The sequence below is a fragment of the Peromyscus leucopus genome, chromosome 1 (assembly GCF_004664715.2).
Source record: "Peromyscus leucopus breed LL Stock chromosome 1, UCI_PerLeu_2.1, whole genome shotgun sequence".
NCBI lineage: Eukaryota > Metazoa > Chordata > Mammalia > Rodentia > Cricetidae > Peromyscus > Peromyscus leucopus.
The window spans coordinates 189748389-189820477 of NC_051063.1; the positions used below are offsets into that span (position 1 = coordinate 189748389).

Consider the following 72089-nt stretch of genomic DNA (forward strand, 5'->3'; position numbering starts at 1 on the left):
AGCCAATGTAGAGTGAATGAATTCCTTTAAACAAAGTAATAGTCAAAGATTATTTTGAAAACTGTTTTTTGAATTTGAAATTGAGTAGCAAGACAAATTATCTTTAGACCTGGTAAGTGGAAATACAGAACAAATGATCCCAAAGTCTAATTTGGACTAAACCCTGGCACTAAGGGACATGGCAGTTTTGTCTAAAATGGGAATCTTAAACATTTTAAATGCCAGGTGCTAAGTAATGAATTGATTATATTTGGCATACTAAGCAGGTATATAAATATGATTTTACATATATTAGAGAATTAGACTTTTTTTAAGATGATCAAGATGTAACTTGTATCCCAATAATTGTTTTTAATAGCTTATAATTTAAGTACAACTTATCCTTAAACAGTTACAGCTTAAGTTGGCCAAACAATTGATAAGTTGTATATCGTAATTATCTTTAATTGTTTTTAATTAATATAAACTTATTCTTAATAGTTTATAAGTTAGTTGTCCTTATAAACTTAGAACTTTAAGATTTATCCATGATAGGTTTAGGCTTAAAAAATTATAAGCCTGTACTGAAGTTATTTTCATATAGAGACAAGAGCTCTTATTCAGAATTATTGTATGTAAGGAGAGTGACAATTGGATAAATCCTATATGATGTATCATAAAATAAGATAAGCACAGTAAAAAAAAAATTAAAGGGAGAAGTGTATTGTTTTGTCGTTTTATCTGTAGCAGCCAATTTGTTCAGTTTGTAATCAAGCCAGGTAACTGCTGGGAAGGGCAAGGTGAGGAGAGGACTTGAGATGAATGCTGAAGTGACCTGAGACACAGCAGAAATGCAAGGAGATTAATTACAGGCAGGCAGTTAGGTTCAGAGACAAAAGAAGGCAGATGTTCAGGAAGGATTTACTTAGGTGGGATTTCTCAGTCTCCAGAAGTCTCTGGGGTCCAGACCCATAGGGTTTCCAGATCATGGAAGAGTATTGCTTTTTTGCAAGTCTGGTTTGAATGATTTAACTGAAAGTTCTTAGATTTGGCCAAGATTTTTGTAAATAACTAAATACCCCATAGAAATAGCCAACCCAGAAAGAGAAAAGGAAAAACAGACACTTTTGTAATACAGTGATAGGAGAGCTAAAGAATTAGTTTATGAATGCTGGGTAATTGCCTTAGTTTTAATACTGGCTCAAGCAGGGCTTTGAGGTTTGTATTGTTATTAAAGAAACCTGCTGGATGGAGCTCCAGGGCTATCTGCAGAGCAGGTTAGAAATTTTACAGCCCAAGTTATCCATTTAGATTCTGCTGAGTCATAGAAAAAAAAAGCTGATTGTAGCAGGAGGCTGTCACTTCATAGGACTTAGTAGACTTCATTAGCTATAGTTTATGCTCTCAGGAGGTCATGTAGTGTGATAATATTGTGTTATCTCTTTGTTAGGCCCTGAATGAAATAACAGCAGGTTTCTTCCTAAAAGGGAAAAGTTAGAAACTTTGCCACTTATCATAGTCTGCAAGTGAAACCATCCCGCTAGGTCTGAGGCCCTTAGAGGTGTTTTAAATCTTTCGTTTTTATTTTTCAGGGAGCCTTTTGGGATTAAGATAGTCTGTTGCTTCTTTATCTAAGCTTGTAAACTGACTGGAGCTGGCTGACATAGCTCTTATCTCAAGATTGTGTCCTGTAAGTTCTATCAGAAGCTCCTTCTCTTTAGACTTGTTCTGATAGATGGTTTGAAAAATATTCTTAGGGGACTGGACAAGGTATTATTCAAACTACTCAACACTCCAGGGGGTACCATGTCCTTGGGGCTGCAGCACCCTTTGGTTAGGTCTACTTGGTAGATGAAGACTTCAGAGGTCATCTTTATGACTCTCTGGGAAACTGACTCTACTCTGGACAGCCTCCTCTAATTGATTCCTCTCTCCCTGGATGTACTTGGGTAATTAATCTTCTAATTAGTATGGTTATCATGACATGCACCAGGTAATGAAAGCTATTGGGGTCCAGCCCCTGAATTGCATTCACCCAGAGTTTTAGAAAAGATGCTACCGGTTGTGGATTAATCTGAGAGATTCTCTAATAAATCTATGTACACAGAGATCTTTAGTCTATATGATTTGTTATTCTGAGTCAGCTCTCACTCCACATGCCTTCCATTTGCTCTCTTACTTAGCTCCTTTCTTGCCTAATACTCTCTACCTCTTTCTGCTGTTCCCTGTAAGACTATTATTTCTACCCTTCTTCGTCTTTCTCACTTCGTTCTTCCGCATCTAGTTCTTCCCCATCTGACTTCCTCATCTTCTATCTCATCCTCCTAGTTCTCTCTTCTAGTCCTCCAATCTAGTTCTTCTCCAATTTAGTTCTCTTTTAATCTACTTCTTCCCCACCTCAGTTTATTCCCCACCATTTCTTACCTATCTAGTTCTTTCATTCCTATTTTCTTCTCTATCTTTGCTTTGAAAATAAAACTTCCTTTTATCCCTTTGGCCCTTATCTCTCCAAGCTATCTCAGCTTCTGCCACTTCTGGCAGGGTAGGGAAGTTTGCTTGGTAACTAGGCAACTTGGCTAGGCAACTTCAACCACAGCTAGATGTACCTGTATGTAGGAAGGCTTTTTTTTTTTTTTTTTTTTTTTTTTTTTTTTTTTTTTTTTTTTTTTTTTTTTTTTTTTTTTTTTTTGCTTCAGTTTTGAGTTAACTGTTAAGGGTGGACCTAACCCTAAAAATAAGACTTTGGAAATGAGAATGTTAAGCTTAATAAGCTCATCCACCTTCTCAAACAGATAGTGGGAATGCTTAAGTTTGTTCTTAGAGAAGTTTTGAAGTATCTCCGGTAAGACACTTTTGTCTATTCAGAGATGATCCTGGCCAGAAGCGGCTAATGATAATTACAGAAAGGGTAGAAATTAGGGATCCTGGCTGTGTTACTCTGCAGAAAGTTATTGTTGTGGGATAATGATTTTGTACAGTGTTTTAATAAACCACTGATTGGCCAGTAGCCTGGTAGGGTGTATAGGTGGGATAAACAGACAAGAAGAAGAGGAAGGCTGAGTTGAGAGGTGCTGGCCTGTTGTCTAGGGAGGAGCACTTAATGACACACAGGTAAAGCCACAAAAGACATGGGAACATATAGATTAACAGAATGAGCTGGGTTTACGTGTAAGAGCTAGTCAGTGGTAGGCCTGAGCTAGTGTATGAGCAGCTATAATTAATATAAGCCTTCGTGTGTTTACCTGGGTCTGAGCAGCTACAGACTGGGCAGGACACAAGACAACTTTCAGTGACAAATTTTGCCAAAACATAGGGCAAGTGTTTTTACCTAAAACCTGAGAAAGCTTTAAACTGTTGTACCGAACACTCTCCAGTCTTGAGAGATAGTTCTGATATAAGATGACCACAAGTTTAACCTCTGCTTCACAAAAGGTGAATGCACAACATATGAGACTATTGATTCCTTGAATCTCCTTAAATCTAACATTTGAACAGTCTATTAAGCTCTTACTCACCCTTGAGGATATCTACCATTTGGCAGTTCCTGTAAAGTTACTGGGTAAATTAAGGTTGGTTGTTTGAAAATCTTAGGTTGTTCCTTTCAATCTTATAATGCAATGCTGAGATTGGTTCTCCTTTAAATTACTTGCTCTGGGTCTGAATATCTCTATCATTCTTTTTAATTAGTTTTTTAAACTTTTATCTTGGCATTTTATTAACTATTTTTTAGTGATAAGGCAAAAATGATCAAAGAGATAATATTTATAATTGGCACTATATAAATCCCATCTAAATTAGTTATCCTCTCATTTAAGTGCTCCATTTCCAAACTGCCCAGTGTATTGACATACAGAAACCCAATTCCCCCCATGTTAATAGTTTCCCATTTTAATGTGGGGAAAAACTCACTCTTTTAATAAACTCTGCCTTTGAGAATTTCCAGTTGTCTCACCAAATCTGCCAAAATTAAAAATTCAGATGAGGTTGAAGTAAGGCAGATACCTACTATGACAGTAGCCCAAGAAAGGGGTCCAGGGAATACCTACAACTCACCAGGAAAGAGAACCTGTTATCTGAAAAATGCACACAGTAGATCATGAGGAAGAAACTTGTGTGGTGGGAGCTGCCTAAAGGTAGATGTGGCTGATCATGAGAGGGGATAACTTCGGCAACATTCTGAGCCCATGTGCCTATGAAGTTTGCAGCAGACAGGCTATAATAGAAAAAAATTCCAGACTTACTCAGTGGGCTTGGAAACAGAAAGGAAATCCTTAGCTGTTGGGTTATCGACTCTGGCCATGTATAGCCCTCGTCTGTGCTGGTGGCTGCAAAGCCACAGATGAGTGGCTTTTTGTGAGTTCATGTCTCACAAGTTGGATGCCAGATGTGGGGTGAATTTTAATTGATCTTAATAATAAAAACCCAGGCCAGATATTGGGGTAAATGCTGAAAGATTTGAGAGACAAAGGAACAACCAGCCACTCACATCTTACCTTGACAACTCTTCAGTCTATAAGGGCCAAGCTCCTGTCTCTGTCCAACTTATATTCCTTTCTCCACCCTACCATATCACTTCCTGATTCTACTTCCCAAGTGCTGGGATTAAATGCATTGTGCCACCACTGCCTGGCTTCTAGCCACTAGCTCCATACTCTGATCTCTAGGTAAGCTTTAGTTGTTAGAGCACAAACAAAATATGACCACAGTTGCCTGGGGGTGGGGTGGGGACAAAGAACTGCATTTGGATAAAGAGGAGACAGAAGTATTCTGAAGGCAAATGGCAGTTTATAGAGCTAAAAGGAGAAACCCCATGTTAGGATGAGGTGTTTATTTTTTGATTGGAATGGTTAATTAGGGCAGCCAAAAAGAGACTTTTGATTGTCAGACTTCAATACTTTGATAGCTGGACCTTAGTAGCCAACCTCAGAAGAGGAAAGTGCCCAAATAAGGGAAATTACTTTGGTGGCTAGCTTTAGGAATGTAATCTAACAGTTTTTATTAAGGAAGATAGAAATATATTTCATATTCTTGGATTGGTAGAATTAACATAGTAAAAATGGCTATCTAAGCAGAAGTAATTTACTGACTTAGTGCAATCCCTATCAAAACTCCAACACAATTCTTTACAAATGTTGAAAGGACAATCCTCAACTTCATGTAGAAGAAAAAAGCCAGGATGACTAAAACATTCCTGAACAATAAAAGTGCTGATTGAAGTCTCCCCATTCCAGATTTTCAGTTGTACTACAGAACTTTAATCATAAAAACAGCATGATATTGGAATAAAAACAGATATGTTTATCAATGGAATTGAACTGAAAACTCAGACATAAATCTACGCACCTATGAATAACAGATTTCTGATGAAATAATAAGTCAAAAGTGCACATGGGAAAAAAGGCAGCATATTTATCATATGGTATTGGTTAAATTGAATTTCTACATTTAGATAATTGCAAATAGATTCATACTCATCTCCCTGCACAAAACCCACATCATAAAACCTATAAACCAGTTACACTAAACCTGATAGAAGAAAAAGTGCCAAATAGCCTTGAATGTGTTGTCACAGAAGATGGCTTTCTGAATAGAACACAGATAGCACAGGCACTAACATAAAAAATTAATAAATGGGTTCTCTTGAAACTTAAATGCTTCTTTAAGGCAAAGATACCATCATTCATATAAGGCAGCAGCCCACCTAATGAGAAATAAATTTTACCAACTGCATGTCCAATAGAAGATGAACATCCAAAAAAAAATATAAAGAATTCAGTAAGCTGGACACAATCAAACCAAATTGTCCAGCTAAAATGGGACAGAGATGCTGTGAGATGTTCTGTATGCCAAATGTGTTGCTCTGATTGGTCAATAAATAAAACACTGATTGGCCAATGGCTAAGCAGGAAGTATAGGCGGGACTAACAGAGAGGAGAAAAGAAAGAACAGGAAAGCAGAAGCAGACACTGCCAGCCACCACCATGATAAGCAGCATGTGAAGATGCTAGTAAGCCATGAGCCGTGTGACAAGGTATAGATTTATGGAAATGGATTAATTTAAGCTTTAAGAACAGTTAGCAAGAAGCCTGCCACAGCCATACAGTTTGTAAGCAATATAAGTCTCTGTGTTTAATTGGTTGGGTCTGAGCGGCTATGGCACTGGCGTGTGACAAAGATTTGTTCTGACTGTGGGCATGGCAAGAAAACTATAGCTACACAGAGATCTAAAAAGGGAATTTTTGAGGTGAGTCTTTGTTCACCTAGCCAGTCACTCCAGCATTTAGGCTTTAGGCCCAGTGGCACAACCCATCCCCCTATATCTCTCCCCATTGCAGCCTGAGGTACAGGCCATCAGTCAGGTCCTTTAAAGGTAGGCCTGACTATCAACCCCTCACCAGACACTGTAACCAACAAGCCCCACACCACTGCTCCAACCCACCTATCCCCGAAGACCACTGCTGCTCTGAGACTCAGACTTCACCAGCTCTGATTGGACCAAGAGGTGAATCTTTGTTCTCCTAGATGATCACCTCAACCTCTAGGCATTAGGCCCAGGGGCACAACCCTGCCCCTATATTCCCATCCATTGCCGCCCCAGTTGCATGATAGTAGGCAGGACTACCCTCCACTGAGTAAATAAACAGGACCTACAGATGCAAGCAAAACCAAGAGAATGCAAGAGAGGGAGGAGAGAATTTCTGGCATTGAAGATACAACACAGGAAATAGATTCATCAGTCAAATAAAATTAAAGGCGAAAAGGTCATAACACACAATTTCCAGGAAATCTAGGACACCATGAAAAGACCAAACGTAAGAATAATAGGAATATAATAGTAATGATAATAATAATAATAATAATAATAATAATAATAATAATAATAATAATAACAATAACAATAATAATAGTATCAGGTCAAAGGCACAGAGTATATATTCAACAAAATCATAGAAGAAAACATTCCCAACCTATAGAAGGAAATGTTATAAAGATACAAGAAGCTTACAGAACACAAAATAGACAGGACCCCCCCCCCCAAATACCCTCACTACATAATAATAAAAAAATAAACATAAAAAATAAAGAAAAAATAAGCTCTGCAAAGAAAAAAAAGTGAAGTAACATATAAAGGCAGACCCATTAAAATGATATCTGACTTCACAATGGAGACTCTGAAAGTCAGAAGGTCTTGAACAGACATTAAGAAACCATTGGTGCCAGCCCACACTATTATTCCCAGCAAAACTCTCAGTCACCACATACAGAGTAAACAAGATATTTCATGACAAAACCAGATTTAAACAATACTTATTCACAATGCCATCCCTACAAAAGCACTACAAAGAAACTCCAACCTAAGAAAGTTAGATGCATGCATGAAAACACAGCAATAGATAATCCCACACCAACAAACCTCAAAGAAGGGAAATACACACACAGACACACACACATACACACACACACACACACACACACACACTACCATCAAAAAATTAACAGGAATTAACAATCACTGGTCATTAATATTCCTTAACATCAATAAACTTAATTCTTTTATGAAAAGACCCAGGCTAACAGACTGGATATGAAAATAGGATCCACCCTACTTTTGCATGCAAGAAACATACCTCACCATCAAAGAAAGGCACTCCATGAGAGGAAAGGGCTGGGAAAAGTTCCAGTCAAATGGACTTAAGAAGTAAGCTGGTGTAGCTATCCTAATAGCTAACAAAATTGACTTCAAAATAAAATTAATCAAAAGACATCAAGAAGGTCATTACATACTCATCACAGGAAAAATCCATCAAGATGAAGTCTTAATTCTGAACATTTATGTCCCAAATACAAGGGCACCCACATTTGTAAAAGAAACATTACCAAAGCTTAAATTGCATATCAAACCCCACACGCTAATAATGGGAGACTTCAACATCCCACTCTCACCAATGGACAAGTCTGCCAGACAGAAACTTAACAGAGAAATAAGAGAAGTAACAGAGGTTATGACTCAAATGGACTTAGTAGAAATCTAGAGAACATTCCACTCAAACAGAAGAGAATATACCTTCTTCTCAGTACCCCATGGAACCCTCTCTAAAATTCACCACATACTCAGTTACAAAGCAAATCTCAGTAGATACAAAAAAAGTTAGAATGACCTCCCATGTTTTATCTGACCACGATGGCTTAAAGTTAGAATTCAAGAACAACAAAAAATACAAAAAGCCTACAATCTCATGGAAACTGAATAATGCTCAACTGGATCACCACTTGGTCAAGGAAGTAATAAAGAAAGAAAGAAATTAAAGACTTCCTAGAATTCAATGAAAATGAATGTACAACATACCCAAACTTATAGGACACTATGAAAGCAGTACTAAGAGGAAAGTTTAGAGCTCTAAATCCCCACACAAAGAAGTTGGAGAAATCTTACACTAGCAGGTTAACAGCCCACCTGAGAACTCTAGAAGAAAAAGAAACAACAGTTTGTTTCAATTGACCAACCTATCTCTTGTTATGACTGTATCATGCGGTTTTTATAACTATAGGTTTTCAGTACAACTGGAAATCAAACATGGTAAGAGTTCCAAGAGTTCACTTATTGTTTTTATATATTTCAGCTATTTGTTTATGTTCTTCTTGTTGTTTATCCATATGAATGTGAAAAGTTTCCTCTGATGATCTGTTTAAAATTCAGTTGGAATGGAACATTCTTTTTTTATATTAATTAAATTTTATTTTACAATGTAAAGTAGTTCTATATATCATCCACGGATTCCCATGTTCTCCCTCCCACCCTCTGGAATAGTATATTCTGATGGTGAAGCTTGACTATAGTTTTTCTTACATGAATTTTTAAATTTTTTATTTCCAGAGAAATTTCAATTTGGTCCTTTTTCTTACTATTGATTTTTTTCCATTTTTAGGTATTGAAGTGTATTATTCACTTCATTCCCCTGTTTTTTTGTGTGTGATCCTGAATTTCTTATTTAATTATTATTATTCCCACAAAAATACATCCTAACAGTAGTCTCCCCTCCCTCCATCCCTTCCGGCCAACATGCCACACTTCCTCTCTCCACTAGACCCATTGCTTCTCCTTTTCCTTCATAAAGACTAGGTCTCTCAGGGAGGTCAAATAGACACAGCATAACAAGATGACATAAAACCCAACACAAACCCTCTTATCAAAATTGGATGAGGCAACCCAGTAGGAGCAAAATTTTCTCAAGAACAGGCAAAAGAGTCAGAGAGAGACATGCAGTCCCACTGTGAACAGTCCCACAAATACCCCAAGCTAAACAACCATTGCATGTATGCAGAGGACCTAGCATAGACCCATGGAGGCTCTGTGACTGCCCCTTTAGTCACTTTGAGCCCCTGCGATCTCTGCTTAGTTGATCCTGAACACCATGTTCTCATTGTGTCCTTGACCTCTCTTACTCCTACAATCCTTCCTCCACCTCTTCCCTAGGGTTGTTGGTGCTCCACATAATATGTGGCTTTTTTATTCATCTACAGTAATTTTCTTATCATTGGCTATGTAATTTAGATGTCCAAAACTATCAGACTTTTTTAATGCTGAAAAAAACTCTCCAGGCTCTCTTCACACACACACACACACACACACACACACACACACACACACACACACACAAACACACACATCCCTCACATTTAAGTTTGTAGCTTAAAGGCAAAATAACAAGGTTTTTTTTTCTCTGAATTGATGATGTTTTATTTTGTTCCTGTTCTTAATAATTGTATCATTTAATTCTCAGTGAATTAAATGATAGTACCAGCTGAGTACTAATCAATTGTGTGTATATGAACCTCATGTGTCCTTTAAAAAATTCTAATATGCCTAAGAAAAGATTGTAATCAAAATTATTATTTGTTTAATTTTACCACTAACTTCTATCATTTATGACTTTTAAGGAACCCATTTCTTAAATTTTGGTAAATTTGCAGTTCATTATTTGGGTAAATATTTCCTTATACCATCCTGAAGAGGTAGCATTGTGGTTAATAGCATTTGCTGTTCTTCTAGAAGACCAGGGTTCTGTTCCCCAGAACCTACAGGGCTGCTTATACCTCTTCTATCTCTGTTCTGAGGGTATCTGGCAACATATTCTGGCTTGACCTTTCATTGGTTTGTCATTCCCACAATCTCTGTAAAACCCTTGCCCCAGCACGTTACATAGGCAGGAAAGACTGTAGGTCAATGGTTATGTGGCTGGGTTGTCATCCCAGTCCCTCCACTGAAAATCTTACCTGGCCATAGGAGATGGATAGTTCAGGATATGTATCTGGTCTAGGTAGGTGTCCTAATTGGGGTCATCTTTACATATTCCTGTGAATTTCCCTTTCACCGGGTTTTTACATGACCCCTAGTTTCCTCCAATATCTAGTCATCTTTTTCAATACTATTTCCCTCCACACAGCCCAATCTGATACTTCCTGTTCCCACACATACCCACACCCAGCCCATTCACAAAATATCTTCTATCTCCCTTTCCCAGGGAGAATCATATACCCCCTTGAGCCCTACCTGTTGGGTAGCCTTTCTGGGTCTGTTGATGTTGGCATGGCTATCCATTAGTTTACAGATAATATCCATTTTTAAGTAAGTACATATAGAAGGTGATAGAAGGAAAATGACTTCCACAAAGACAGAGGGATTAAACAATCTTAGACTATTAAAGAAAATAAGTGAAGCACACACACAGAGCACCAAGAGCACCCAAACTAAGTAACAAGAATCAATAATCATTAGTTATTAAAATCTCTCGATAGGAAAGGACTCAATTCCTCAATTTAAAAGACAGGGACTGACTGAATGGATGTGAAAATAGGACCCATCCTTTTTTTCTTTTTTCTTTTCTTTTTTTTTTTTGAGACAGGGTTTCTCTATGTAGCTTTGCGGGTTTCCTGGAACTCAGTTGGTAGTCCAGGCTGGCCTCGAACTCACAGAGATCTGCCTGCCTCTGCCTCCCAAGTGCTGGGATTAAAGGCAAGTGCCACCACCACCCAGCAGGACCCATCTTTTTGCTGTATTCTCAAAACTCACCTCAACATTAATACAGACATTAACTCATGGTAAATAATTGGAAATATATTTCAAGAAAATGAACTTAAGAGACAAGCTTGTATAGCCATTTTAATATCTGATACCATAGACTTCTTTTTTTTTTTTTTTTTTTTTTTTTGGTTTTTTCGAGACAGGGTTTCTCTGTGTAGCTTTGCGCCTTTCCTGGAGCTCACTTGGTAGCCCAGGCTGGCCTCGAACTCACAGAGATCCGCCTGCCTCTGCCTCCCGAGTGCTGGGATTAAAGGTGTGCGCCACCACGCCCGGCTTACCATAGACTTCAAACCACTAAACAAAGCTCTTAGGCGAAGGACAATACATACTCATTAAAGTAAAAAAAAAAAATCAACCAAGATAGCATTTCAATTCTTAAAATCTCTGGCCCAACACAAAGTAACTCATGTTTGTAAAAGAACCTAGTATTTTAAAATTAGTATATTGAGCCCCACACATTGATAGCGGGAGACTTCAATACCCCACACTCACCAATGGACAGGCCATGCAGACAAAACCTAAATAGAGAAATACTGTCGATATCAGATGCTGTAAACCAAATAGACCTAACAGATGTTTTCAGAACATTTCACCCAAACACCAAAGATTATATCTTCTTTTCTGTACCTCATGATTCTTTTTCCAAAATTGACCTCATTTTTAGAAACAAAGCAGTTCTTGACAGATACATGAAAATTGAAGTAAATTCCTGTATCATATCAGGCCATCATGAATTAAAGTTTTATACAAACAACAAGAGCAACAACAAAATCTTACAAAGTCATGCAAACTGGAGTATTCTCTAGTGAATGAGAAATAGGCCAGGACAGAAAAAAAGAAAAAAATAACGACATACTATAATTCTATCAAGATGAATATACAGCATACCCAAACTTGTGGGACATGAAGAGCAGTGGCTCCAAGAGGCAAGTTCTTATCACTAAGTGCCTACATAAAAATGTTGGAGAGATCTGGCACTAACAACAATACAGCACACCTGGAAGCTCTAGAAAAATAACAAAATGAAACAATGTAACCCAAGAGGAGTAGATACAAAAATTTAATCAATCTCAGGGTTGAAGTCAATGAAATAGAAATAAAGTGCTCTATACATAGAGAAAAAAAGTAATCAAGTGTAGCTAGAGTTTTCCTGCCTTGCCCACAGTCAGGACAAATCTCTGTCACACGCCAGTTCCACAGCCCCTCATACCAAACCAAGTAAACACAGAGACTTCTATTGTTTACAAACTGTATGGCCGTGGCAGGCTTCTTGCTAACCGTTCTTATAGCTTAAATTAATCCATTTCCATGAATCTATACCTTGCCACATGGCTAATGGCTTACCGGTGTCTTCACATGCAGCTTGTTATGGTGGCACCTGGCAATTTCTCTGACTCAGCCTTCCATTTCCCAGAATTCTTCTCCTCCTTGTCCCGCCTATACTTCCTCCTGCCTGGCAACTGGCCTGTCAGTGTTTTATTTATGACCAATCAGAGCAACAGATTTGATATACAGACTATCCCACAGTACTTCCCCTATTTTTTTTTTCCAAAAAGAAAGTTTTTCACTTTTACACATCTCCAAAGCCAGCTTGGTATATTTGGGAATTTGGGCGTAGCTTCTCTTACTACTTCCTGCTGGAGGGGGCACTGTATCTTATGGGGACACATAGAAATTTTAAGGATCATGGAGTAGTCCATGAGGCTGTATCGTCTGAGCCAGTTACCTTGAAATGATTCTGGATGGTGGATCATCTGGGCCATGGTGTCATTGGTGACCATTCAGGGGGTCTTGGCTGGGCAAACCTGATGTATCTTAATCTGGAACAAATCCATAGCCTCTGGCTTTCTGTGGAGACAAAAGCAGAACCTCCTTTCCAAAGCAACATATCCTTACATCCAAATTTTGAAGTCAAGGTACCTTTAAAATATACATTTTGCCATAACTCAACAGCTTTTGCAATCAAATGTTTTTCTTCAGTTACGAATATCAAAAAGAACATAATCCAGATTCTCTGTGTGATAGCCATCTTTAGGTGGATTATTTTTTATATTACCTTGAGCCTATTGCTTTAAACTGCAGCCTTTTAAGCCTGAAACAGTGCTGTGGCTGCTGGCTCTGCCCACTTCAGCTTCCCAACATGGCGGTGGTATGTTTTCTGCCAGCTCTTGGAGCCATCAACTCTCAGAAACAGTGGGTCTATGCATTTATCAAGGCAGCATGTACCCCAGAAGCTTCTTTTTGTTTTGTACTAGCAAAAGCTAAATCCACCACTCAGCTTAATGTGCCTCTTGCAGAGGCCTCATTCCTGCCATACTGCAGGACAAGCACACACAGCAGGAACCCGCCATTGTAGCTAGTAGCTCAAACACGCATGCTGCCACTAACTTGGAAGAGACAACTATGAACTGTTTTAGGCTTCGTTTTAAAATCTTTTTAGTCAGGTTTTAGGTGGAAACTCTTGACAGCACATTGGGCGCTATTTGTAGCTAGAGTTTTCCTGCCTTGCCCACAGTCAGGACAAATCTCTGTCACCCTCCAGTCCCACAGCTGCTCATATCCAATCAAGTAAACACAGAGACTTCTATTGTTTACAAACTGTATGGCCATGGCAGACTCCTTGCTAACGGTTCTTATAGCTTAAATTATTCCATTTCCATAAATCAATAACTTGCCACGTGGCTTTTGGTTTACCGGTGTCTTCACATGCAGCTTGTCATGGTGGTGCCTGGCAATTTCTCTGACACAGCATTCCACTTCCCAGAATTCTTCACCTCCTTGTCCCGCCTATACTTCCTCCTGCCTGGCCACTGGCCAATCAGTGTTTTTTTATGACCAATCAGAGCAACAGATTTGACATACAGACCATCTGACAGCAATCAAGAGCTGGTTCTTGAGAACCATAAGAAAATACTTTTAAAAACTATGCTCCACCAAACTAGAAAATGTAAAATAAACAGGCATTTTTTCAATATGTATCTCCTACAAAAGTCGACTCAAGATCATATACACAATTTGAATAGACCTATAATCCCAAGTGAAATAGAAGCTGTCATTAAATGTTTCCCAACCAAAAAAAAGCCCTGGGTCATAAAATATTATTGCAGACTTTCAAAGAAGAGCTATCACCAATACTCAGACATTTACTCCACAAAGCAGAGATAGAAGGAACATGCTCAATTCCTTTCACGAGGCAGTTACCTTGATATGCAAATCTCCTAAATATTGAACAAAAAAGGAGAATTATAGTCAAATTTCCCTTATGAAAGTAGATGCAAAAATACTCAATAAAATATTTGCAAACCAAATCCAATCATTCATCAAAAATTTCATCCAACATGAACAAGTCAGCCTCTTCTCAGAGATGGAGGGATGGTTCAATAAAAGAAACAAACTAATATAATTTATCACATAAACAAACTGAAAAAAAGATAACATATGATCATCCCATGAGATGAAGAAAAGCCTTTGAAAGAATGCACCACCACTTAGTTGAAAAAGTCATGGAGACAATAGGGAAAAGTGGTACATACCTCAACATGATGAATGCAATTTAAAGAAAGTCCATGGCCAACATTAAAATATTAGAAATCCTGACTTCTTCATAACCAGTATTAGATTTTAACTTTATTTTTTTCAAATTGTGAAAGACAACATGAGTATAAAAATACACTCAATTGTTTTAGCTATATAAAGGGAAAACCAGAGTAAAGATGGGAGTTCCCTATCACTGTGATAATTGGTGACTAAAATCTGACCTCTAATAAATGAATGAACATGTAGGAGTTGTGGGAAAACAGTAAATGTTTCTGGTGTGAGTTGAAGCCCAGGGCTCCATTGTGGTAATCACATACTGCTACTTCAGTCAGTAAATGTATGAAAATCTTATGGTCCATCCACACCATTCTTGAAACCTTCTGAAAGCAAATGAGTCAGCATAGCACATATATATTTGTCTAGGCAGGTTTATTTCACTGTAATTCAGAATATGCTAGACATGGAATCAGTCACAATGATTCTAAAAAGATGAGGAAATAAAGAAAAGATTTCAGCTAAAATTTTGTGATTTTATTTTTATATGTACAAAGATTCACTATTGTTATTTGCCATGCATTATTAGAATTTTGAAAGTTTGGTATCATGAATTAGCACAATTAAATATATACACAGTGATTTTTAACTAAACCATATACATGGGTTTTAGAGAAATCTAGACAAACTGAGTCTATGTAATTCATAAATTATTGGAATCAAAGATTAAGTTAAACTAATAAGATTACTGAGTCCTGACTTCTCTTAGACATATTATAATTCAGAGGAAATCCTCACCAGGTTTATTTACACATAATGAAGGTATCTGCACCCTGGAAGAATTAAATGATGTCATTAGCAAGTATTGGGGAAAAAATTAGTAGGTTATCCATGTTATCTAAACAGACTCTAGAAATTCAGACTTTTCACAGATTCTAGATATCTGTGTGTTTATGTGTATGTGATTGTGAGTTTGTGTGTGCATAATGCAAACATTTTACACAAAAAAGTAGGAGAGGTATTATGTAGATGTAATTCTAAATGGTCTTATTAAGTAAGAAACACAGAGCCAAATGAATAGTTAAAAGCCCAAGAGGTCAGAGCACTAGTGAATAGCCTTTAGCTTACCAGTTGCTGCCATTCTGCCCCTGAGAGAGACCTTCTCCTGCGTGACCTGTCGTTTTATTGCCTTTCTGTTCTGCCTTCTCATTGGTTTTAACTCAACCACATGACTTCCTCATTAATGCCTGTCTACACAGACCTCCAGGTTTCTGTGTTTGGTACTGCCATTGAAGGTGTGTATCTCTATGCTGACTGTGTCCTTGAACACACAGAAACTTTGTCTGCCATGTGATTGGATTAAGGGCATGTGCTACCACTGCCAGAGTACTGCTAAATGGCTTGCTATTAGCTCTGACTGCCAGGCAACTTTATTTATTAACATACAAATAAAATCACATTTCAGAATAAATAAAATATCACATGTATTATTTGGGAATTTAAGGCCTAAGGATCTAAGGATGGGTTCCCATGTGAAACTAATATAAAGAAAATAAAACACTGTCTCATTAATTTAATATGCACACATACAAACATATAAACATAAGAACGTTAGAAGGAAACCACTTAGAAAGAGGAATGAAATGAGTAGTAAGTTGAGCAATAGATGTGGGCAAGAGTAGAGAAAATACCACCAAAGGACACATGATACATGTATGAGTTACCAGAATAAAGTATATTAAATAAAAAAAAATTAATTATACACACAAAATAAAGCTGGATACCATGCCCAAACTGGACCACTGGAATTTTTATTTGCACTCTTCATGAAAGGTGATATTTCTCTGTCTTCCTATGAAAGACTCTTCCTGTTACTTTCCTCTATTTCCACATTTTAGACCCCCAGGATAGCCCATCACAAAACTAGACGTCATGCACTCTTTAAATGTTTATTATTGAATAAAAATAAGATCCAGATAAGAACAATAGCCATGTGTGCATCATCTCAAATACTAATTAAGACACATCACTAACCACAGCAAAGAAGTGCCCTACTTTTGTTCTGCTTTCTCTGTAGTCCATATCCACTGAAGGATGATCAACCCACACTCATCAGAATGCTCTCACACTGGCAGTGCAAGTTCTGGAATGCAAACAATAATAGAAAACTAGGAAAAGGTTATAAGAACAATTGACACATTAAACACAGGGCCACTTCCCATTTGTTATTTGCTTCTGAGATACTCAAAAAGTCTTCTTCACAGCATTTTCTAGAGTGTAAAATCAACTAAAACAATGTAGGGAATCAAATATAAATAAGAAGAAAGGAGTCAACAAAGAAATTGATCTATGAGAACTGAGGCTTGGGGACAAAGATGATGTTTTAGATATCAAATATTCAACTTATCTACACATTAATAATGATTGGTGTAGAGGAGAAATGAGAGATCTTATTTAGTGTTTGAAGGGTAGGGCAGAAGATCTCTATGGATCGTTTTGAATATTTAAAAACATTTTTGTAATGCTATAAATGTAACCATTGTCTCTATGTTTAGCTTGATAGTATTAAAATGGCAGGATTAAGGAAATTATGGAATTTGATCTGATTATTGGTTCTCAACATGTGAAAGCACAGGATTTGGTTAGACATTAACTATCACAGGTGTAGGTCCTGTGCATGCTGTGTGTAACTCAATTGCTACAAACATCAAGCTGCTTTTGCCTAACAGAGACTATGTGATACAATTCCCAGTATGTAACCATGAATTCTGACTGTGAATCCCTCATAAACCATCACTGCATGTCTCAATGTGGATCATCCAACAAAATTTACTGACATCATTTCTAAAGGCATTAACATACATAGATTATTTAGGCAGTCCTGGGACCAAATTTTCCCAAACTGGCATCCTCCAAAGAGCCTTAATTTCCACAAATATGAGTGATGTCATGAAACTAGCTAAACTCTTCTCATGTATATTTATCAACCAAATTTAATTACATGGACATCAGATGCAGAGCCCCAGGGAAGAGAGTGTCCAAGATTCTCCAGAGGGGAGGGACCATCTGGAAAATAGGAAAACATGAAATCATAAGTAGTCCCTCCTTTGGCTATAGGAACAAAGCAAGGGAAATACATGGGTGCCCAAATCATGTGTTGATCTGAATAGCACTTCACAATGCACGTTGCCCAGGTGTCAAGAAAGACAAAGATGTTTAATTTGATTTTTCTGTTCTTCCTCCTGAACATTCCACTTCTTGTTGCCAGTTTCATTCATCCCAGGTGCTTTTGGAGAATGAAGCAGAATGAAGACAAGGTTGGAGACCTGTCGTCAGGTTGTATCTTCTTCCTTAGGGTTGTGAAGGAGCATGTTGAGAAAGATTATTTCAACTACATTCTGAATACACAGTAAGGTTTTTTTTGTATCTTCTATGTAAATGTGTGAAGTAGATGGTTAGGTAGATGAGATTCAGAGCATTGCTTTGAGTCTTTTGTCCTGTTACCCAATCTGCACACCAAGAAACAACTCCACATTCTTAGAGAGACTCAATTCTATTTTTCTACCTTTACTTTGTCCAAACTGGTTTCTTATCCTCCCGTTAGCCTCCTACTTATTAGGCTGGAAGCTGAGTGAAAAAGTACTCTGTATCTTGTCCATCACATATAGTGTTCCTCTTGACAGTTTCTACAGCACAGTAGCTGGTGATGTGTCACTGAAAGAAACCCCACACTATTCAAGGAGTATCATTATAAATGAGTGTAACGAAATGACTGTCAAATGAGTCTGTGGTGACACTTTGATCACTATGTCTCTCATAATGCATGTGGGAGGACAACTAGTATTTGTAATATTTGACCACCCTAGCCTCAGAGAATTTTTACATAGCTATTCAGTTTCTCTCTCAGATGTTCTTCACACAGTCACATTGTGCTTTCTTAAGCTGCATCAAGAACAAAAGTGGAGACCTGTCCACTGTGAACTTCACATATGTTCCTGTTTTTCTATATGTCACTTATAGACATGTGTAACAACTGACCTTTAATTTCATATCTAGTTCTTCCCTCTCTTTATAGGCTACAGAAGGAATGTGTGGACTATAAATGACATGTTTGCATTCTTTGAAATCTGAGGCGGCAACTAATTGTTGTGAATGCTTACTTTCTTTTTTTAATTAAGAAATTTTTTATTCACTTTTCATACCAATCACAAATCCCCCTCTTCCCTCATATGACTTCTTACTTTCATTGTCATTTGCCTGAGTGACAGCTGTGGCATGTGATACTTGGCTACACTTGAAAATAGTTACATACAAGCACATCTCTAACATTATTTAAGAAGCATACGGTTTTTCTCTTTGTGTCTAATGTATTTATTCTCTGACACTTATATTTACATCTTGTGTTTCTCTTTCTGTAATTTTACTAGTTATAGCTGCATATTTTACCAATTTGTGCATAATATACATTTTGATTTCATATATTATTGATAGTTGTTTTCAAATATAGCACTTTAGTCCAGTAGCCAACAGTAACAGCTCCAGTCATTAATGTTTCATATTGTTTAGTGTGCAGGAGTTGTTGTTTGAGATTCATAAGTTATACTCTCAAATTCTGGGTTGACTGGTACTGAAAATTTCAATGCCATTTTTCCATGTGGTAATAAAGAATATTCTAAGTTTTTTTTATTTTTTAAATACATAAATAAACATTTGTATTTATTCATGAAGATACCACAGTGGTACAATTACTAAGTGGAACATAGATTGTATCTAACTCTGAGTGAATTATTCAGAATGAAAGAGTATGTTTCAGTTTGATGTTTATTGGTCAGAGGATATGAAATGAGTAATAAGATGTGGGAGTTATTATTCTACCCATACACATAGACAGAAAATGGTACTTTTCTATTCCTACTAATTTTTAGACTATTTTTTCAAAATTCATAAACATTTTCCATTCATTGTACACTCTATAATCTTTTATTATACAAACATGTAATATTGGCACAAACAAATCTCAGTGCAATTTCCAGATGTTCCCAGTTCTCAGTAATATGCTAATGTTGTGCATATGTATGTGGAAATGTACACAAAATGTGCTTTGTGTAGGAAGATTTTATGTTGCTCAGATATACCAAGTGGGAGTACATTGAACACACTTCTGTAAATATAAAATAGATGACCAATACTGTGGTACATACCCTTAATCTCTGCATTCCTGAAATGGAGTAGGAGTATTACTGTGCATTTGAAGCCAGTCCATTCTAAAGGCAAGTGTCATTCAAAATCAGGGAATCCACTATACATTTATGGCATAAATGAGTAGTTCTCATGTCCATACACAGATGCATATATTTACCAAATATACTCTGTTATTTAATTATTTAAAAATAAATCTTTTAAAAAATTTTGTGCCTGTAATAGACACATCAGAAAGAAAAAAGAACAAGATGAGGATGCATATGAAAGAATATGATAACTACATTGCCCACTAATTCTAATGAATTATAAGTATAGGAGCCAAATGTTGCCCCAGAAAGATTACTGTGCATTCTTTGAATACCTTATCCAATTCAGTTTATTTCATAAAAATTACCAGAAACTTGGCTCATGCATCACATGCCATATGCTATAATTTCATAAGGAATTCAAGATTAGGTTTACTGTTTGGTCAAGGACTGTGCCCTTCTATTTACCTTCTGAGCAAACTATCAAAAAACAGAGGACACAGCCCTCTCTGTGGAAAATGCAGTATCCCATTTTTTTATGGGATATGCACTCTCATGAACTTTATGAACTTATTGGGCAGCATCTGTCATCATTGGGACATTCTTGGACATCTACCAATCCCAGCTAATGAGTTTTTTGAGCGTGATTTTGCAGGAAATCCTGTCTCCACTGATACCACTCCCAGATTCTATGCAGAGTGTGAGGAGGAGACTGGCCTCACACTTATGTCAATCTGTGCAGTTCATGGGTACTATTCAGAGACTTGATGGGACTTCCACATTTCCTTGTGTGAAACAAGATTAGGGAAGAAGTAACTAGTGAGGAGATTTTCTAGAATACTTAGCAGAACCGTGTTTATAAGTTTTTAGGAGTGCATGATACCTCATGATAGTGCCTGTGTCCTAGTTCCTTTAGCTTACTTATGGACCCTTCCATTCCATCCTGTGTGATCATGATCAATTTCCATATCTGTATCCGATGGCCCCCAAAGACACATCTCTACCCCTGGTCATAATCTATTTGATGCTTCACTTCAACCTGAACAGGATTGGGCTGTCTATCTTAGACAATGATCAGGCTATACAATTTCTTTCACATTTGAGAAGAGACATGAAAAAAATACAGTCTGCTTCACCTTTGTGAGCATGATCCCAGGCAGCATATCAAAAGCTGAATTGTATTTTAACAAAATCAGGACACCATCCATGAATGTAGTAATTATTTATGGTGACACAAACAGAATTCTAGCTTTGGGCTTTTGGATGTGGGACTCTCTAGGTATACAGAGAATATGAGTCACCACCTCACAGTGGGATGTCACTACAAGTAAGAGAAGATTCACACTTGACTCAGCCCTTGGGACTCTAGCTTTTGCACAAAACCATCCTTTGATTTCTGTTTTCAATTTTTTGTCTGGACATTGACCCATCTCAAATACTCAGATGAATACCTGGGAAGGCTGGGAAAAAAAGTTTAACTGTGCACTGTTGGCTTTTAAGTGTAAGACATTGAAAAACTGCTTATCCAATGCCTTGTTGGAATGGATAATGATCCAGACTATTGAAATGACCATTAGTGATGGAAGTTATGATGTATACAATTCTGTGTATGCTGTTTCCCTTGCCCTGCATGAGATGCTTTGTCAACAAGAAGATAATCAGCCAATGCACAATAGAAAAAAACCTGATTTTAGCTTCATGAAGGTAGTGTTGTTTCTATTGGATGTTATTTGGCGTCATCAATGTCATAGTGCTTAAGAGTCTCTCAGATGGGCAAATCTAGTGTATTAAGAAATAATCAACAAATGGAAAGATTTGTGAACATTATTTTCTTTCTGAGGAAGTACATGTAGGTGTTGTTTTTAGTCTCTAATGCAATTAAGTGGAAGAAATAATTTATCAATGAAAATCAGTGATTATATTACAAAGCACCCAAATATCAGCAGTCCATCCTAATACCGGAAACATATCAGCCCTTAGTCATTAATGCTCTCCATGTACAGAAGATGAGCCCTCATTTATTAATTCTCAAATATGTTGTAATCATTGTAGGAGATGGTTTTCACAAGTGTCCTTAGCTAATTCTGCTCCCACTCTAGGCTCTGTGGAGTAATTATGCATGAAATTGTGTTGTGATTCCACACAGTGCATACATGCATATTCATGTATGTGAATGGATGCATCTCACTGTATATGGAGGTATGTTTGTGTGTTTCTGTGTGTCTGTGTATTTATCTGTGTTGCTTTTCATATATGTAGGTTTGTGTCTACCTGTGTATCTGTCTGCGTGTATTTTTTAGTGTATGTGTCTGCATGTCCCTAGGTGGGTATTTTGTATGTTTCTGTGTAGTGTTTGACATCCTTATATCTGTGTTGGTGTATATGGGTGTATCTCTTGGTATGTCTTTGGATGTGGGCATGAATTTGTCTTTTTCACTGTCTCTCAGTGTGGTTGTTTGTATCTGTGTATCTCTCCCTATGTGTATTTTTCTGAGAACATGTATATTTGTGTGGGCCTGAGTATATTTTGATTGTTTCTCTTTTTGGGTGTCTATTTGGGTGCATACATCTCTGTGTCTATATGTGACAGCATGTTTCTCTGTGTGTCTTATCATGTATGGGAATGTGTGTAAATGAGTATGTTGCTGTATTATGTACGTATCTTTGTATGGATGTGAGTATCTCTGTGTGTATCAATGTGTATATGTGTGTGTGTGTGTATGTGTGTAGTTGTAACCTCATGATCTAATTCAACATTGTTACTGCTCTTACTTAATCTCAAATATTATATTGAGTAGATATAGAGAAAATAGATAGACTTGTCTTCTTCCTGATTTTAGCGGGGTTATTTTGAGTTTCTTTCTACTGGCTTGGATTTTGGCTATACGGTGGTTGTACATTTCCTGTATTATTTTGAGATTTGTTCCCTGTGTTCCTTCTTTCCCCAAGACTTTTATCATCAAAGTTGTTGGATTTTGTCAAACGTTATTTCAGCATCTCAGGAGATTATCATGTTGTGTTTTTCTTTTAGCTTGTTTATACAGTGGATTACACTGACTGATTTTCATATGTTGAACCATCCCTCAAAATCTGAGATAGAGTCTATTTGGTCATGATGGATGATCTTATTGATGTGTTTTTGGATTCAGTTTGCAATTATATGATTGAGTATTTTACATCTATGTTCATAAGGGGAATTTGTATTTTTCTTTTATTGTGGAGTTATTTGTGGTTTGTGTATCATATGACTGTGGATTCCTTAATTTAAGAGGCAATCATTCTTCTGTTTATATTTTGTGGAATAATTTGAAGAAAACTTATATTAGGTCTACTGGAATATCTGGTAGAAGTCTATCCTAAAGCCATCTGGTGCTGGGATTGATTTGTTTTGGAGACTGTGAAAGACTGATTCCATTTGCTTAGGGGTTGCAGGTGCATTTCAATAGTTTGATCTTGATTTAAATTGGTAAGAAGTATCTATTGAGAAAATTATGCAATTCTTTTAGTTTTTCCAAATTTTTAATTACAAGTTTTCAAATGTGACCTAATGATTATTCAGATTTCCTTGATATCTATTATTAAATCTCCCTTTTAATTTCTGATTTTGTTATTTGGATATTCTGTCTATCTTTACATTAGGTTGGATAAGAGTTTGTTCCTGTTCTCAAAGAACCAATTCTTGTTAGATTGAATCTTTTTTTTTGTTGTTCTCTTTTTTCTATCTAATTAATTTTACACCTTAGTTTGTTTATAATAGTGTCTATTCCTCATGGATGGGGCTTAATTCTTTTTGTTTTAGAGCATTGAAGTGTATTGTAAATTGCTAGTATTTGTTCTCTCCAATTTTTTTTTGGTAAAAAAGCTAGATAAACTTTTCTTTTACCAACTCTGCCACTTTGTCCCATAAATTGGGGTGTATGCTATATTCATATTCATTTGGTTTTCAGAAGTCATTAATTTCTTTGTTCTTGCCCTGGATCCCTTAGTCATTCATTAAAGGGTTAAGTTACCATGAGTTTGCAAGCTTTCTATTTTTTTCTCATATTTTCGAAGTTTGTGTTTAATTTGTAGTGGTCTGGCAGGATGCAATGGGTTATTTCCATTTTTGTGCATCAGTTGAAACTTGTTTTGTGACCTACCATGTGGTCAGTTTTGGAGAAAGTTCCAAGAGGTCCTGAAAAGAAGAAATACGTTTTGTGTTTGAGTGCAATGTTCTGTAGATATCTGTTAGGTTCTTTGATTTACAATGTCTAATAGCTTGAGCATTTCTCTGCTTAGCTTTTGTCTAGATGACCTGTCCTGTGAACAGAGTGGGATATTGAAATTGCCAACTATCAATGTCTGATAATCAATGTGTGATTTAAGCTTCAATTATGTTTCTTTTACAAATGTGAATGCCCTTGCATTTAGATAATAGATGTTGAGAAGCAAAAAGTTATCTATGTGGATTTCTCATATGATATATATGTGGTACCCTTTCTCAACTCCTTTTGTTAATTTTGGTTAGGAGTGCATTTTGTTAGATGTTAGAATGGCTTCACAATCTTGTTTTCTAGTTCACTTTACTTAAAATATTTTTCTAGTCATAATTCTGAGGTATGACTATTTTGATTTTGAGGTATACTTATGATTTCCAGAAGAAGTATGAATACTCTTTACACATCAATACTCTTGTTAGTCTGTCTCTTTCTATTTTGGAGCTGATACCACTGATATATCAATGACCAATGATTGTTAATTTTTTTTTCATTGCTGTTCTTGATGGTGGCACTTGTGAGTGTTTTGCTTCTTTGCTTTGCTGGTATATTATTTATATCCTGTGTATTCATGGATGAAGTCAAATTTCCTAGTTTCAGTTTTTCTTGTATTACCTCCTGTAGTACAGTATATGTGGGTAGATATTGTTTAAATTGGATTTATTATGGAGTATCTTATTTTCTCCTTTCATGAGGATTGATTGAATGTTTTGCTGGGTATAGTAGTATGGGTTGTCATCTGTGATCTCCTAGCATTTGCAGTACACCTGACCACATCATTCTGGCTTTTATAGTTTCCATTGAATAGTCAGATGAAATTCAGATAGGTCTCCCTTTATATGTCACTACAACTCTTTCATTGCAGTATTTAATATTCTTTCTTTTTAGGTATATTTAATCTTTAGATTATTTTGCAAGGGCATCCTTTTTTCTGTTCCAATCTATTTGGTGTTTTTAAAATTTTTTTGTACCTTGATAGGTTGTCTCATTTTTAGGTTAGGAATATTTTCTTCTACAATTTTGAAAAGAATACATTCTGGAAATTTCAGATATGATTCTTCTCATTTTTCTAGTCCTATTATTCTTATGATTGGCATTTTCATAGTGTTAACGTATTCCTGGAGGTTTTGTGTCAAGGATTTTTAGGATCAAACATTTGATAATTGTATCTATTTTTCCTCATATCTGAATGCCTCAGATTCTCTATTCCATCTCTTGTATTTTGATGGTGATGCTGATGTGTGTAGTTCCTGTTTGTTTACCTAGATTTTCCTTTTTCAGATTTCCCTCAGTTTGTGTTTTCTTTATTGTTTCTAATTCATTTTCAAGTCTCTTTTATTAAGAAATTTATTCATTTTACATACCAACCACAGACTCCCTCTTTTCCCTCCTCCCGCCCCTCAGCATTCCCTCCTAACCCATTCTGCATTCCCTCCTCTGACAAGGTAAGGCCACCTATGGGAAGTCAGCAGATCTTGGTGCATTCAGTTGAGGCAAGTCTAACACCCCACCTCCACATCAAGGATTTGCATGGTATCCAACTGTAGGTAGTAGGCTCCATAAAGCTGGTTCATGCATCATGGATGGATCCTGATCCTACTGAGAAGGGGCCCCTTAAACAGATCAAGGTATACAACTGCCTCAATTATGCAGAGGGCCTAGTTGATTCCCATAGAAGATCTAGAGGTGTTGGTCTAATGTTTATTTTGGTATGGTTGTCTCTGTAGTTTTCCCCATCATGATCATGATGCTCCTTGCTCATAGAATTCCTCTTCTCTTTCTTTGATTGGACTCCTAGAGCTTGGCCTGGTGCTTGGCTGTGGTTGTTTGCTTCCATTAGTTACTGGATGAAGGCTCTATGATGACAGTCAGGGTATTCACCAATCTGATTACTAGGGTAGGTCATGTTCAGGTACCATTTCCATTATTGTTAGTAGTCTAAGCTGGGGTGATTCTTGTGAAATCCTGGGAACTTCCCTAGCATCCAGTTTCTATCTGTCCCCATGATGTCTCCCTCTAACATGGTATCTCTTTCTTTTTTTTGTTTTATTATTATTATTATTATTATTTTATTATTATTATTATTTATTATTTTACAATACTATTTGGTTCTACATAATAGCCACAGATTCCCTTGTTCTCTCCCTTCCAGCCCCCCTCCCCTTCCCCCCAGCACACCTCCCATTCCCACCTCCTCCAGATCAAGGTCTCCCCCGAAAACTGGGATCTACCTGATAGACTCAGTCCAGGCAGGTCCAGTCCCCTCTTCCCAGATTGAGTCAATCGTCCCTGCATAAGTCCCAGGTTTCAAATAACTAACTCATGCAACAAGCCCAGGACCTGGTACCACTGCCTAGATGCCTCCCAAACAGATCAAGCCAATCAACTGTCTCACCTATTCAGAGGGCCTGATCGAGTTGGGGGGGCCTCAGGATTAGGTTCATAGTTCATGTGTATCCATTCATTTCGTTATTTGTCCCTGTGCTTTATCCAACCTTGGTTTCAACAATTTTCGCTCATATAAACCCTATTCTTTCTCACTAATTAGACTCCCAGCGCTCCACCCGGGGCCTAGCCTTGGATTTCTGCATCCAGATTCCTCAGTCCTTGGATGTGCTTTATGGCACGGCTATTAGGGTGTTTGGCCATCCTATCACCAGAGTAGGTCCGTCCCGGCTGTCTCTCGACCATTGCCAGCAGACTTTTGTGGGGGTATCTGTGGATTTCTGTGGGCCTCTTTAGCTCTTTGTTTCTTCCTTTTATCATGTGGCCTTCATTTACCATGGTCTCCTATTCCTTGTTCTTCCTCTCTTTTCTTGATCCAGCTAGGATCTCCTGCTCTCATTCCCTCGACCCTTGCCCTTCATTGCTACCACTATGTCCAGGCTGTTCATGGAGATCTCATCCATTTCTCCGTATCTTTCTTGGGGTCCCATTTTCCAGGTAGCCTCACTGGTGATGTGAGTAGCAGTCCAGTCATCCTTGTTCCACATCTAGCATCTTCCTATGAGTGAGTACATACCATATTTGTCTTTCTGAGTCTGGGTTACCTCACTCAGGATGAATTTTTCTAGATCCATCCATTTGCCTGCAAACCTCATGATGTCATTGATTTTCTCTGCTGAGTAGTATTCCATTGTGTATATGTGCCACAATTTATTTATCCATTCTTCAGTTGAAGGGCATCTAGGTTGTTTCCAGGTTTTGACTATTCCAAACAATGCTGATATGAACCTAGCTGAGCAAGTGCTCTTGTGGTATGATTGAGCATTTCTTGGGTATATGCCCAATTGTGGTATAGCTGGATCTTGGGCAAGATTGATTCCCAATTTTCTAAGAAAGCACCATATTGATTTCCAAAGTGGTTGTACAAGCTTGCATTCCCACCAGCAGTGGAGGAGGATTCCCCATCTGGATCCACATCCTCTCCAGCATAAAGTGTCCCCATCCCTGGGCACCAGCCACTCTGGGAAGACCTGCTCAACTTGGCCCCAGGTTCTGGCCACCAGGCAGGTCCCCTTCTAGCCCCACCGGGAGGGGTCCCCTTTTCCAAGCCCCCTGGCAGCCCCTGCAATCTTAGCACCCTGACTCCAAGCCCATCTACCCAAGACCGCAGTCACCTCCTGAGACTTAGAGACCTCCCTTCTGGACCAGAGACTTCCGGTCCAGATAAGAGTTTCCATCCTGCCCCAGAGTTCCCATTTAGACAAGAGAACTCCCATCTGGACAAGAGAGAGAGACTTCCTGAATCTGTCAGCTCTTTCTGAACCAAGTACACTGATAAGACCAAGAAGGAACCACAAGGAGATGGGCAGACGTCAAGGCAGAAGTACATACAACAAAATGAAGAGCAATACAGCATCAGCAGAACCTAGCTCGCCTCCAACATCTAGACCTAAACATCAAAAATTGGAAGAAGCAGAAGAAAGTAGCCTTATGAGTAACATCATGAAGAAGGTAGAGGCTTGTGTAGAGCTAAAGTCAAGAAAATTGGAGGAACGCTGTAAACAACTAGAGGAAAGGGCAAACAAATTAGAAGAAAACAATAAAGTCCTGCAAGAAAACAATAAAGTACAGAAATAAAACAATAAAGTACTGGAAGAAAATAATAAAGTACTGGAAGAAATCAATAAAGTACTGAAAGAAAGTCATGAAAAAGCAATTAAACAAGTAAAGGAAACAGTCCAAGACCTGAAAAGGGAAATTAAAAAATATAAAGAAGACACAAACAGAGGGAATGCTGGAAATAGAAAACCTGAGTAAAAGATCGGGAACTTCAAATGCAAGTATAACCAACAGAATGCAAGAGATGGAAGAGAGGATCTCTGGCATTGAAGATACTGCAGAAGAAATAGTTTCATCAGTCGAAGGAAACACTAAAGCCAACAAAGTCATGAACCAAAATGTCCAAGAAATTTGGGACACCATGAAAAGACCAAACCTACGAGTTATAGGGATAGAAGAAGGTGAAGAATACCAACTCAAAGGCACAGAAAATATATTCAACAAAATTATAGCAGAAAACTTTCCCAACTTAAAGAAGGAAATGCCTATGAAGATACAAGAAGCCTATAGAACACCAAACAGACTAGACCCCCCAAAAAGTCCCCTCGACACATAATAATTAAACAACTAAATGTACAGAATAACATGGTATCTCTTTCATTGCTCTCCTACTCTGTTCATGCTCTAGTTCAACCATTCCATTCCCTCATGTTCTCATCCCTGATCCCATGCCTGCTTTTCCCCCTCTCAGTTTACTCATGGAGATCTCATCTATTTCCCCAATCCAAGGGTAATTCATGCATCTCTCTTAGGGTTGTCCTTGTTAGCTAACTTCTCTGGAGCTGTGGGTTGTAGTCGGGTTATTCTTTGCTTTATCTAGTATCCATGTATGAGTGAGGACATGTCATGTTTATTCTTCTGAGTCTGGGTTACCTCACTCTGGATGACAGTTTCAAATTTCATCCATTCAGGTCTTAAAGTTATATTTGTTTCTTTCAACTGATTTTCCCCCTTCTTTAAAGGATTTACTCATTTCCTACACTGTTTCTTTTGTCTTTTCCTCTTTCTTTCAGAGATTTTTTCATTACTCCCTTAAGGTCCTCAGCCATCTCCAAGAAGTTGGATTTAAGGTCTTTTTTATTCTACTTCAGCTGTATTTGAATAGTCAGGACTTGCTGTAGTAAGATAGCTAGCATTGCTAGTGTCATATTGCCTCAGTTGTTGTTGATTGTATACTTACACTTGAGTCTAGGATTCTAAGTGTGTGGTGAATATAAGCCTAGGTGCTCCTTTTTATGTTCATCTTATTTGGATGTGTTTTGTTCCTTTGTTTCTGTTTTCTCTTTTTTCCCTCCAGTCAGCCTGGGATTCTTCAAGACATCTCCACTTGAGTTGGAGGAAAAAGTTCTGGTGTCTGAATTGGCCTCTGGTCATTCGGGGGGACTCTTTCCAGGTTGGGGCTGGGGAACTCTGATGCACAGCGATTTGTGATTATAGATAGAGTGGAACACCATAATGTGAGATAGTATAGAGGTGGGCTTCCAATATGGACATCTTATAGTCCCGCATGTTCTCCATTTGATCAGAGACTCACATAGTATTTTGGGCCTGCTGCCTTGTGGTGTGGAGGGTTATAGATGGGTGATAACTTTGGGGGGACAAAGACAGTGGGAGATGTTCAAGGATGGGTAGCCTACATTGAATTCTGGTGGCCAAATTTTTTCATTTTTGTTTTTTTGAGACAGGGTTTCTCTGTGTAGCTTTGTGCCTTTCCTGGAACTCACTTGGTAGCCCAGGCTGGCCTCAAACTCACAGAGATCCGCCTGGCTCTGCCTCCCGAGTGCTGGGATTAAAGGCGTGCGCCACCACCACCCGGCCTCTGGTGGCCATTTTTATCTGTGATAGAGATGGGAAACTTTGCCCATTGGGGTCTGGGATAATGTAGAAACAGTTATGAAAACAGGGGATAGAGTAGGCTGACACTAAGAGAGTGAGAGACCTGGGGAGTTCAACATGCAAATGGCATATAAAGAATTTTGTTAACAGGCATGTAAAAGGATAGAGAGTTTAGAGAGTTGATTGACAAGTATATTGTTGGGTTGAAACATTGACTTGCTCTGTCACTGGTGCTTTATCTGTGGTTAACAGTCATTTGTTCATCTGCCCATGAAACCACAATGTTCAAAGCACATGTGAAAACATTAAAACTTTACTGAACAGTCAATTAGCAAAAAGTAAGTAAATAATAAAATAAAAGTACTCAGATGATTCTCACAGTGCTACACAGGTTGCATCATAGGACTATGTTACAGCCTCTGTTTTAAACACACATCAAGTATGTTTTGCACCATGTGTTCCATTATATCATGAATATTAATAGACCAACTGCAGATAATCACTTTCCCCTCCATTCCAACAAACTCAATCCCACAATCCACTCCCCAGATCAGCAGCAGACTACATGTTGGTCAATCAATTCTCTACCTCTGACCCTGTTGGCAATGGAACACAGGAATCTCCCTTTCCTAACTTTCCTCCTATCACTCATTGCTTTAACAGATCCCCAATTTCAAGGAGACATTCCCTGGATACTTATAGTCCACTCCAGGCAGGGAAGCCTAAAACTTAACTGCAAATGTTCACCTCTCCTTCAGTTACTCAAAAAAAAGCAATGCCATGTCATATACCCAGTTCTGTACCCGATCACCTACTTCAGCCAGCATGTCAACTTCTCCAGTGAATCATACAGATCTTCCTCACCAAACTTCCTTGTCCATACACTATGCTTTTTTCCTAGTCATGCAACCTGAGAAACTATACCTAGGGAACACTCAAGAAACTATGGCCAGAGAAGCAGATTGGCTATCCACAGATATTCACCTCTGCTTCTATTCTTCACCCATCAAATCACACATTACCATTCTCAGTTTTATAACAGACTTTCTGCTCTGGCCATTCTTGACTCTCTAACACATTCCTAGGGGACTAAGACATAGTGATGGAAAAACCTAGTTTCCTTGCTTCAAAGGAAGCAACCCTTTCCATCTTTCTACCTGGCCGTTCTTCCTTAATCAGTCTCAGCTCCCAGTAACTAAAAATTTATTTTTCATGGGAACCTCAGGGAATAGGCCTCTCAGGATAGCAGAAATTTTTCTACCAGGCAGCATACAGCCACCAAAAACTACAATGACAAAATTAAAATAACAGAATAAAACCATCCCTGTTGCATCAGCAGGCTTTTAGGAACCAAATACCTATAATGGGACACATTGCACAGCCATGGCCAGGGGGAAGGGAGACCTTGTCTTTTTGTAGGGAGGAATGGAAGGTAGGTTGTGTGGGGGAGGTGGAGGGATCTGGAGGAGGTTAGAAGGTGATTTTTGATTGGTGTGTAAAATGAATTGAATTTTTTTTGTTACCCCTCTCTATTTAGCATGTCCTTTAGAGTTTGATTTGATCTTTCTATGACTGCTTAGCCTGTAGGATTATGTGGTATACCTGTAATATGCTTTATATTGTAATAAGCAAAAAAACTGTTTCATTTTACCTGAGACATATGCTGTAGCATTGTCAGTTTTAATTTGTGAAGGCATACCCATGATGGCCATAACTACTAGCAATTCTTGATTAATGAAATCGCCCTTTCCTGAACTCAGAGCACTTGCCCTTTGAAATCCTGAATAAGTATCAATAGTGTGTTGTAATTTTTTCAGTTTTTCAAATTCTGCAAAGTGAAACACATCCATCTGCCAGATTTCATTCCTCTGAGTACACTTTGGGTTACAACCTGCTGGTAGCAGAGTCTGATTTCCAAAAGAACAAGTGTCAGGGACAAGGACAGAATCTCTAGTTAGTGGAAAAATACAGACCCCCATAAGACAGGGAACTAGATCATCTTACAGTCAGGTTGCCTAACAACAGGACATTGAGTCAGAGCCCTTGACCCTCTCACCCAGTAAACATCCTATACAAATATCCTGTTAGCTTGCCCCACCTTATGCAGATGACAGCTTCTTGATCACCCACCCTGTAGAACTATATCAACCTTTCTGCAAGAGAAATAAAATGGCACCTTGATCAGAATCCACAGTTGGCATCTTTTCCTTTGTATCTCCTGTCCCTACATGCCCTCTTTAGGGTGGTCGAGAACCCATTGAAGCCCTGCAGGTGGGGCAAACAAGTATGACATTTCCTTAGAATTTCCCTGGCTTGTTGCCATATTACGAAAAAATCCCTTTTAAAACATTTCCTATTGACATGATGCTTTTTATGAAATTCTGAGGCCTCTATCACAGTTCCTATCAATAATTTTTCAATCTCATCTTTACCTTGTGCTAGAGGGCCTGGCAGACCCATATGGGATCAGATGTTAGCTATATATAAAGGATGACTCCTATTCCTCATTACATCTTATAACTGAATAAATAGTGGTTTATTCTGACTCATCAGACATAAATTCTGTAGTCTCAATATGTAATATCACTTTTTCAGCATATTGAGAGTCAGTAACTGTTGAGAGGTTCTGAAAAATCCATTAAAATATACAAAATAGTGCACAATTTCGATTTTAGTACAGAATTTTAAGCACTTTGAACCACTTTAGTTAAATTTTTCTGATGTGAAACCTGCATTTCCTTGTTTCTTTGTGTCTGTCTAAAATTTATGAATTTTACATATGGGTGCTTCCTGTACAATGTGAGGCAAAACCCAATCAGCTCTCTTTATAAGTCGAATTCTATCACTGTTGGGATATTTGCTATTAATCTCTCCCAAAAAATTATTTCAACCTCTTTACCAAGTTTCATTGTCTGCCCATAATTTGTCAATGTCCTCCTTAGTTAAAGGTATGACTATTTTTGCTGGGACTATTCCTGCTAATTGATTAAGTTTCAGTTTTCCTTTTAAAATCAAGTCAGAGATCTTTTCCACATAAGTTTTAAATTTTTCTCTATTTATTTGATAGAATTATGATTCCAATATATCTTCCCTCAGCATTTAAATTTCTGTAACAGAATGCTTAAAGGGTAAAATAACCAAAATATAATCAAGCTTGGATGCACAAATCCACATGTACTTACTGTACTTTCTTTTCCACCAAGGCAAACTCTCTCTCAGCTTCAGATGATAAATCTCTTGGACTATTTAATTCCTTGTCACTGTATAACGTTTTGAAAAAATCATTCAGTTCATCATTTTTTGCCCCAACAATGGTTCACAGCTAGGAAATATTTTTAAATAATCTTTAAAAATCATTAGGACTCTGCAATGGATCTCTTCTAATTTCTACTTTTGGGGTCTCATTTTTGTAGACCTATTTTGTATCCCAAATAATTAAAAGAATATCCTCTTTGTATCTTTTCAGGAGCAATTTGCAATCCCCAACATGGCAATGTTTTCTTTATTTCTTCAAACATTCTAAATTATTGGCATTGAATCATCCAGTAAAATATTGTCCATTCAATGATAAATTATAGACTTAGGAAACTGTTTATGTATTAATTCCAATGGCTGTGGTACACAATATTGGCACAGAGTTGGGTTATTCCACATTCCCTGTGGGAGAACCCTCTATTAATATCTCTTTGTTGGTTGAGAATTATTATATGTAGAGACTCCAAGGGTGAATCTTTCTCTGTCTTTTTCTTGTAAGAGTATTAAAAAGCAACAGTCTTTTTTTAAAAAATTTATTATATAATTTAATTTAATTTTACATATCAGCCACGGATTCCACTGTCCTCCTCCTCCAGCCCCCCTCTCCCCCTCCCCCTGCCCACCCTCCATTCCCATCTCCTCCAGGGCAAGGACTCCCCTGGGGATTCAGCTTAACTTGGTAGATTCAATCAAGGCAGGTCCAGGCCCCTCCTCCCTTCGCCCAGGCTGATCAAAGTGTCCCTGCATAGTCCCAGGTTCCAAACAGTTAGCTCATGCAATAAGGAGAGGTCCCGGTCCCATTGCCTAGGGGCCTCACAAATCATTCAAGTAAATCAACTGTCTAAATTATCCAGAGCGCCTGATCCATGTGGGGGCTCCTTAGCTATTGTTTCATAATTCATGTGTCATGCTAGAACTCTCATCCAATGACTGATGCAAGCAGATGCAGAGATCCACAGCCATGGCCCAGGTGGAGCCTTAGGAGTCCAGTCATCGAGAAAGAGGAAGGGTTGTATGAGCAAGAATTGTTGAGACCATGATTGGAAAAAGCACAGGTACAAATAGCCAAACTAGTGAAAAGCAAGTTTTTAAATTGATAACTATAAGTGGCCATCCTTCAGGTAACAGAGTAGGCAAAGGAATTCCAGATTGTAGAGAGCCAATTGGTTGAATTACTTTGTTAGTTGCTCTTATGTCTGTTACCATTCTCCAACTACCAGATTTATTTTTAACAACAAATACAGGAGAATTCCAAGAGCTGGTTGATTCTTCAATATACTGGACATTTAACTGCTCTTGTATCAGCTCTTCTAAAGCCTGCAGTTTCTCTGTTGTTAAAGGCCATTGCTGAAACTCTATAGGCTTGTCTTTTAACCATTTTAAAGGTAGAGCTGTTGGTGTCTTTGGAGGATCATCAGTTGTTGTGCCCTGTTCTTGTACAATCTGGATGACTATTGACAGCTCTTTAGAATAATACCTTTGAATATCTCTGTCAGAAACATGTGTTAGTTTATGATTTGTTTCTGAGGTTGGAGGAATGGTAATCTGAGTGGTATTTCATTGTTGTAATAGATCAGAGCTCCATAAGTTCATAGCTATATTTTCCATATATGGCTTTCATTTTCCTCTCTATCCTGCTGGTCCTACACATTTGAGCCATCTTGCACTCTGGTTCACTTGAGATAATGTTCTATTCCCTAACGGTTGAACATTTACCTCCTGCAGAGGCCAATTTGGATGCCAAAATTCTGATGCAATTATTGTCACATCCATACCCATGTCTACTACTTCTTCCAAAAAACCATAATTTATTCATATTTTTAGTTTTGTTTTTTTTTCATATACAGAAGTTTGTCAAAAATCTGCTTTATGATTCCTCCTGAATTTTCTATTTTTCTGCTGTAGTTGTTCTATCCTCCTGAGCAATCTGATTTATTTCAATAGTCATTTGGTTATTTAATTGCTCTGAGCAGGGGTTTCTTTTATATGGCATAAAGGTCTGAACTGAATTTGGTGTTGGGGCCTATATGAAGGCCCTCTGGGAGTTTCCTGAAGGCAGAGGCAAAGGATTACATTGTCCCTTATTGATCTACATTTGTTGGTCTAACATTTACCATTTTCACACCTTCTGCATAATCCAGAATGGAGGGGCATTCTTTTGCCATTGATCTTTGAATAAACATTCTTTCAAGGAACACCCTGTTTACAATTGCTTTTCTAATAATTTTGTTTACCGCAACCAAAACTTCTGACTTTTTTCCTCAAATGTTTTGAAATCACTTCTATCCACATCTCATCATGGTCATGAGATTCAGTATTAATTTTGTCCCTGATCCAATCATCCAAGGATGCTGATTTTGCTTTAATGGCCTGATTATTCTTTTGCATTCTTCATTTGCATTCTCAAAAGCTACACATTCAATTATTTTTTTGTCCAGCTTCTGAATTTTGTATTATTCTATATACTGCTGAGGACAGCCTTTGTAAGAAATCTGTGAAGGATTCTCTGGGACCATGTACACCTTTTGTGAATGATTCAATTTTTTTCTGCTTCCTCAATTCTGTTCCATGCATTCACTACTGCCATGTGACATAGAATTAAGGTTTGGTTATCATATAAACATTATCTTTGCATATCAGCATATTTGCCTTATACAAGCAGTTGATCCTGGTACATTTCCACACCTCTTGTTCTACCTCACCTTTTTATTGTCTTAGCCTCCTCCTTTAACCATGTTCTCCATTGTAATTGTGCTCCAGACTCTAGGACAGCTGTTACCAGTTCTTTCCAGTGCTGAGGAGTAATCCTATTACAAGTTTGCCATGAGCATAACTTTTGCTTTACAAGTGGAAAATGCATGCCATATGATACTCTAGCTTCGTGAAATCTCATTAAATCTCCAATTTCCACTAGAGTCCAGTTAGCTTGTACATGCCCTTAAGCAGGTAATTCCTGTAAAGCTACCATATCAATTAAGTTTGATGGTTTGGAAAGAGGCTATCTTTCTGTAACCATATATGTCAATCCTGAAATTATTTCACCTTTAAATTCTTTCCTCTGGGTCTGAATTTCTCTATAAATTACTTTAACAGATTTTACTAAAGCTTTTATCTTGGCACTTAAATTGAACAACATTTTTAATACTATAATAAGGATGATTAAACAAATAATATACATAATTGATGTTATATACATCCCATCAACAATATTCATCCTTTCATTTAATTGTTCCATTTTCAGACTGTCTAATGTGTTATCAAAAAATACCCATTTTGTTCCATTGTAAATATGTTTCCCAATTTTTTACTATGGGAAAAAATTGTCTTTCAACTAGTTTCTCCCTTTTATGTATCTTTATGACTTAACGTCTGCTTTGAACAGTAGATATCCAAGGGAATTTAAAAGCTGCTATCTAGTCTGCTGGTAGTCCAAAATTGGAAGTAAAAGAGAGAGGGGGTGGGCTATTAACACAAGGAGAAAAAAATAACATATTCTAGCCTTCTGCTCTGGCCTGAGCCACACCTGGCCTGAGCCACAGAGTCAGTAACCCCAAAAGCAGTCCGGCCACTTGTAGCTCTGTGTCCTTGTAGCTCTGGCTGTGTCCAGCTAACCTTACCTCAACATACAACAGCTTCCAAATTGTGTGATACTTCCTGTTTTCATGCACATTTATTACCTTGCTGTTCTCTCCCCTCATTGCTCTTAGCCTAGCTGCCTCACTTCCTTGTCACTGCCTGTCTGTTTAGACCTCCAGGTCTGTATGGCTGTTAGTCATACTAAAGTTGAGTGTTCTGTTCCCTAGTATGTCCTTGAACACAGAGAAATCCTGCCTGCCACATGATCAGATCAAGGCATGTGCTACCAATGCCTTACTTTTGTGTTTATTTAAAATGGCTTGCTATTTCCTCTGATCTGCAGCCAAACTTCATTTATTAACATACAAATAAAATATTACTACATTTCAACACAACAAAATATTGCCACATGCAGCTTATTACATCAATTCAACTTCACAGCACAGGACATTTGATTCAGTATTTGGGTCTGGTTGAAAATACCATCCAGTTTTGGATAGTCCTTCTGTTGAATACAAAGAATTATTTTTAGATCTCTGTCCATATTAACCATCATACCCTCTTACAGAACATCACCCGAAAACATCCAGTTTCCATTGGCCTTAACTTTTTCCATTGATGAAGTCAATAGGAACCCTGATCTTTTGCCAAATATGTCATTAGTATTTCAATTGCTGGAGGGTGGATGCAAGAATTTCCCAAAATTATCCAGTGTCATGCATTGGGATGAAGAAAATCAAGATAATTACCCTAATTATGAGTGTAAAGAAGAGTCTGGTTGTATAGTGGTGCTGACAGGACCAGATTATGAAACATCTGCGATATTTGGGACATTTATGAACCCCGGGCTATCTCAACAGGTGAGATTTTTGTGCTGTGGGTTTTCAAGAAATTGTGACTCTGTTGGAACAATACCAAGATGCTAACAAGAGTATGTTGAATTATGTGAAACAGTGTGGTTCAAGAGTACTATTCAGAGACTTGATGTGGCTTCATTTCCTTTTTTGAAGTTGAGATGAGGGAAAATTATAGGTGAGAAGTTTTTGTAGAACTCTTTGCTGAAAGTGTGTTTACATGTTCTTAGAAGTGTATGCTACCTCATGCTGCTCCTTGTGTCCTAGATCCTTCAGCTTACCTATGGACCTTTCCATACAATCCTGAGTGATCATGAAAAATTTCCCTATCTATATCAGATGGCCCCCAAGGATACAGCTCTACCCCTGGCAATGGTCTCTTTGATGCTGCACTTCAACTGGAACTGGATAGGAGTGGCCATCTCTGATACTGACCAGGGTACCCAATTTCTCTCACATTTGAGAACTGAGATGGAGAAAAATACAGTCTGCTTTTCTTTTGTAACCATGATCCCAGCCAACTTCCATTTATATATGTCAAGTGCTGAAGTGTATAATAACCAAATCATAACATCATCTGCAAATGTAGTTATCATTTATGGTGACATTGACAGTACTCTCGCTGTGAGCTTTAAAATGTGGGAATCTCTAGGTATACACAGAATATTTTTGACCACATCACAGTGGGATGTCACTACAAGTAAGGGAGACACTACAATTGGCTCATCCCATGGGATACTAGCTTTTACACACCATCATTCTGAGATTTTTGGTCTTAAATCATTTGTCCAGACACTGAACCCTCTGAAATACACAGACGAATACCTTGCAAGGCTGGGATGGATGAACTTTAACTGTGAGGTCTCAGCTTCCAAGTGTAAGACAGTGAAGAATTGTTCATCCAATGCCTCATTACAATTTCTAATGGGACAGACTATTGACATGGCCTTTAGTGATGACAATTATGACATATATAATGCTGTGTATACTGCAGTCCATGCTATCCATGAGATGCTTCTTCAACAAGTGTATAATGGGAATGAACACTATGGTAACTGCTTGAAGGTAGTGTTTTTTCTATTGGATGAAATTATGTGTCATCAATATAGCCTTTAAGAGTCTGTCAGATGCCCCAATTTACTGGATGAGCAAATATTTAATCAAATAGGAATATTTTGAAATTATTTCCTGGTAAGGAATTAAATCTAGAGTCTGATATAAATATTAATGTCAAAGCAATGGAGTGGAGGACACAATTTTTCAAGGAATATCAGTAACGTAATTACAGAACACCTGAATATCATTTAACTTCTTCTAGTACTGGAAATATAACAGTCCTTCCTCATTAATCCTCTCCATGATAAGAAGATGAGCCCTTGTTCATTGATTGTCAAATATGTGTTAATCAGTGTATGAGATGGTTTTCACAAGTGTTTTCAACTGATTATTCCCTAGTGAAGGCTCTAGTGACCTTCTTTGGCACACTGTGAGTAATTACACAGGAATTACAGTGTAACAGTGGTGGTGTTATTTATTTCTGGACATGCATGTGTCCTTGTGTGTGAATGAATGGTTCTCACAGTGTATGGGAGAATGATTCTTTTTTTCTGTGTATCTGTGTGTATATCTGCATTGCTGCATATATTGTGTATATCTGTCTATATGCATATCTATCTGTAGAAGTGAGTATAAATTTATCTTATGTCAATGTCTTTGTGCATGTGTGTTTGTTTTATGTATACTTTTAGTGAGCTTTTTCAGTTCAGCTGCATGTCACTACTGCATGTTTTGTGTATCTGCTTTCACATATGAATATCTGTTTTGCTCTGTGTGTGTGTGTGTGTGTCTGTCTGTCTGTCTGTCTGTTAATCTTATATTGTGATCATAAATTTGTATATGTCAATGTTTCTCTCTGTGGGTGTTTCAATATGTGTATGTCTCCCCATGTGTATTTGTCTATAAATGTGGCATTTGTGTGTGAGCCTCTGTGTTTTTCAGGTTTCTGTTTCTGTGTGTCTGTTTGGGTTATTATGACTCTCTGTTTCTGAGTGTATTTTGATGTGTGTGTCTGACATACATACATGTGTGTATATTGTATGTAACACTATTATGTACTTATGTCTGTATGGATTTGAGTCTCTCTGTCTCTCTGTCTCTCTGTCTCTCTCTCTGCTTTTTTCTTACCAAATTTTGTGTCTGCATGCATGTCTGGTATTCTCTTTTGTAGTTTGCTATGAAAGAATTTAAATTCTAAGGATGTTATGAAACTTTAATTTATCCACTAGCTTTTAATTCTCTTATTGTATTTCTCTCCTGGACACCTTCAATAATGTTGCCTTTAAGAAGAAATATGTGTATGTTTTCTGACATCAAAAAAGGACACATACATTATAGAATGCTGCCTCTCTTTCAGCTGCACTCCTTTCTGAGGAAGACTCACTTCACTAATCCTGTTGGAGAAAACGTGAATATGAACCAAAGAGAAATCCTACAGACAGAGTATGACATTTTCCAGATTTGGAATTTCCCAAATGGATTTGGACTCAAGGTGAAGATAGGAGAGTTTAGTCCATATTTTCCACATGGTCAACAGCTCCATTTATATGAAGACATGATAGAGTTGGCCACAGGAAGTAGACAGGTGGGTCTGACTAACTGTAATTATTTCTGTCATACAGCAGTAACACTGTCAAGTGTGTCCATTTGTTCTGCCTTGTAACTGATGCACTGAAATAGACTGTCACATTAAGAAGCATTTTCTAGCTTCCCTCTTATGTCTCTTCTTTTCAGTTCTTGATGTGACATTTTGTTAATTCTTTGAGGTTCTCAGACATGCATACCATGCATAGAGTGATTTTTCAATCATTCCAGAACATGTATTTTGTTTTTCTTACAAAAAGAATATTAATAGTTATTACTGTACTATATCATTTCCCGTAAAGCATGCAATATCCTCTTGATACTACTCTGATTACTATGCAGTGCTTGTCCCTTTTTCTGCTGAACCTCTGACATAGATGCTGAAAGACTGAAGGTAAATGTAAGGAGGAGAAAGGTAAACACATGCAAACCATTAATTATTATTAAATAATTTTTAAGCCTTTGTACCAAGAGGTCCTAAATCGCCAACATCACTAACCAAATATTAAGATAACGTTATCATGGCTCATTGAGATTTCCTATGAATTGTAACTTTGTTTTCCTTCTTTCTTTCTTTCTTTCTTTCTTTCTTTCTTTCTTTCTTTCTTTCTTTCTTTCTTTCTTTCTCTCTGCCTCTGTCTCTTTCTTTGATCCTTTTTTTCTATTAAATGTGTATGGATGTCTTGTCTGCATATATGTCTCTGCAACACTGGTATGCCTGGTGCATATGGATGCCAAAACAATGGCTTGAATCTCTGGGTGGTAGAGAGAGTGCAGGGCTTCCCAGTGGGTGCTGAAAGTCATACTTGAACCCTGTATATAAGCAGTAATTGTTATAGACACTTGAGCCAATTCTCCAGCCTAAAAGCATGTTCTTAAAAAAATACTCAATACAGGAACATTTCTTGGTCCCATTAGTTCTTTATAATTCTCTCAAACAAAGAAGGGTGTGCCTATTTTCCTCACCTTTGTGGGGAGGAGGTATTATTGGTAGTAAAAAAATAGCTTTGGAAATTTATAAATGATATATACTTCTATGAACCTAAGGTATATTATAGGAATGAATTCTGATGTGGGTGGTTTTAAGGTATCCAGTTCAAACCTTCTGACAGCTCTCATTGGTCCTAGAGGTGAGTGACTCTTCATACCCAGTGAGCCCTGCCCCTAGGATCCATTCCTGGCCACAACCATTTCCCACAGTAACACCGGCCCAACTCGACCTCAGTTGCTGACAAGTAGGCAGGGCTCCTGCAAGAAGGCCTTCCCTCATCATGACCTCCCAGTGGACCCTGCAATCTACATGCCCTGTCCCCATACCCATCCAACAGAGACCCCAGGAACTTCCTGAAGCTAGGAAAACAACCCCCAGCTATCATCAGGCCTAGAGAGAGCTCTCATTGGACAAAGAGCTGTCACAGGACTAAGAGTAACCTCAGGAGACAGGGAATCTGCCAGCCCTCATCAGAACAAGAGTAGCTTTTGTAGTAATTGAATCTTCCATCTCTCAGTGTACCAAGAGAGGCTTCCTGAAACACAGAATCTGCCAAATCTGACTGAACCGAGGGCCCTGATAAGACCAAGAGTGGAACAGTGAGCCACAGAATCAACTAGCTTGGCTTGATCCAAGAGAAGCTCCCCAAGACACAGAATCTGCCTGCTCCAATTAGACCAAGACTACAATGGGGCTGAGATGTCTCCCTGAGCCACAGACACAACAAGCACAGAGTGGACCAATAGCAACTTGCTAAGACACAGGGCCCTCTTATACCCATTAGAGGAAGAGATGGGCCAATGTCAAGCAGAAGTACATACAACAACATAAAGAGCAATACAACATCACCAGAATGAAGCCCTCCTCCAACAGCAAGGCCTGAACATCACAAGGTAGAAAAAGAGGAAGAAAGCAACATTAGGAATAGCATCATGAAGATGCTAGAGGCTTTTCAAGAAAAAATGTAACTGAAGAAGAGACTAACAAAAAAGTAGAAGAAATCAATAAAGAAACTGACTAAAAGAAATAAAAAATTGGAAGAAGTCTATAAAGAAAAAAGAGGAAAAGACAAATAAAAACTGGAAGAAAACAATAAATCCCTTAAATAAAATCATGAACAGTCAATTAAACAGGTGAGGGAAACAGTTCAAGACTTGAAAAGGGAAATAGAAACAATGAAGAAGACACAAACAGAAGGAATGCTAGAAATAAAAAATCTGAATAATCGATCAGGAAACACAGATGCAAGCATAACCAAGAGAATACAAGAGATGGAAGAGAGAATCTCTGGTGTAGAAGATACAATACAGGAAATAGATTTGTCAGTCAAAGAAAATACCAAAGTAAAAAAAGTCATAACACAAAATGTCCAAGAAATGTGGGACACCATGAAAAGAACAAACCAACAAATAATAGGGATAGAGGAAGCAGAAGAATACCAACTCAAAGGCACAGAAGATATATTCAGCAAGATCATAGGAGAAAACTTGCCCAACTTAAAGAAGGAAATACCTATGAAAATAAAAGAAGGCTATAGAACACAAAACAGACTAGACACTCAAAAAAGTCTCTTTGCCACATAACAAAAACTAAATGTACAGAATAAAGAAAGAATATTAAGAGCAGGTATAAGGAAAAAGACCAAGTGACTTATAAAGGCAAACCCACCAGAATAACACCTGATTTCTCAATGGAGATTTGAAAGCCAGAAGCACTGGGACAGATGTAATGCAGACACTAAGAGACCATGGATGCCAGCCTAGAGTTATATACCCAGCAAACTTTCAATCATCATAGATGGAGTGAACAAGACATTCCAAGACAAAACCAGATTTAAACAATACCTACCCACAAATCCAGCACTACAGAAAACAGTAGAATAATTCCTACCTAAGGAAGTCAGATACACCCCAAAACCACAGGCAATAGATAACCTCACAACAGTAACCCCAAAGAAGTGAAGTACACACACTACCACCAAAAAAAAAAAATAACAGGAATGAACAATCACTTGTCATTAATATCCCTTAACATCAATGGATTAATTCACCCATAAAAAGACACAGGCTAACAGAATGGATAGAAAAGCAGGACCCAACTTTTTGCTCCATACAGGAAACACACCTCAATTTCAAAGATAGATACTACCTCAGAATAAAATCCTGGGAAATTTTTTTTCCAATCAAATGATCTTAAGAAGCAAGCTGTATAGACATCCTAATACCCAGCAAAATAGATTTCAAACTAAAATCAATAAAAATAGATCAAGGAGAGCATTACATACTCTTCATAGGAAAGATCCACCAAGATGAAGTTTCAATTTTGAACATTTATCCCCCAAACACAAGGGCACCCACATATGTAAAAGAAACATTACTAAAGCTTAAATCACAAATAAAAACTCACGCATTAATAGTGGAGACTTCAACACCTGACTACTGTACAGATGTGCCAAATCAAAACTTTACAGAGAAATAAGGGACTTAGCTGTTATTATGACTCAGATGGACTTAATTAATATCTACTGAAGATTTCATCCTAACAAAAAAGAATATACCTTCTTCTCAGCACCCCATGGAACTTCCCTAAATTCAACCACATACTCTGCCACAAAGCAAATCTCAACTGATACAAAACTATTAGAATACCTTCCTGTGTTCTATCAGACCACCATGGTTTAAAGTTAGATTTCAACAACAACAAAAATGACAAAAAGCCTGCAATCTCATGGAAACTGAATAATGCTCAACTGAATCACCAATGGGTCAAGGAAGAAAGAGAAAGAAATTAAAGACTTCTTGAACATCAATGAAAATGAATATATCACATACCCAAAATTATGGGACACCATGAAAGCAGTGCTAAGAGGAAAATTCATAGCACTAAATGCCCACACAAAGAATTTGGAGAAATCTCATACTAGTAACTTAATAGCACATCAAAAGCTCTAGAACAAGAAGAAGCAAAGTCACCCAGGAGATACAGATGCCAGGAAGTAATCAAATACAGAGCTAAAATCAATAAAATAGAAATGAAGAGAACAAACAATGAAACAAAGAGTTGGTTCTTTGAGAAAATCAACAAGATAGACAAGACTTTATCCAAATTAACCAAAAGCTAGAGAGAGAGAGCATTCAAATTAGCAAAATCAGAAATGAAAAAGGAGACATAACGATTAACAATGAGGAAATCCAGAGAATCATCAGGTCATACTTCAAAAACCTGTACTCCACAAAACTGGAAAATCTAAAAGAAATGGACAATTTTCTGTAGAGGTACCACATACCTAAGTTAAATCAACACCAGCTAAACTATTTAAATAGACCAATAACTCCTAAGGAAATAGAAACAGTGATTGAGTTTTTCAACCAAAAAATTCCAGGAAGAGATGATTTCAGTACAGAATTCGTCCAGATCCTCAAAGAAGAGTTAATACCAATACTCTTTAAATTGTTCCACACAATAGCAACATAAGGAATATTGCCAAACTCCTTCAATGAGGCTACAATTACCCTGATTTCCAAACCAAACAAAGATACAACAGAGAAAGAGAACTACAGATTGATCTCCCTCATGAACATTGATGAAAAAATACTCAATAACATATTGGCAAACAGACTCCAAGAATACATCAAAACAATTATCCACCGTGATTAAGTATGCTTCATTCCCAGAGATTCAAGGGTGGTTCAACATATGAAAGCCTGACAATGTAATACAACAAATAAACAAACTGAAAGAAGAAAACCACATGATAATCTCACTAGATGCAGAAAAGGCCTTTGACAAATTCCAACACTCCTTCATGATAAAGGCCTTGGAGTGATCAGGAATACAGGGAACAAATCTAAACATAATAAAGGCAATTTCCAGTAAGCCAACAGCCAACATCAAAGTAAATGGAGAGAACTCAATTCAATTCCCCTAAAATGGAACAAGACAAGGCTGTCTGCTCTCCCCACAATTATTCAATATAATACTTGAAGTTCTATTCAGAGCAATATAACAACATAAGCATATCAAGGGGATACACATTGGAAAGGAAGAAGTCAAGATTTCACTATTTGCAGATGACATTATAGTATACATAAGTGACCCCCAAAATTTGACCAAGGCATTTATACAGCTTATAAACACCTTCAGTAATGTAGCATGATACAAGATTAACTAAAAAAAAACAGTAACACTCCTGTATACAAATGACAAATGGACTGAGAAAGAAATCAGAGAAACGTCACCCTTTACAATATCCACAAATGATATAACTTACCTTGGGGTAACTCTAAATAAACAAGCATAGGACTTGTATGAAAAGCACTTTAAATCCCTGAAGAAAGAAATTGAAGATGTTAGAAAATGGAAAGATCTCCCTTACTCATGGATAGGTAGGATTAACATAGTTAAATGCCAACATTATCCAAAGCAATCTACGGATTTAGTGTAATCCCCAACAAAATCACAACACAATTCTTCACAGACCTGGCAAGAACAATACTTAACTTTATATGGAATAAAAAAAACCCCAGAATAGCTGAAAGACCCCTGTACAATAAAACAGCCTCTGGATGCATCATGATCCCTGACTTCAAGCTCTAATATAGAGCTACAGTTATAAAAACAGCTTGATACTGGCATAAAAACTGACATGTGGACTAATGGAACCAAAGTGAAGATGCGGACATTAATCCACACACCTACGAACATATGATTTTTTGCAAAGAAGTCAAAACTGTACAATGGAAAAAAGAAAGCATCTTCAACAAATGGTGCTGGCATAACTGGATGTCAACATGACTGCTGATAGATCCATATCTGTCACCAGGCACCAAACTTAAGTCCAAGTGGATCAAAGACCTCAACATTAATCTAGCCACTCTAAACCCGACAGAAGAGTAAGTAGGAATTAGTCTTGAACTCATTGGCATAAGAGATCACTTCCTAAATATAACACAAGTAGCACAGACACTGAGAGCAACCATTAATAAATGGGACCTCTTGAAACTGAGAAGCTTTGTAGGGCAAAGGACACAGTCAATAAGACAAAATGACAGCCTACAGAATGGGAAAAGATCTTCACCAACCTCACATCTGACAGAGAGTTGATATCCAGAATATATAAAGAAGTCAAAAATTTAGACATCAAAATACCCAAGAGTCCAATTTAAAATAGGCTATAGATATAAAACAGAGAATTCTCAACAGAAGAATCTCAAATGGCTGAAAGACATTTAAGGAATTGCTCAACACCTTTAATCATCAGGGAAATGCAGGTCAAAATGACTCTGAGATACCATCTTACACCTGTCAGAATGACTAATATCAGAAATACTGAAGACAGCTTCTGTTGGAGAGGATGTGGAGCAAGTGGAATACTCCTACACTGTTGGTGGGAATGCACCAACAACCACTTTGGAAATCAATATGGTGCTTTCTTAGAAAATTGGGAATCAACCTCCCTGAAAATCGACCTCCCAGCTATACCAGTCTTGGCCGTATACCCAAGGAATATTCAATCATACCACAAGGACACATGCTCAACTATGTTCATAGCAGCATTTTTTTTGTAATAGCCAGAGCCTGTAAAAAACATAGATGCCCATCAACTGAAGAATAGATAAATAAAATATGGTACAGATACACAATGGAGTACTACTTAGCAGAGAAAAAAACAATGACATCATGAGGTTTTCAGGCAAATGGATGGCACTAGAAAATATCATCCTGAGTGAGGTAACCCAGACTCAGAAAGACAAGCATGGTATGTACTGACTCATAAGTGGATACTAGATGTAAAGCAAAGGATAACCAGACTGCAACTCACAACTCCAGGGAGGCTGCCTAGTAAAGAGGACCCTAAGAAAGACACAGGGATCATGCAGCGACAGAGAAATGGAAGAGATCTACAGGAGCAAACTGGATGTGAGGGGAAGTAATGGAGGGCAAGGGAGGGGGAAAGTGAGCTTAGGGGAACAGGAGGTCTCAGCTGGGTCAGGAACCGAGGGGGAGAACAAGGAAAGAGACATGATGATAAATGAAGACCCCATGGGAATGGTCAAGAGAGTGCCTGAGATGACCTACTCTGATGATGGGATGGCTGAACACCCTAACTGTCATGATAGAACTCTTATACAGTGACTGTTGGAAGCAGATGTAGAGATCCACAGCTAATCCACAGGTGGAGCTCCAGGAGTCCAATCTGAGAGAGAGAGTAGGGATGATATGAGTAATAGATATCAATACCATGATTCAAAAAAGCACAGGGACAAATAGCCAAACTAGTGGAAACACACAAACAGTTTACCAATAGCTGAGGAGGCCACATGTAACTGGAACAGTCTCTCTGAATAAGTGAGACAGTTGATGAGCTTGAAGTGTTTAGGACCCCCTCCCCACACACAGTGGGATTGGGACGTGTCCTTGATGCATGATCTGGCTTTTTGGCACCTAGGGCCTTTTTGAGACACACTGCTCAGCCTTGTTGTAGGGAGGAGGCGACTGGACCTGCCTCAACTGAATATACCAGGCTAGGCTGAATCCCCAGGGCAGACCTTGCCTTGGAGGAGGTGGGAATGGGGGGTGTATTGGGGGGTTAGGTTGGTGGATGGGAGAAGGGAGGACAGAAGAATCCCTGACTGAAAGGTAAAATTAAATTAATTATAAAATAAAATTATTTATAAAAAAACAATCCCAGCACTTGGGAGGCAGAGCCAGGCAGATCTCTGGTAGTTCAAGGCCAGACGGGGCTACAGATTGAATTCCAGGAAAGGCTCCAGCTACACAGAGAAACCCTGTCTCGAAAAACCAAAGTAAATAAATAAAATAAAAAACCTCCATATACTCAGTATTTGCTATCCAGAGTCTAGGCTTGGGGCCTCAGGACTCCAGGGGCAGCCCATTTGGTCTGTTCAGGGCCTTGGAGCTGTGGTAGCATCTGATGCCCTTGCAAACTGCTGTGCCTCCTGCACTGAATTCCTGCATTCCCAGCGTCCCAGTCCAGGGCTAGGCACTGATGGAACCATGGCAATGTTCACTCTGGCCAGGCTGCTGCATTTCCAGAAAACCAAATACGAAAGGTTTGCTGTTGAGTTGTGGGGTGGTAGACAGGGGTCAGGACACAGTTCCAGTCATAGCCTTAAATATAAGTATGTTCAATGACATACTGAAAAAAGAATTTAAAAATGATTATAACAATGTTCCAGAATGCCAAACAGGACACAAATCACCTTCAGGACAATGTAATGAGATTAAAATCTTACATGCACTAAGGAACGGAGAGAACATATGACAGATACATTCATAAATGTACAAAATTATGAAAAAGTCAAACTAAAATATGCAAAGGAAATAAAATAAATCCAAAATATCTCAGTAAAACTTTTCTCCAGAGGAATATTTAGAGTTGAAGACAAGTTGGCAGCCTTGAAGACCAAGCAGAATAATTAGAAACCTGAAATTTTGACAAAGATAAAAATTAGGACAAATGAAATATTTATAGGACCAGGGAGGGGGATACCATTAAACAATCAAATTTACAAACAATGGGCAGAAGAGAAGAAGAAGGACTCACAATTACATCAACAGTATATCCAGTAAAATACGATGGGAATTTTCCAAAATATAGTGAGACTGGTGGCCATCTTCAGGCAGGGCATTTAATATCAGAAAAGAACCTTCCTGTCACATATCTTAATTAAAATTTGATTTATACATATAAAGGAAGGAAATTAACGGTTGCAGAGAGGGAAACCCATTTCATAGAAAGGCCCCTTCTAGTTAACATCAGATTCCTTCATGAACTTTCTTAAAAGGGGAGAGTAACAGTGATGCAATCCAAGCAGCTAAAGATGTTACTGTACCCAACAAAGTTATTTATAGTCAAAGCAGGCTGTGAGTCTCTTCAGGGGTATAAACTTGAGTGCATCTGGAATTTATCAAAACAAAAATGGAGGGCACACTTGAGAGATATTTTTACTTAGTTGGAAGTAGGAAGATCAATTTGTTACCCAGATCTTTGAGATAGGGAGATAGGCCTTATATTAGGTGACAGTGGTACATGTCTTTAATCTGAGCACTGTAGAGTCAGAGGCAGAGAGATCTTTGTGTTCTAGGCCAGCCTCTTTTACAGAGAGAGCTCTAGGACAGCTAGAGCTACAATGAGAAACCATGTCTCTAAAACAAAACCCAAAAAAAGAAGAAAAAGGAAGTCATGCCTGTAATTGGCATCTTTTAACCTGGGAAAAGACACATCTTTTATCAGGATATTAAGTTGGAAAGACACAACTTAGAATTACATCATTTGATTTTGAAAGTCCCCCTCTGTGCTGGAAGCCTATATGAGGACATTTAAAAAGGAAACTTGTGTTCTTTGTTCTCTCTCATCTTTCTAGCAAGTCCATTTCTTCACTGGCATTAGAGCCATCTATGGTATTTAAGTGTTTTCTGAAGATCAACTCACACATTCCACATAATAGAATGAGAAGTTTCTACATTTTGGATTGTCATTGATGCCTAGTTATTTATAGATTAGCTAGACTGCATCCTAGAAGACTTTCTAATAAATTTTGTGAATCCATATATACGTATAAGTGTGAGAGAAAGTCAGAGAAACAGAGTGAAGGAGACAGAGAGACAGAAAGATTCATTCTGTAAGTTCTTTAAGGACGTTAACAAATACTAAGACAGATCAATGTTGCATGATATATATGAGTTTTAAGAATTCATAATCACTAACATTTCTATGAAAGACACTTGAAGAACTAGTACACACTGAAAATTAAGATAAATATGAATGGTCAAAGAAGAGAAAGACAGCAAACATTACAACACCAGATAGAAAAACAAATGTTATCAAACTGTATCAAATATTGCAATAACAAAAATGGATAATAATTACAAATAATTATCAATATAAAATTAATGTCTACCTTCACATTCTCTAATCATAATACATGAACAAACAGATTGTTTTTTTTCAAACCAACATTCACTTTTTCTTCTCAAAACAAACCTTATTTACAAATGTAGAGAGATTACTTCTGTAATTACAGAGGGAAAGAATTTTGAAGAAGTAGAACATAATAAAGTAAATGAGAGACTGAACACTTGGATGGACATAGTGGAAAAATTCTCAAATAAACACTGACTAATATAAGTCAACAACACAACAGAAAGTTCTGTCCCTGTGACAAATATAGCTTCATTCCAGGGATATAGGGATGGTTCAGCATATGCAGGTCAGCTAAGTAAATGGGGCACATAAATAGATTCAAGCATAGGACTACATGATTATCCAAATATGTGCAGAATGTGCTCTTAACAAAGTCCAGTATCCAATCAGATTTAAAAGTTAAAAAAACAAAAACCTAACATAATAGAAAGAACACATCTTGACTTATTGAAGTTTTCTTTTATATTAAATAATTTTTCCCAGCCCAATCACATAAGGAGTTTTTCCTATGGCAATCTTATTGACACCATTATACTACAGGAAGAGAAATTCAAAGAATTGCAATAAAAGTCCTAGTGAGGCCAGGTGTATGTGGTGGTGCATGTCTATAATCAAACTCTTGGATGGAGAGGCAGGCAAACCTTCTCAGTTTATGGCCAGTGTGGTGTACATTGTGAGTCCAAATGAGCTAGGGTTGCATATATAGAACCTCCCTCCAAAGAAATGAGCAAAAATTAGACAGTGATGATTTTTTTCTAGTTATATCCACTTGCTTTAAAATTTCATGATGTCATTGTTTTTTGCTGCTGAGTAATTATGTAAATGTCTCACATTTCCTTTATCCATTCTTTGCATGAGTGTCATCATCCTGAGTGAGTTAACCAAGACCCAGGTACAGAAACATGGGAAGTGCTCACTCATTAACTGAACATAAGATGTAAAGCAAATGATAACACTTGCACCAGAGAAGGAAGTTAAAAAGGACATGAAGAGGGAAACATGGATCACCCTAGGAGGGAAATTGCTGGAATCTCCTGGATAAACTGAGCGAAGGGGACATGAACTTTTGTGATGGCCCAGTTGGTGGAGGGATGGAGAGGGAGAGCAATGAAGGATATATATTGAGAGAAGAGGTAATTATGGCATTATGGGTATAGGGAGAAACCTGGTACCAGAGAAACACCTAGGATTCTACAAGATGGGCCCAGCTAAGATTCCTAGAGAGAGTAGCTGAACAGGCCTTCTCCTATAATCATAATGGTGAGTTCCCTAATTGTATCATGGAGTCTTCATCTAGTAACTATGGAAGCAGATGATTAGATGCACAGCCAAACACTGAGCCAAACTCTGGGAGTCCAGTTGAATAGAGGAGGGATTATATGTGCAAGTAGGGTCCAGATCATGACAGACACCCCACAGAGACAGCTGACCAGAGTAGTGGAAGCTGAGGGAATGTAGACCAACAGCTAGGGAGCCTTCATGGGACTTACCTAATCCCTGTGCATGTGGGTCATAAATGTATAGCTTGGTCTGTTTGTATTCCCTTGCAGTGTGACCAAGATCTGTCATTGGCACATAAGCTGTCTTTTTAGAACCTATTCCCTATGGTGGGATTAATCACCCAGCTTGATGCAGGGGGGTGGAGCTTGGCCCTTCCTCAACTTTGTATGCCATGCTATTTTGACTCCCATGGAAGGCCTTACCCTTTCTGAGGAGTGGGTGTTGTAGTAGAGAGGAATGGTGGAGAGGGAACTGGATAAGAGGAGGGAGGGGAATATGTGGTTGGCAAATAAATTAAATAGTTTAATGAAGAATAAAAAAGAAATTGGATGAGAAGATACATTTTCTCCACTCATCTTCAAAATAGTCCTTAATATCATAGAAAGTACAAAAAGAAATGGTAAACATGAAATACAGAAACAAGGAAAGAAATGTGCCCACTTGTAGCACATCTCTTTTAGTTTGAAGAGATATTTTCCATGTTTCTGATATCCATTATCCTACTTTGTTGTACTGTTGCTGTGATTAAACACTGACCATAAGCAAACTCAGGAGGAAGTGTTGATTAGGTTCATTGGTTACAGTAAATGGAAGACAAAGCAAGGATCTGGATCCTTCAACTAAAGTATAGACCCAAAAGAACATTGTCTACTGCTTTGCTCTGGTTGATTTCTCCTATAACCCTGCCTAGGGACAGCACTGCCCACAGTAGACTGGGGACTCATACATCAATTATGCAGTAATAAAATGCATAAATAATATGACAGCCAGCTAGTTCAATGGAGAGAAATATTTTAGTTATGCTTCCCTCTAACTTCTGTAATGTACTTTCTGTCAAGGTGAAATTAACTAGACAAATCAGTTTGCAAGCTCTATGGTATTTGCCCACAGCAAAGAACCCATTCTTATTCCTAAATTTCTAAGACTGGGAAGCTACTCAAATTACATCAGATTGTTTCCATATATTCGCTTGTAGCATGAATCTTAAAGTTTTTATTAATAAAACCAAACTTAAGGCCAGTTACTGGGGTGAACACTGGAAGATCAGAGAGACAGTACAAGACACAGATAACCTCACCTGGCCAACTTCTCAGCTGATCTTGTTTCCTCAGACTGGAAGCCTCTGTGTCCTTATATCCGAATAGCTCTCACCTGAACTGTTCTGCTCAAAACCTAAAAGCTTAACCAGCCAAATGTTTCTTGTTCCTGATCCTCATGCCTTATATATCTATCTGCTTTCTACCACCATGCCCTGAGATGAAAGGCTCACTTTCTGGGATTAAAGGCTTCAGTCAACATGCTTGGCTGTATCCTTGAAGACATGGATTTCTGCATAGCTCTGCCTCCCAAGTGCTGGGATTAAAGTCGTGTGACTACCACTGCCTATCCTCTATGTTTAATATTGTGGATATTCTGTCTCCAACCCCAGATAAGTTTATTATGGTGCACAATATTTTGGGGAACACAATACTACCACATTTGCTTGTTTGGCATTATAAAATATACTAAGTTTAATGTGGTCACTCATTTGGTATACATAAAATAAGCTCATTGATATTTCTTCATACTAATATAATTTTGTTATGGAAGAAGTAAGTAAAACTCCTGATATCAGCATATGTATAATTTTCCTCAGATGCCACCCTCTGTGTGCAGTGCTGATTGTGGTCCTGGATTCAGAAAATTCTTGCAGGAGGGAATTTCTGCCTGCTGTTTTGATTGCATCCCCTGCCCAGAAAATGAAGTTTCTAATGAGACAAGTGAGTGTTTGCTGCTGAGATAAATCCTTCACATAGATCATCTTCTCCCAAACACACTGGGATCATCAAAGGTTCTAAAAGATGTCTATAAAAATAAACCATATCACTTTCACAAGTTAGTTTTGATAGTACTATAATCATTAACAATGTCACTTTAAGCAACATGTTATGCCATGACATACATCTTTGACTCCTTGAAAATCCATGGTAGGTGGCCTTTTCTCATAGAAATTTTGATAATCAAACCACAATGTGAGGGAATTGAATAGAAGGTCTTTACTAGTGACTAATGTCCTTTGAAACTACAAGTAGATTAGATTCCAATCCCAAAATTTTATTAATATTTATTTTTTAAATTTACATGTTTGTTTGTGTCACTACATAAGTTTATAAGTTGATAGGCACCATGTATATGCAGGGAATCAATGGAAAACAGACTAGGGCTTCTGATCACTTGAACTCTACTATGTGGGCTCTACAAACAAAATATAAGTCCTCTGTCTCTGTAAGATTAATGAAGAGTGGAAACAAATTCTTGGGCAATTATAAGAAACTGTTCAGTATGATACAACGGATTTCAAGCTATATCCAGAGATCCCCCTTTCAAGGTACCATTGTGATTTGAAATCTAGAGGAGTATGGAGAATTGTTCCCACATAAAGTAGAAAATATGGAGTACTATAATCAGTATTTTTATATACAGCATAGATAGTAAAGTAAAAAGTAGAAGACACAATGGTTTTGAATGATAGCAGCTAGCTACAGTTATCCAAATGGTGTTGTCACCTACACAGCCCATGTTATTCAAATGATTATTTAGAGTTGGTTATATAACAATGGCAGATACTTATGTTTTCTATCCTGTTGCATATTATCTCATATAATGAAATTTATTATAGAACATTTATGGCCAGTAAAACAGATCAGAATTTAAATCGCTTTCTACTAAAGCTGATGATGAGTTCATCCCTTGGGCCCATGTAATAGAAAGATGTTGCCAAGTCTTAGAGGTTGTGTTCTGATCCCTATGCACTTGTGCATACAACTTACTGCAATTTACTTAAATCAACTCTAAAGAAATTGTTTTTCATATGAAACATATAAGAATAAAAGGTGTTTACAACAATAAATACATCAAAAATTAAAGAAAATATTTTTATTACACACACACACACATATATATATATTTGAAATGGGTGGTTATGTGTACATAATTGCATGTGCATGTGAGAGGCATCCAAGGCCCCTGCAGTTAGAGTACAGTCAGATGTTAGACACCTGACATGGGTCTTTAGAACTGAATTCAGGTCTTCTGTAAGAGCAGTATATTCCATTCACTACTGAGAAAAATTTCTATGCCTTAAAAAATAATTAGTTAGGGCCGGGTGGTGGTGGTGCACGCCTTTAATCCCAGCACTCGGGAGGCAGAGCCAGGCAGATCTCTGTGAGTTCAAGGCCAGCCTGGGCTACCAAGTGAGTTCCAGGAAAGGCACAAAGCTACACAGAGAAACCCTGTCTCAAAAAAAAAAAACCAAAAAAAAAATAATAATTAGTTACATGTGTCCATAAATGCATTGTTCTGTACAAAATCACTTGAAACCTAGAAGCACATCATGACTCTATGCAATTGTCCAATGATTCAGAGCAATTGTACTCAAGTTTCCTAAACTTTCCATGGTGGAGACTGCAACTTATGGACAGGATATTATTCCTCCAAGCAAACATCTGTCCTATCGCTCTTGCTTGAGTGTTCTTTTATTGTGATCATGGTATTATATAAATATCTACTTAGCACTTTAGTACACCCACAAAATCTGAGACTCTCATAGATGGAAATTAGTGAAAGAGGAAGAAAGTTGGTGGTCTGTTCCCAAAGGTGATAGAATCAGGAAGAAAAGGTTGTTTTTGGTAAGTATATACAGAAGTTTCTGCCTTCAGGAGGTGGTTACTGCTTCTTATGAACAAGATTCATGGGCAAACTATCCCTACTTCTAGATAGGACACAACTGGGGACAGACTTTTTTGATTAATTATTTTTGCATTTATAAACATAAAAATTATATTTATATAGCATTCTTCTTTCACTCTCACACTCCTGCTTCCCCCATATAAACCCAATCACTCTCATAATAGAGCTCTGTTGTTACTTTTGCATGTACATACATACACATATACACACATAAAATTTACTAATTATGAGGGAACTTTAGTTACAATAAGCATGGAAATATGGCTCTAGCAAGCCCTGCCTCTCTTCACCAATCCTTTTGTCTTGTTAAAAATCATGAGATTATAGTGATAGTTTGAATGAAATTGGCCCTATTAGAGGGTGTGGTCTTGTTGGAGAAGGTATGGTCTTAATTGGAGTATTTGTGCCACTGTGGATGAAGACTTTGAGGCCTCTTATATGCTTAAGCCATACCAAGTGAGACAGTTTTCTTTCTGTTGCCTATGGATCAAAATGTAAAATATTCAGCTTCTTCTACAGAACTATGTCTGCATAAATAGCACCATGTCCCCCCATGATGATAATGGACTGAGCCTTTGAAATATAAGCCACTCAATCAAATGTTTTCTTTTGTAAGAGCTACTGGGGTCATGGTTCTCTTCACAGCAATAGAAATGCTAACTAAGGCTATTAATTTCCTAAAGCTAGTCACCAATGTCTATTTCCTTATTTGGGCACTTCCTCCTCCTGAGGCTGACTATCAAGGTCCAGCATTCAAAATATTGAAGTCCAGATTCCAAAAACTCTATTGTGTCTGTACTAATTAAACTGTCTAATCAAAACTAAACACTTCAGCCTAACCAGGGGCTTCACTTTCATCTGTATAAACTGCTATTTTCAAAGAGGCCATGTCTACGTCTTCACTATCCAGAGCAGTTCTTTGTTGTCCATGGCCGAAAAATTCTTCCCCCTCTTTCTTATTGTTTTCCTCTTCTCCTTCATTCTCTATCTCCTGTTTCTGTCTCCTATTCCCTGCTCATTTTTCTTTGGGTCAAATAAATCTACTTTGTGTTGGCATGGCATGTGTGAATTCTAAGTGTTCCTAAAGATTTTGTTTAGTATTTCTTCTATGTCAATGGATTTGTGCTAGTAAAATCAAACTAGAAAACATATCACAGGAAGTGTCCCAATAGAAGACAAAGTCCCCATCTATTATAGGAAGTATATAAATAAAACAGACAGAAAGACATCAGGAGGCACTACAACCATGGGATCTGAGACTTTAAAATACACTCTGTGCAAAATAATAGTTAATGATTTTACACTCTGTCAATTCACCAGTTTAAGTCATGTACTGAAAATATCTGTGCTTTCTGATAACATAACAAATGACTTCACCCACACATCATAAATTAGACAATACACGGTGTGTTGCATTTCATTCCCCATAAAGATAATGTATGAGTATTATGAAATGGAAGCATTGTTATTCAGCAATGTCCTTCGACTCCATCCTCAGAAACAAATGCAGATAGTGCAACGCTTCTTCAGCACATTCAATTGAAATATCCAGTCAATAAATGGCTAAAGCTGCATTAATCATACTTTCCTTTCTCCATCAGATGTGGAAAAATGTGTGAAGTGTCCAGAGGACCAGTATGTCAACAGAGAGCAGAACCAGTGCATTTCCAAATCTGTGGTCTTTCTGACCTATGAAGACCCCTTGGGAATGACTCTTGCCTCAATAGCCTTGTGCTTCTCTGCATTCACAGTGCTTGTTCTTGTGATCTTTGTCAAGCACCATGATACTCCCCTTGTGAAGGCAAACAACCAGAATCTTAGTTACATATTGCTCATCTCACTCATGTTTTGTTTCTTGTGCCCCTTGCTCTTTATTGGCTATCCCAGCTCAGCTACCTGTATTCTACAGCAAATCACATTTGGAGTTGTATTCACTGTGGCTATTTCCACTGTGCTGGCCAAAACAGTGACTGTGCTTTTGGCTTTCATAGTCATAGCTCCTGGAAGAAGAATGAGGTTTTCCATGATTTCAAGGGCACCCAACTGCATCATTGCCATATGTACCCTTATCCAAATTATTGTCTGTACAATATGGCTGCTAGTTTCTCCACCCTCTATTGACATTGATGCACACTCTGAATATGGCCAAATCATCATTGTGTGCAACAAGGGCTCAGTTACTGCATTCTACTGTGTCTTGGGATACCATGGCTCCCTTGCCTTAGGGAGCTTCATTGTGGCTTTCTTGGCCAGGAATCTCCCTGACAAATTTAATGAAGCCAAATTGCTGACCTTCAGCATGCTGTTGTTCTGCAGTGTATGGATCACCTTTCTCCCTGTCTACCACAGCACCAAGGGCAAGGTCATGGTGGTGGTGGAGGTCTTCTCCATTTTGTCCTCAAGTGCAGGTCTACTGGGATGCATCTTTATCCCCAAGTGCTACATAATTTTGTTCCGACCTGAGAGAAATTCTCTTCAAAAGTTAAGGGAGAAAACATCTTCCTGAACACTCATTTCATAAATTGTTACTGAAAAGTATAGTGATGGTACAGAGACACCTGTTGTGATAAAATGCAAGATGTATGTATCAGCTATCGATTCTCATTGTTTCTTCTATGATACTGCCAAGAAATGTCAGGTGTACTACTTTTTTGTACATTGTATTCTATAATCTTCCACTCAAACACTTATTTTGCAATAACTGGTTCCTGGAGATTAGTGCATAAGGGATGTGTTTTTTCATTTCTCTAATACAAAGTAATATTGGAAATTAACTCCAAGTAATCCTTTTGATATTTGAATTAACGTGTGACTTTTAATGTAAGAGAAAAACCGAGAAAGTTTGGAGTAGAGGCACTGAATATTTGCAGATTAATTACCCCTTCTGGAGGTGACAAGAGACTGCTGTTGCATACTAGAAGTTAGAAGAGTAAAATTTAGGAGAAAGAAAGATGTTTTGTTAAATAGATAAAAATAATATCGTGAAAGATGGGGAGATGTATCAGCATTTAAAATCATGTATGACTTTTTCAAAGGAGACCAGTTAGTTCACTATCAAATCCATGCATCTTAACATTCAAAGGTACCTTCAACACAAGTGCCAATGAATCAGATGCCTTTTCTGTCACTCAAGAACACCTACACACAGGTGTGCACCTAAGAGCACACTCAAAAAGCACACATACACATAATGGAAATTAAATGAAATTTAAATTGAAGTTTACATAGCACTGCAATGGAACACTGGTTTTCTTTCTTTTCATTCACTGAAATAGATTTTCTTTCACATAATATCCCCTGATTATGTTTTCCCTCCCAGCTCCTTAAAGCTCTCCAAAGATCCTCCTCACATCACTTACTATCTGAATCCATCCCATTTTTATCTCTCACTGGAAAAAGTAAGGTTTCTAGGAGATAATAATAAAAAACTTACTATGATCGAGAAAATCTAACACATTGGATTTGGTCAAAATCAGCAAACGTAAGGAAAAGAGCCCAAGAGAAGGCATGAGAATTAAACACATGTGTTTGTACACTCAGGAATCCCCTAAAAATCTTTCCTTGAACCATAACATATATGCAAGCAATGTGTAGTTTAAAATTGAATATATATATATATATATATATATATATATGTGTGTGTTGTGTGTGTGTGTGTGTGTGTGTGTGTGTGTGTATGTATGTGTGTGTACAAAATCACACACACACACAGCATTAAAAATCTACAATAATGGGACAAAGTGGGAACTCTGACACAATACTATGAGATAAAGACTTCCAAAAATGAGGTTGACTCAATTTTCTGTTCCCATCTATTTCTGGGCATGCAGTCTACACTTAAAAGTAGTTTGATTCCCTATTGAGACTCCTTTGACGGAAAGTAAATTTTCATTAGTTGGTAGTGATCAATTGGAGATTGCTTCTGGTTTAGAGATGAGGCTTGTGATCACTTCTACTCTCAGGTATGGGACTCACCTGGGGAAAAAATCATGTTTGCACTGTTCCTGTTTCCTAGGTTCTATGATTTCTTTTATTTATCAATCCTGGTTATTTATCAGGCATTTTTCTTTGGTGTCCTCTGACATGGTATCTGCTCCCTCCATGAACATGGGCTATAGAGGCCAAAAGAGGCTGTACTTCTTGCCATCATATGTGACCTCTTAAAAGGAAAGGGAGAGGGGTCACATTCTTCTTCTTACTGGCTTGAACTTTTGGCCAGGTGGATTTGCTCACTTACAGAACAGAAGATGACATCAGAAGTTTACTTTTGTCTGAATCAGGGAGTGTATTTCTAAATTTAAATCTTAATAAATCCATATTATCCATTAAATAGACTCACATCTTTGAGGTTAAGAGTCCTCCATTCTGTCTGTCTCTTAATCTCTTTCTACCTATGGGTCCGTACTATTTTCTGTGGATTGAGGGAGATATATGAAGGAGGCAATCCTTTTAAACTTAGTTTTCTTCCTCTAACTATAATGTTTGGCTGTTGATTTCTGTTTGCTATTTGTTCCTGTCTGCTATAGAATGAAGATTCTCTGAAGATGACTGAGCAAGATGTTGATCCCTGAATATAACAATGCAATTACATGATTTATAATTGCCTTTTTTAGAACAGTATCATTTGGTTTTACTGTAGGTAAGGGTTGATCTAAACCTAGAAAGAAGAAAGTTAAGCTTAATTAACACATACACCAGGCCTTCTCAAACAGGTAATCTGGATGCTTAAGTCTGTTCTTAGAGAATCTGTGAAGTATCTCAGTTACAATACTTCCTCCATCCAGAAATGGTCCTGGATGAATGCTGCTAATGATGATAATTACAAAAAGGCCTTAAATTAGGGATCCCAGCTGTGTTACTGCACAGAAAGTTATCTAAATAGTCCATTAGTAGAGGGGAAATTGTGTCTAATAAATGATGGAAATGCTACAACAACACATGAGAAATTCATCGCAGGAAATGACTAATAATCAAAGGGCAATATCACCAAGGCTCCTTGATCCTCGGCTTGACCTTGGCTTCTTCCAGGTAGTAGCTTGTCATAATCAGTTGAAATCCTACTTATTATTGCAGCTTACAATAGTTCTGGTTTTTTCATTTAGCAAAGAAAAGAAGAATGTTTAATTCTCTCTGGGAAAGCAAAAAAATGTGGATAAATTTAAATTTGGAGATGACTGGAAAAAAGGTTAATGGTGAATTAATATTTCTATTTAATCAATATTTGTATCAATAATATATAATTATAAATAATTAAATATATTTATATTCAATAATCTATATAGATGAAAACCTGAGGATTAGTTTAACCATATAATAGGTGTAGTCAGAAGTTTTCCTGTGTCCCAGATGGCCAGTGGTTGGGACAGTCTCTCCAACTTACATCCCCCAAGTAAGCACACAGAAGCTTATATTAATTATAACTGTTTGGCCATTAGCTCAGGCTTATTACTGACTTAGCTTTTACAGTTAATTTAAACCACACTTCTTCTCTATGATTAGCCATATGACTTGGTACATTTTCTCAGTTCTGCCTTGTCATCTTGCTTTCCCTGTGTCTGACTGGTGACTCCTGACTCAGCCTTCCTTTTCACTGAATTCTCCTTGTTTGTTCATCCCACCTATATTTCTTGCTTGGTTACTGGGAAATCAGCATTTTATTTATCAACCAATCAGAGCAACACAAATCCCCATCATACAGAATTACATTCCACAGCAAATAGGTGTAGTTGTATGTAATTAGAATATCTCTGTCCCAAGGAGGCAGCAGAGAAGTAACATAAAAATCTATCATTAGTCAGTGTGACATAATATGGTACAGTGTGTCTAAGTAATATGATTCTGAGTTATCAAAAAGAAATGGTTAATTTGGAATATTAAGTATATTTGTTAGTTTCTGATTAGTGATATTAATTTGGTTAATCTGCATTTTAATGAAGTATTGTTAGATAAAGAGTAATCTGAGTTAGTCATGAGCATCTGTGGGACCAAGGTTGCAGTTGAAACTGACCTAATAGTTCAAATTTATAATCAAAGCAAAGGTAACCCATTTAACTTTGAGAAGGCAGTAATAACCTGTGTGAGGGTATACACAAAAAGACATACAGAACAATTGTCACAAGCACACAAGACACAGAAGAGTGTGCCTGATACGACATACAATTCAGGATCATGGGAAGATTTCATACAATTAATAATAAAACCTTTAGACATTTAGGCCCAGCAGCAGCCGGCAGAGACATACAGGCCCAGCGGTAGCCCACAGAGGTAGACAGGTCATGCGGCAGAGACAAGCAGACACAGGTAGGTCCACAGCAGAGGCCCACAGAGGTAGATGGGCCCAGCGGCAGTGACAAGCAGAGGTAAGTAGGCCTGTGGCGGCAGCTGGCAGAGACATACAGGCCCGGCGGCTGAACGCAGAGGTAGACAGGCCTGGCAACTGAAACATGCAGATGCAGCTTGGAACAGGGACGCCTCTAACCCCAACACCTGGGGAAGAAGCTATCTCCGTGGGATGGAACCAGAAAATATCTGAACACTCCATCTGAGGACAACACAGGGCCCAGCTGCTGATCCTGAGAAACCCAACAACTTGGAGGTGTTGGTGAGACTACCCTGCTCAGCTGAAACCCATCTGGGAGAGGACTCAAATGCCCATAGTTGTATGTCTGAAGAAACAAGATCAGCTGAGGAGTTGACAGTGAAGAAATAGTGACCTGGGAACACAGAAGAAGGTGCTGCCCAGCCACCAAACTAGATCACCAGAATCATAAGTATATAATTCACCGACTGAGATCAACTGCCCCTGAAGAAATAGACCAATAGCACCAATTTAACCAAGAATTCCTACTAAACAAAGACTAAAAATTAGAACAAGAGAGGCACTCTCAGACACAGACACCACCTGCACCGAGCAGAGGAAGAGATGAGTAGGTGCCAGTGCAAAAATACAGGCAACAACATAAAGACCTATATGGCAACATCAGAACTTAGTGATTCTATACCTGCAAGACATGAACATATCAAGACAGAAGAAACAGAAGAAATCAACCCTAAAAATGACTTTAAGAAGATGATAGAGGCCCTTAAAGAAGAAATAAAACATTCCCTCAAAGAGGAAATGAAAACTTTTCTTAAAGAGGAAATAAAAACTCCCTTAAAGAAATGGAAGAAAAAAACGAACAAAAAATGGGAAGAAATCAAAGAAAACCAAGAAAAAGCATTTAAACAGATGAAAGAAACATTCCAAGATCTGAAAAATGAATGTTAGATAATAACAAAACCACATGCTGAGGGAATGCTGGAAATAGAAATCCTGACTAAATAAACAGGAACTACAGAAACAAGCATAGCCAACAGATTGCAAGAGATGGAACAGAGAATCTCTGACACTGAAGACACAATAGAGAAAATAGATTTGTCAGTCAAAGAAAACACTAAAGACAAAAAAGTTGTAACACAAAACGTCCAGGAAATTTGGGACACCATGAAAAGACCAAACCTAAGAATAATAGGGATAGAAGAAGGAGAAGAATACCAACTCAAAGGCACAGAAAATATATTCAACAAAATCATAGAAGAAAACTTTCCTAACCTAAAGAAAGAAATACCTATGAAGATACAAGAAGCTTACAGAACACCGAATAGGCTGGATCCAAAAAAAAAGTCCCCTCGCCACATAATAATCAAAACATTAAAAACACACAGAACAAAGAAAAAATTATTAAGAGCCACAAAGGAAAAAGACCAAGTAACATATAAAGGCAAACCCATCAGAATAACACCAGACTACTCAATAGAGACTATGAAAGCTAGAAGATCATGGACAAATCTCATGCAGACACTAAGAGACCAGAGATGCCAACCCAGATTATTATACCCAGCAAAACTCTCAATCACCATAGGCGGAGTAAAGAAAATATTCCAGGATAAAACCAGATTTGATCAATACCTGTCCACAAACCCAGCCCTACAGAAAGAATTAGAAGGGAAAATCCAACCCAAAGAAGCTAAACACATCCATGAAAAATCAAGCAATAGATAATCCCACATCAACATACACCACAGAAGGACAACACAACACAACAACAACAAAAATAACAGGAATTAACAATCACTGGTCATTAATATCCCTAAATATCAATGGTCTCAACTCACCTATAAAAAGACACAGGCTAACAGAATGGATAAGAAAACCGGACCCATCCATCTGCTGCATACAAGAAACACACCTTAACTTCAAAGACAGACACTACCTCTGAGTAAAGGGCTGGGAAAAGGCTTTCCAAGCAAATGGACCTAAGAAACAAGCTGGTGTAGCTATCCTAATATCTAATAAAATAGATTTCAAACTAAAATCATCAAAAGAGATCAGGATGGACATTACATATTTATCACAGGAAAAATCCACCAAGATGAAGTCTCGATTCTAAACATTTATGCTCCAAATACAAAAGCACCCACTTTCATAAAAGAAACACTACTAAAGTTTAAAACACACATCAAACCCCACACATTAGTAGTGGGAGATTTTAACACAGCACTCTCACCAAAAGATAGATCTACCAGACTGAAACTTAACAAAGAAATAAAGGACCTAACAGATGTTATGACTCAAATGGACCTAATAGATATCTACAGAACATTCCATCCTAACACAAAAGAATATACCTTCTTCTCAGCACCCCATGGAACCTTCTCAAAAATTGACCACATGCTTGGCCACAAAACAAATCTCAACAGATACAAAAAAGTTGGAATAACCTCCTGTATCTTATCAGACCACCATGCCTTAAAGTTAGACCTCAACAACAGCAAAAATTATAGAAAACCCACAAACTCATGGAAACTGAATAATGCCCACCTGAAACATCAATGGGTCAAGGAAGAAATAAAGAAAGAAATTAAAGATTTCCTAGAGTTCAATGAAAATTAAAGTACAACATACCCAAACTTATGGGACACTATGAAAGCAGTGCTAAGAGGAAAATTCATAGCTCTAAATGCACACATAAAAAGATGGAGCAATCCCATACCAATGAATTAACAACACAACTGAAAGCTCTAGAACAAAAAGAAACAAACTCACCCAGGAGAAATAGATGCCAGGAAATAATCAAATTGAGGGCTGAAATCAACAAAATAGAAAACAAGAGAACAATACAAAAAATCAATGAAACAAAGAGTTGGTTCTTTGAAAAAAATCAACAAGATAGACAAACCCCTAGCCAAATTAACCAAAAGGCAAAGAGGGAGCACCCAAATTCACAAAATCAGAAATGAAAAGGGAGACATAACAACAGACAATGAGGAAATCCAGAGAACCATCAGATCATACTTCAAAAACCTGTACTCCACAAAAATGGAAAACCAGGAAGAAATGGACAATTTTCTGGATAAATACCACATACCAAAATTAGATCAAGACCAGATAAACCATTTAAATAGACCAATAACACCTAAAGAAATAAAAACAGTCATGAAAAGTCTCCCAAACAAAAAAAAGCCCAGGACCAGATGGTTTCAGTGCAGAATTCTATCAGACATTCAAAGAAGAACTAATACCAATACTCTTCAAAGTGTTCCACACAATAGAAACAGAAGGAACACTACCAAACTCTTTTTATGAGGCTACAATTACCCTGATACCCAAACTACACAAAGATGCAACAAAAAAGAGAACTACAGATCAATGTCCCTCATGAATATTGATGCAAAAATACTCAACAAAATATTGGCAAACTGAATCCAAGAATACATCAAAACAATTATCCATCACGACCAAGTAGGATTCATCCCAGGGATGCAAGGATGGTTCAACATACGGAAATCAGTCAATGTAATACACCATATAAACAAACTGAAAAAAAAAACCACATGATCACTTCATTAGATGCTGAAAAAGCCTTTGACAAAATACAACACCCCTTCATGATAAAGGTCTTAGAAAGATCAGGAATACAAGGAACATTTCCAAACGTAATAAAAGCAATTTATAGCAAGCCAACTGCAAACATCAAATTAAATGGAGAGAAACTCAAAGCGATACCACTAAATTCAGGAACAAGACAAGGCAGTCTTTATTCAATATAGTACTAGAATTTCTAGCTAGAGCAATAAGACAACAAAAGGAGATAAAAGGGATACAAATTGCAAGGAAGAAGTCAAACTTTCACTATCTGCAGATAATATGATAGTATACATAAGTGACCCCAAAAACTCTACCAGAGAACTCCTACAGCTGATAAACTCCTTCAGTAAAGTGGCAGGATACAAGATCAACTCAAAAAAATCAGTAGCCCTCCTATATACAAATGATAAAAGGGCTGAGAAAGAAGTCAGAGAAACATCATTCTTTACAATAACAACAAATAATATGAAATACCATGGGGTAACAGTAACTATACAAGTGAAGGACCTTTTTGATAAGAACTTTAAATCTCTAAAGAAAGAAATTGAAGAAGATATCAGAAAATGGAAGAATCTACCATGCTCATGGGTAGGTAGGATTAACATAGTAAAAATGGCAATCTTACCAAAAGCAATCTACAAATTCAATGCAATCCCCATCAAAATCCCAACACAATTCTTCACAGACTTAGAAAGAAAAATACTCAACTTCATATGGGAAAAACTAAAAGCATCCCATATGATAAAGCAACCTTTGGAGACATCACCATCCCTGACCTCAAACTCTACTATAGAGCTATAGTAATAAAAACAGCTTGGTACTGGTTTAAAAACCGACATACGGACCAATGGAATTGAATTGAAGACCCAGACATTAATCCATGCACATATGAACACCTGGTTTTAGACAAAGGAGCCAAAAGTATACAATTGAAAAAAGAAAGTAACTTCGACAAATGGTGCTGGCATAACTGGATGTCAATATGTAAAAGATTACAAATAGATCCATATCTGTCACCATGCACAAAACTCAAGTCCAAGTGGATCAAAGACCTGAACATAAATCCAGTTACACTAAACTTAATAGAAAAGAAAGTAGGAAGCACTCTTGAACGCATTGGCACCGGAGACCATTTCCTAAATAAAACACCAACAGTACAGACCCTGAGCACAACAATTAATAAATGGGACCTCTCAAAATTGAGAAGCTTTTGCAGAGCAAAAGACACAGTCAATAAGACAAAAAGACAGCCAACAGAATGGGAAAAGATCTTCACCAACCCCACATCTGACAGAGGATTGATCTCCACAGTATATAAAGAACTCAAGAAACTAGACATCAAAATACTGAACAGTCCAATTAAAAAATGGGCTTAAGAGCTAAACAGAGAATTCACAAAACAAGAACTACAAATGGTTGAAAGACATTTAAAGAAATGCTCAACATCCTTAATCATCAGAGAAATGCAAATCAAAACAACTCTGAGATACCACCTTCCACCTGTCAGAATGGCTACGATCAAAAACACCAATGACAGCCAATGTCGGAGAGGATGTGGAGCAAAGGGAACACTCCTCCACTGTTGGTGGGAATGTAGACTTGTACAACCACTGTGGAAATCAGTATGGTGGTTTCTCAGAAAATTAGGAATCGAACTACCTCAAGACCCAGCCATCCCACTCTTGGGCATATATCCAAGGAATGCTGATTCATACCATAAAGATACATGCTCAGCTATGTTCATATCAGCACTATTTGTAATAGCCAGAACCTGGAAACAACCTAGATGCCCATCAATGGAAAAATGGATGGAAAAAAAATGTGGTACATATACACACTGGAGTACTACACATCAGAGAAAATCAATGAAAGCATGAAATTTGCAGTCAAATGGATGGGACTAGAAAAAAAATCATCCTGAGTGAGGTAACCCAAACCCAGAAAGACAGTCATGGTATGTACTCACTCATAAGTGGATTCTAGATATAAAATAAAGAACAATCAGACCACAACCCATAGAACCATAGAGGCTATATATACACATCATAGAGGTCCCTAAGATGACTGTGGCTTATAATAAATTTCAGTTTTACACAATTATTGAAAAAAATAGCCAAATGAATGGAAACACATGAACTATGAACCAAAGGCTGAGAGCCCCCCAGCTGGATCAGGCCCTCTGAATAGGTGAGAAAGTTGATTGACTTAATCAGTTTGGGAGGCAACTAGGCAGTGGGACCAAGTCCTGTGCTCATTGCGTGAGTTGGCTGTTTGAAACCTGGAGCTTATGCAGGCACACTTGGCTCAGTCTGGGAGGAAGGGACTGGACCTGCCTGGACTGAGTCTACCAGGTTGATCGCAGTCCTTAAGGGAGGAGGTGGGAATGGGGGGTAGACTGGAGTAAGGGGACTGGTGGGAGGGGGGATAATAGGGGATTCCGTGGCTGATATGTAGAACTGAATGGTATTGTAAAAGAAAAGAAAAGAAAAAGAAAAAAAACCTTTAAAAAGGTAATCTAGTCTCTGTGCAGGAAGGTTATGTAAGCAAAAAGGAAATGAAGGGGGAGTGAGTGATATTTGGAGGCATAGAATTTGCTTATAGTTGCTTCATGCTGAAATAGGGCAAAGTTTGGAGTTCAGAAGGCTGGAATACAGTGGAAGCTCAGGGAAGAGTTCGCTTTTTCACGTGTTGTCCATGCACGCAGCAATTTGAATCAGTCTGTGCTAAGAGACAAACATGTGTGCAGAAGGACTCCTTGGTATGTGGGCTGGAGTGTGGGGTGCAGGGCTGCTGCTAGACAGCACACCAGTTGGCAAGAAGCTGACAACCTTTAACTCTTTAAGTGACTAGAATTCCTGCTGGAAACAAATATATATTAGTGGTAGAACATGGAGTCAAGGAGGTATTAGGAGGAAACTCTTTTTCCTATCAATTTATTCCTAAAGCCAAGGTCTAAATATTAAGAATCTAGAGGTAAATTACAGCTTGTAATCTGACTGGCAACTAGGAGTGTCTTTGTCCTGCAGTGGCCTGGCCATGAGGTATGATCAAGTGATCCAGGATCCAAAAAGGTGAGTCAGTTTTCTGTTAAAACATGCAAGCATATTCTCTTCCTGTCACTATTAAAACATCAGGACCATCCAAATACCAGTGAGGAGATCCAAGAGGCTCAAGTGTAACTTTTGTGGAGATGTGTCTGAGGAAAGAACTTGTATTGTCCTCAGATATATATTCATATGATTAAAATGGAACAGGATTTAAGTTAAGATGGGCAGATGAATATTAAAATCTTCACTTTGCAATTTGGATGTTTGGGTGTTTAAAGTATGATGAGCTCTTTCTACCATAGCTTGATCTTAGAGGTTATAAGGAATGCCTTAGTGGGATATAGGAAAGCTGAGCACTGGTTCTTAAAAATTCTTGAAGTGTAAGAAGGCCATTGTCCATTTTCTGAGCTCTAGGCATTCCTGATATTGAAAATCAATGTCCCAAATGCTGTAGATTGAATTAACACCTGAAATTATGAAATTATGTTTAGTACTCTTACAAACCATCAATAATGAACAGATAATGGTTATGTAGTTCATATGAAAAGATGTATATTTATCCTATCTGAGTTACTTGCCAATCTCCAGGCTCATAATAAAAGATATTATGCTGTTCAGCCAATGAGGGAGGATTGTCACATGAATATCTTGCCCAAATAAATATTTTCTTTTTGGTTTAATTTCCTTCCTAGTCCCAGTCTTTTAGAATTAAGTCCCTGTCACAAATATCCAAGGAAGCTTTAGCCTCAGATGTATAATTTTCATGATGAACTAAGATTAGGGTCACCAAAGAGGAATTTCAAATAAAGGTTTGAGTACAACCATGGGTATCTCTAAATAAGTATATACTCAGGAGAGATCATCATGCAGTTTTTGAAAATCATGTAAAGTTTTTAAACATTGCATTCTCCAATGAAAAGATTGAGGAGAGACAAATCTGTGTAAGTAACATGCCCCAAATATGAGAAAGGAGGTTGAATTTGGATTTTTCTGGGGCCATTTGAGGCCCAATATAAAGTCAATTGTTGGAACAGAAAATGTAATGCTTTCTTGTAAATAGGCTCTGTCAGCATGAAAAATCAATGTATCATTCATTCAATGAACAAGATAAACCTCAGAAATATTAAGGTGATCTAATAGAGAAAATCATAGCATTGTCTGTCTAGATGTCATCCCGTCCATACCTATCACTCTATGGGAAAGAGGTGTGCTACAAATAATGTACTTAATATTCCTGAGCTTCTGGCTACAACATTAGCTTGACGTAGGCTTAGTTTCAAGAACTCAGTCAATCTTTTCACAAAATGCTTGAAATGTCTGTGCCAATGTCTAGCAAGTCAATTATTTTCTTTCCCTGTGTTTTGAACATTTAGTTGGTCTGGAAAATTTAATTTCCTGTACCCAGAAAGCCATATCACTAGAATCAGAACTGGCACCTGCATGCACCTTATGTTTTTGTAGAATGAAGTACAATGGTCTTAATCTCTCCAGTAATGTCAAAATCAATCATCCCTGAGGCAACATTAATACCTTGTACAGCAAAGGAGCTATGGCCTATAATTAGCCACATTGTCCTTTCTAGGGAGGTCCACAGCCTCTTGTACTAAGGTATAATGTACAGTGTTCGTATTGTGTCAGTGTTTGTATTGTGAAGGAGGGGGAACACAATTCCACTCCTAAAGCCTATATATCTCAGACAATAAAAAAAAAACTTATTGTTAGATCTAAGTTAGACATACATCCTCAGTGTATCTAGGTTATTTACTGAGACTCATGTATCATTTATAGCATATCAGATGTATATATGTTATATTTATCTCTCCCAATAAATTGTATTTCATATATCTTAAGTTATTTCTGAACTTCCCCAAACATTCTTTATATCCAAGCCTTCATATCCATATCATATCCGGGTAAAAACTTTACATCTAAAAGCATCTTTCTATTTATTTCTTCAGGAGACGTGAATGATTAAATATGGAGAGCAGCCAATGTAAAGTGAATGAATTACTTTAAACAAAGTAACAGTGAAAGGCTATTATAAAAACTGTTTGGTGAGCTATCCTTACTTGAAATTGAGTATCAAGGCAAATTATCTTTAGAACTGGTAAATGGAAATACAGAGCAAATGATCCCAAAGTTGAATTTGGACTAAACCTTGGCAGTAAGGGGCATGGCAGTTTTGTCTAAAGTGGGGATCTTAAACATTTTAAATGCCAGGGGCTAAGTAATGAATTGATTATATTTGGCATACTTAGCATGTATATAAATATGTTTTTATATACATTAGAGAATTTGACTTTTATTAAGATGATCAAGCTGGAACTTGTACCCAAAAATTGTCTTTAATAGCATATAATTTTAGTACTACTCATCCTTAAACAGTTTACAGCTTAAGTTGGCCAAGAAAATGATAAGTTGTATATCTTAATTATCATTCATTGTTTATAATTTAAGTAAACTTATTCTTAATAGTTTATAAATTAGTTGTGCTATAAACTTAGAACTTTTAGTTTTATCCATGTTAGGTTTAGGCTTGAAAACAATAAACCTGTACTGAAGTTATTTTAATATAGGGACAAGAGCTCTTATTCAGAATTATTGTATGTAAGGAGAGTGACAATTGGATAAATCCTTTATGGTGTATCATAAAATAAGATAAGCACAGTAAAAAAATTAAAAGGGAGAAGTTTTGTTTTTGTTTTGTCGTTTTATCTGTAGCAGCCAATTTCTCTAGTTTGTAATCAAGTCAGGTAACTGCTGGGCAGGGCAAGGTGAGGGAAGGGATTGAGATGCAGGCTGAAGTTACCTGAGACACAGTTATCAGAAATGCAAGGAGATTAATTACAGGCAGGCAGTTAGGTTCAGAGACAAAAGAAGGCAGATGTTCAGGAAGGATTTATTTAGGTAGGATTTCTCAGTCTCAAGAAGTCTCTGGGGTCCTGAAAACGCATAGGATTTCCAGATCCTGGAAGAGTGTCCCATTTCTGCAAGTCTGGTTTGAATGATTTAAATGGAAGTTCTTAGATTTGGCCAAGATTTTTGTAAATAACCCAGAACCTCATAGGAACAGGCAACCCAGGAAGAGAAAAAGAAAAAGAGACACTTTTCTAATACAGTGACAGGAGAGCTGAAGAATTAGTTTATGAATGCTGGGAAGTTGCCATAATTTTAAAACTGGCTCAAGCAGGGCTGTGAGGCTTGTATTGTTATTAAACAAAGGCTGCTGGATGGAGCTCCTAGCTAACTGCAGAGCAGGTTAGAAATTTTACAGCTCAAGTTATCCTTTTAGATTCCAGTGAGTTATAGTAAAAAAAAGGCTGTTTGTAGCAGGAGGCTGCCACTTCAGAGGATTAATAGACTTCATTAGCTGTAGTTTACACTCTCAGGATGTCATGTAATGTGATAATATTGTGTTATTTCTTTGTAAGGCCCTGAATGAAATAACAGCATATTTCTCCCTAGAAGGGAAAAGTTAGAATCTTTGCCACTTATCATAGTCTGGCAGTGAAAACATCCCACTAGATCTGAGGCCCTTAGGGGTCCTTTAAATTTTTCTTTACTTTTTTCTGGGAGCCTTTTGTGACTAAGATAGTCTGTTGCTTCTTTACCTAAGCATGTAAAGTGACTGGAGCTGGCTGAAATGCCTCTTATCTCAAGACTGT

General features: G+C 37.6%; 1 protein-coding gene across 4 annotated transcripts; it reads left to right on the top strand.

Annotated features, from left to right (window-relative positions):
• The first annotated feature begins 17805 nt into the window (after positions 1-17805).
• Positions 17806-57976, top strand: LOC114687593 (vomeronasal type-2 receptor 116-like). Of its 4 annotated transcripts, none has more exons than XM_028862199.1 (6): positions 17806-18002; positions 37378-37669; positions 37931-38728; positions 40077-40304; positions 53378-53501; positions 57072-57976. In XM_028862199.1, exons 1-6 carry the CDS (start codon positions 17806-17808, stop codon positions 57974-57976), a joined length of 2544 nt encoding a protein of 847 aa, XP_028718032.1. The 4 variants fall into 4 exon arrangements, with proteins under 4 accessions (XP_028718032.1, XP_037058450.1, XP_037058448.1 ...); XM_037202555.1 differs by having other exon boundaries at positions 57222-57976; XM_037202553.1 differs by having other exon boundaries at positions 37378-37627.
• The last annotated feature ends 14113 nt before the right edge of the window (positions 57977-72089 follow it).

What these genes read in the sequence shown, in the direction of transcription:
- LOC114687593 (XM_028862199.1), top strand. Translation starts at nt 17,806, where the DNA reads ATGTTTAATTTGATTTTTCTGTTCTTCCTCCTGAACATTCCACTTCTT. An exon ending in AACTACATTCTGAATACACA is followed by an intron (nt 18,003 to 37,377) that starts GTAAGGTTTTTT and finishes ACCCTCTTACAG; the next exon opens with AACATCACCCGAAAACATCC. An exon ending in TGGCCACAGGAAGTAGACAG is followed by an intron (nt 40,305 to 53,377) that starts GTGGGTCTGACT and finishes AATTTTCCTCAG; the next exon opens with ATGCCACCCTCTGTGTGCAG.